The sequence below is a fragment of the Perissodus microlepis genome, chromosome 4 (genome assembly GCF_051167445.1).
Source record: "Perissodus microlepis isolate ML-2025 ecotype Zambia chromosome 4, ASM5116744v1, whole genome shotgun sequence".
Lineage (NCBI taxonomy): Eukaryota > Metazoa > Chordata > Actinopteri > Cichliformes > Cichlidae > Perissodus > Perissodus microlepis.
In genome coordinates, this window is record NC_140464.1 from 26,770,820 (window position 1) to 26,829,926 (window position 59,107).

General features: G+C 40.9%; 1 protein-coding gene across 4 annotated transcripts; it reads right to left on the minus strand.

Moving 5' to 3' along the window:
* Positions 1-780: 780 nt before the first annotated feature.
* pdxdc1 (pyridoxal-dependent decarboxylase domain containing 1) lies at positions 781-49,518 on the minus strand. Of its 4 annotated transcripts, none has more exons than XM_084926840.1 (24): positions 49,275-49,518; positions 46,560-46,656; positions 46,070-46,138; positions 45,019-45,102; positions 44,778-44,924; positions 41,093-41,282; positions 40,585-40,653; positions 40,412-40,490; positions 40,112-40,196; positions 38,885-38,933; positions 36,989-37,090; positions 36,719-36,844; positions 36,085-36,135; positions 29,355-29,429; positions 24,994-25,054; positions 24,027-24,085; positions 15,426-15,531; positions 14,805-14,979; positions 10,858-10,970; positions 10,630-10,751; positions 6,820-6,912; positions 5,570-5,666; positions 5,071-5,169; positions 781-3,343 (listed from the first exon to the last, which is right to left on the minus strand). In XM_084926840.1, the coding sequence occupies exons 2-24, from the start codon at positions 46,631-46,633 to the stop codon at positions 3,072-3,074; spliced, it is 2,397 nt and encodes a 798-aa protein (XP_084782966.1). In that variant the 5' UTR covers positions 46,634-46,656; positions 49,275-49,518; the 3' UTR covers positions 781-3,071. The 4 variants fall into 4 exon arrangements, with proteins under 4 accessions (XP_084782966.1, XP_084782965.1, XP_084782968.1 ...); XM_084926839.1 differs by having other exon boundaries at positions 44,778-44,927; positions 49,275-49,517; XM_084926842.1 differs by lacking the exon at positions 29,355-29,429 and having other exon boundaries at positions 49,275-49,514.
* Positions 49,519-59,107: the final 9,589 nt, after the last annotated feature.

Sequence of the window (59,107 nt, forward strand, 5' to 3'; positions counted from 1 at the left end):
TGGATGTAATGAAGGATGACATGTAGATTGTTGTTATAACAGAGTAGGAAGATGGAGGCAGATGATCTGCTTTGGCAACCTCTAAAGGTAGCACCTGAAAGAAGATGAACATCTGCCCATCTTTATGTCTGAGAAACTCGGCCTCTCTAAGATTTTTTTCATAATACCCAGTCATGTTACTGACATGCTGCCAGTTAACTGAATTAGTTCCAAAATTATCCTCCAACTGTTTTTAGCATCACTTAGGCCTAGACTAGGCTGTATACAACTGGCTGTAGAATCAAGTAGCCATTCCTGTTATTATTTGAAATCTGCAGTCTGAGGTGCGTAGCTGTCACATTGCAATGTAAGTGCTTTTCGCCCAGCAGAGTACGCTGGGTGATAAAAAAAAAAAAAAAAAAAGAGCTACACAAATCTTCACAGACCCTCACACTCACTGATAATTTATGTCACCCGGACCTGAGCGGATTTTCTGGTGCAGAACATATAATCCCAGTTTTTATTTGCTTTTCCAGACTTTTGTACCCTTGTCTCATCACTTGGAGCGATGATAAATCAGTCCAAAGTATTTCTGAGCGATCACTTACAAAGAATTTGAAGATGGGTGTGGAGTAGTACAGTTGGCTCTAGAAGGACTCTTGTAGAGCTCCAGCGAGCCATAGACGTTTTACTTTACCTCTTATTAATTTCATTCTTTTTCTTCTTTTCATTGACTTTAACTTATTACTCTGTCTGTGACACAGTTAAGACTCGGGTTGAGTTACAAATGATCAAGAATCATTAACATGACTGCTGCGTTTAATGATCAACTCCCAACTGAACAAAGAAAGACTAAAAATCAGACACAGTTAATCAGAAATTACCCGAACCCTGGACATGTGGTGACAGAAGTTACAACAAAAGAATTTCTGTGCTCAAAAACACCAACAAGAACAAACGAAAAATATTCCAAACACATCAAACATCTGGACGGTGATGTAATCACATCAAGTTTTCAAGACTTTTTTCAATATAGAAACTTATTTTTGCATTAGAATTGTAACAAAAAACCCAAAACAAAAACAATAAAGTTAATCTTCATTTCATTTAAATGCAAAGCAGCAGAACAATAATTATCTAAAGTATAAGTGCAATTAGTTTTTAATCTTCATTCCAACCATTCTTTACTCTTTACAGTAAACCTTCCACCAGCACCGGGCTCAAAGCAACTAAGAAAACATCCAGCTAAATTTAGGGTTTTGACTTTTGTACTTGCAGAGGCAAAACCACCGTGTCATGTTTGCCAGTGATTTATGTCGTTTTATATTGGTAGGGTTGAAGATTAGTGTTGTGACATTAGCTAAATTTCTGTTTCAATAAAGCATCAATAGTGCGTCTACCATAAACCTTAGTAAATTATTTTTGTACAATTCATTTAAAAACGTGTCCCCAAAGTAATAGCTGGAAAAATAACCATTTCCTCTCCTGTCACCTAATTTTAATAATAAAATAATAAAACACAAAACCTCTTCATAAATGATTATTTGATGCGCTACTTTAGAGTCAAGGAAAACAATCCATTTTGTAAGTAGTAGAAAATGCATACAGTATGTTCACGTAGCCTGTAAGTAAGAGTAAGACATAAGATACAGGCAACTGGTGAAACTGAAAAAACAAAGCACCCTAACCCCGATTGTCCCTCTGATATAGTACCTACATTTTAAGGATAATATTTTGGAGAGAAGAGTATTCTCCCTCATACAGTGAATACCTGAGGCAAAGCTTCTCTGTGGCAGAAGCTCACTTTTTGCTCAGGTTTCATTATTGTGTAAAAAGTAGTTTTCTAGTGTAGTGTTTACACTTTTGCTTGGCAAGTGAAAGTTTGCTGGTTCAATTCCAGCTGGACACACATATACCCTTTGAGACTGAGTCAGGAAAGGCATCTGGCATAAATCGCTCTGTAGCAACCCCTTGTGGTAAGAGATGAGTACATTTTGTGAATAAAAACGGGAACATCTCACATGTCCCATAATCAGATTCTGCTTCACACAGCTCTGGCTAATGTACACTGTGTTTGTTAATAGGGTAATAGGGTTTCTATAGAAAAGATTGTTTATTGTTGTAAAATTCAACTTGACTCTTACTGTATGTTAATGCGCACATGAATGTTTGAAGGCAATATATCAGTTGGTATTTTACATATGCATATCATGCATATCATTTGCTTCAACCATTCACAGTAAGGGGGTCAAAACTAACTTTAAGCTGCTTGATTTCCAGAGTTCTAATAAATATTTTATTTAAAATCTGAAAAGAAATCTATAATATGGCTGCTCCTCTGCTCTGTAATCCAACACCAGATGAATCAGCTGACAGAAACTCCAGCCCATCCCCCATTTGATAGAAAAATCTACACTAAAACGTTATAATCAACTGACAGGTAGCACCGATGACTGCCTCAGCTGATCATAATTCAATGCACCTACATCTGATGGAAAACATTCAACAGTCATTTTGAATTTGGAAACGAGGAGGCTTGACCTTTGGGAGACGAGAGCTGCCCTATTCTTGTCTGAAAGAAGAGTATCTGCTCAACAGTCCTGGGGTTGTCTTTGCTGTATTTTCTGTTTGTTCTGAACTGTTTGGAATGCTAGCCACAGAGATATTCTCAAATTGCTCCATAATTTTAGAATAAAGCTGTTTTTTGCAGATTGGTGAACCTCTGTCCATGTTTACTTCAGAGAAACTTTGTCAATCTAAGAAGCTCTTTTCATACCCAGTCATGCTACTGAACTGTTGTCTGTTAATTACTGCAGTTGCAAGTTGTCCTGCTTTGTGTCACTTTTCCAGACTTTTGTTGCCCTATCTCAGCTTGAGACACGTTGCTGCCATTACATTTAAAATGAGCTAGCATTTTTCTTAAAATGATATATTCTCAGTTCAAACATTTGACATGTTTTCTGTGTTCTGAGTTTGAGATTTGCAAATCATTGCATTCTGTTTTTATTTACATTTTACACAGTAACTTTTTTTAAAGCATCTTTTAGGCTGGTTGCTCTAAGATGGTTAGAAAACCTGCAGAAACAGTCATCCTATCTTGTGCTCCCTTCTGCCTCTTGGCCTTCAGGGTGCATCTCTTCTGAGGCTTCCAAGTCATCGATCTCAGAAGACGACTTCAGGTTTTTCTCTGGTACCAAATCGCCTGAGGTGTGATGTGGCGTCTCTGGTGTAGGTGGAGAGATCGGCGGGTTGATGCTGCTGCCGATCCCAGTAGGATTTTCCTCCTGGAATGTTGCCTCAGCCTGTGTGCAGCTGGTTTCAGTCGAATCTGTGCTCGCGCCTGCACGTCGAAATAACTTCTGACCTGTGGCACAAGGCAAGTGTGATGTACAACACAAATCAGTACCTGCTGATTTCATGAAAACACTAAACTTGTCAAGATATAAACCTGTAAGCTCTCTAACGATGAAAAGTAGATCTTTCAAAGAGAAGAAGCTATTCTTTAAGAGAGAAATGGACTAAATATGCTGAGACCAAATGCAAAGTACTAATGGGGTCCATGAAATCATGGTCATGTGGATTTACTTTTCGAGGTGAAACTTTCAAAAACTAATGAAAGCATTCAGTGACAAAAATATAAACCAAAATAATAGAAACAACAAAGATTACCATGACATGCAAACTTGTGGGTTTGCTCATCAAAATGCTCTCAGAATGAAAAAGTCATCTTGTATCTATTTTTATCCAGACGGTGCTGTGAAGCTTTCAGCGCCTCTGCTAGATTTCGATCGCTTCCTCAAAGTCCTTTTTCTGACTCTTGTACTTGTGCTTCTGCTATGCTTTCTGGATGTTCTCCACTGTGTCCAAATGGTGACATAGGAGACATGAATTTGTATATCATGTTGGACAAAGCTTGTGATGGTATGGCTGTTTAATGCACTAAGCTGGTGTACAATGCCATGAAGAGGGTAAAACATCCTCTTCTTCTTGCCGCTTGAAAGTCGGTAAAGTGTTCTCCCTCAGACACACCAGTATGTTTATAGACCTCTCTATTTACAGTCTGACACTGAGATGATTTCATGGGAAAACAACCCTGTGAATGTCACAAATAACCAAAAAAAAGGTTTTCCCCTTGTCCTGACAGTTCAATTCAATTCAATTTTATTTATATAGCGCCAAATCACAACAAAAGTCGCCTCAAGGCGCTTCATAGATACAGAGAAAAACCCAACAATCATATGACCCCCTATGAGCAAGCACTTTGGCGACAGTGGGAAGGAAAAACTCCCTTTTAACAGGAAGAAACCTCCGTCAGAACCAGGCTCAGGGAGGGGCAGCCATCTGCTGCGACCAGTTGGGGTGAGAGAAGGAAGACAGGATAAAAGACATGCTGTAAGTGCAGACTGAAACCCAGCTCTGTATGTTTACTCTCTATGCAAGTGGTCAGAAAAGGGTTTCCTGGAATCTGAAAATTGCACCTGACCTGGAAGTAATCCAGATGCACACGCACGCAACCTTGAAATAGAGACGGTCCATATTTAAGTTTTAATAGGCAATGTCTCTAAACTTTGTTACACCTTGTATTAGCAAGAAGACCAATAACACACTGAATCTGTAAAGTAGCTTTGTATGATTGAAAAGAATCATTTTTATCTTACACTGCTAGCTTCACACAGAGGACGAAGCAAGGCCTGGTTTTAGCACCTTCTTCGTTTAAGTGAACTTTCTTCTAAATTACTGCCTCTGCAAACAGACTCGAACATCACAGGGGTGAGGCTCCTGGATCTGAAACGGCCAAATAAAGGTCCCTCTCTTTTTGACTCCGCTAGCTTTGAGAGTGGAAAAAATATAAATAAACTTGCCGTCTAGAGCAGTCTGAAGCTGAACTTTAGTCACACAGTGATGATTTATGCATAGTCAAATAAGGACAAGCAGAACAGGTTACCTTAAACTTGAGCAAGAAAGCTGACATCAGGAAATGATAAGTTAATTATTATGTGGTGGTTAGTGTAGACATATTGCACAAAGTGCTTTTATTGGCGATCTGCTATTACCAGAGCGAGTGTGAGTGAAAGGCAGGAACTATCTTACCTGGCAGTTTCTTTGATGAAGAAATGGGAGTGTCCTGCAGGGATGGCCTGTCAGCTTGGGCTTTGGTGGAGTAAGTCACTTCTGTGGAATCCAGAGAACCTAAAAACACCCAAGTCATTAACCAACTCATGCTCTGTATGTTACACATACTGTAGATTTGCTATATTTAAACTCAATTAGTTTTTATGTGTAATCAGTGACTCAAATACTTGAAGGAACTGGAACAGGAATAACTGTTGACAGAATACATCGATTAAAACAGCAAGTCAAAGAAACGTGGTGGGTGTTAGCAAATTAAATTCAAGCTGTAAAGTTTTTAAAACAGAAAATGTAACTCTCTCAAAAGCTCTTCTTCTAAATTCAGTCTGAAACTAAGAAACATTCAATGAAGAACCTGAGAACAAAGTATTCCACTTTACCTACATAAACATGTGATTGAAACAAGAATAGCTTTGTGGGTTACACAGAATGAGTCTGTCCTAACAGAGAAATGGACTACCTGCTGCAAGACTGAATGTCCGTCCCTTTATGGAGCTTTGGATCGGAGAGAACCAGTTTAACACAGAGCCAACCACAGGAAGCTGTCTCAGCATTCCCTAGAATACACAGCAGGAGTTACAATTCATCATTTCAACACACAACTCAGTCTAGGCACACTCCCATTTATTCATCTGTACTGGAACACACAGTGAAGCAGCGAGCAAATCTTTCAAAAGTGGATACAAGCACCAGAACTTGTGCTTTTCTCTCTGAAGCTATTAATCTGAAGACAAAAAGAAAGTTGCTACTTCCAACACAGAGAACATTTAATTCCAGCCGTTGGATAGAGACTGAATGGAGTTCAGAGCTGATTGTCTTGATTTCTGTTTTTTTTTTTTCCTTTGGAAGGCTCTTGAGAAGTTTTCAAGTAATACTTTTTTTGTTTTAAATAGTAAAACTGCAAAAAAAACTTCTCAACATCACAGGTACAAATTTTAGTGACCATTAAGTTATGTATGGGCAACAAGGGTTGAACTTGACATGTGAAACAAATGCAAATGGGAAATTCAACATCGCTTTCACATTTCTTTAACTGCGTCCATTCCCATGAGTTTAATGGGAATAGTGATTGGGCTTTGTCTCTGTGTACCTGCAAGTTGATGCATCTTTCCAAATGTCAGCGGAGACTTGATATCGGCCACACAGTGTAAAGGAATCCATCACACAGAAACTTGTGGTTTTATTTTAATTGGTTTCCCAGTGAAATAAATGGTACTGATTATCCTGAGGTTCCTGACAAACTTAAAATTGAGATCTTTTTGCCTTATTGGAACAACTGAACAAACACTATTTGTTCCCATCTTTGCAGTTTGGAGTTAAGTGGAATTTACATTTTGATATATAGGTGTTATCACAGTTGATGGATTACCCTTTTACCCCCTTGGTGATGTGGACATTCATGGGAAATGCCTAGAGTAGTAACATGCCCTACACCCATCTTGGTTGAAACAAAAGGCACTGCTTCTACAATGACTTCACTATACCCCTGTTTTCAGATTAATGTAAGCAGTTACACTAACACAGACCGAGAACAGGAGGAGACAAAAAACATCTCTATGTTTGAAGCTTATCATTCATTTCAGACCCTGAAAGTCAGCTTACGCTGGGCTCACCAGTTTTGGTACTTGTATCCACTTGTGAATGAATTAACCTCTGATCTTAAGTTACCTACTCCACTACAAACATGAACACACACACACACACACACACCTCCTCCACGAGTTTCTCCTCATTAGCCTTTTGCAGCTGCAGCTCTGCCTCCAGGATGCCTTTCCTCACCACCTCTGTCATGTTCTGTAGCAACTAAGCAGAAAAGAATCACTGCTTTATAAACGTAAATGTAATTAATGAAGAATCAACCAAACCTGGAGTACAACTCGTACCAGCTATTTTGACATGTTGTTATAAAAGTATTAGCAATAACCATTCATAAATTCCAGATGACAGTTTCCCTAGGCAACAATCTTATTAACTTTGAATGTAGCTCTAACTTAAGTAAATTAATTTTTGAATTCTTGGATATTTATATCATATTTATTTATATCAACTAGGGCTGTTCGATATAACGACATATATCGGATGAGATATAAAAACGTCTATCGTTTGTTTCGTGGTGTCGCAAAATAAACTGTTTACGGCAATATTTTTTTCATCTTTTTGATGGTCACTGTAGTGGCTATATTCATTTTTTAAAGTTCTCTCTTTCTCTTATATTTAATATAACCACACTATGGACGGACAAGCGCCTGTTTTTATGGGTTGTCGTTAGCAACAACGACGGTAACACCACCGCATGTCCGCTTGTTTATTTTCCACATAAACCTTTCACAATAAAGCTCAAGATCCTGTTGAGAATTTTCAAAATAAACGGAATCACGTGAAAAAGTATGCAGAGTATTGACAGATGAGAAGCAAAAAATAAAAAATAAAAAAAAATAAAAATAAAAAGAGTCGTCAAGTGCTAAAAAATAAACCTTAGACTCAAACGTTAGAACAGGCTTTCCCCGCAGCACGCCGTGTAATAAATACTCAAAGAAAACGGCGGCCGTTACAACCTATGTCTAAAAATGTATAGTCTCATGCATCGGTTAAAACACTCGACTCCAGGTACACGACGCCCAGCTGGAAACACTTCACCTACCCCAGATTCACAGAATTTACAGAAAATATTACATTTTTTGTGATTTATATCGTTATCGGACGATAGATGTTTTATATCGGGATATAAGATTTTGGTCATATCGCACAGCCCTAATATCACATCAGCCTAAACTGTCTAGGATAAGGTTGAGCGATATGTAAAATTTTTCCAACTGACATTCATCAGTCCAATAAATGATAGGGTACATTCATGCAGGTGACTTTATGATGGGCGGAGCAATGTAATCATGCACAGACTTATTTGCGTGTTTAGAACACAGAACAAGTCCAAACTAGCTGCCAAAAAAATACAAAGCACCAATTTGGGATTTCTTTGGCTTTAAACCAGATGAAAGAGGTAAACCCAAGGATGTAAGGCGTGTGCCACTTTGGTACAGTTGGATATAAAATTTGACAACGAAAAAAGCCTGCACCTGCTGCATTATATGCACTATTAATATCGATAAAGGGAGATGAAAAATACTGATGAAGAATAGAGATGGAGTGTTGTCAGAACACTGGTTAAGTTTATTAAATTCACTCAGTTAAGTGCTTTCTCATATATGCTAATCTGTGCAGATGGTAAGCGCACACAAGCTAGTTTACCCTCAAAGACCAGAGGTCTATTCACACATGCATGTGCAAAGCCCCAGAAAAAAGCTGCTGGCTTCTCAGTAGTGATGTGCGATACCACTGATTTCCTTTCCGATCCGATACCAAGTAATATTCAGGGTGGTATCGACGATACTGATCCGATACCGATACTTTGTACAAAAATGTATTTTATTTATTGTATCTCAAATTATAGCGTCATAATGATTACAGGACATCAGATTACTTGTTCTTATCACTTAATAATGCAGACTTCATCGTATAGAAATAGAAAAAACTGAAGTTCTGCGCTATTTGAACACCTTGCCTGCCTGCAGCACTAAAGGACTCCATGAGAGACGTCTGTCTCGCCCTAGCAGCACCTGTCCCTCTCCTCCTCTTCAGTTCACCTCAACATACGCTCGTCATATTCTGTGATATGATTTACTGTGAGGTGTTTGACAAGGTTAGTGATGTTGCCACAACCATACATGCCAACCCTCCCGATTTTTCCGGGAGAATACCGAATTTCAGTGCCCCTCCCGAAAATCTCCCGGAGCCACCATTCTCCCGAATTTTTCCCGATTTTCCACCCAGACAACAAAATTGAAAAACCATATTGCAGAATTCATAGCACGGCCCAGCCAATTCCAGTTTCCAACAATGGCTACTACTACTGCAGCTACTTAGTTTTAATATTACTCTTATTTCTCTTTCTGGGTCGCAAAAAACTTTTAACATATTTTCAGGTGAGAATGTAGCTGTGTAAACTTCAAATATCTGAGCCGACTGACACATCGTTTTCAAACCCCCGCGGTCTTTCATTACTCGGGTTAAACATGATATATAAGTCACTTTGATAACTTAAAAATATTATTGTTTGGCTTTTTCAGTGTTTTATTTGTTCGTGAGTAAATCGGTTTGGCTGAGAGTTATTAGATTAGATTAAATTAAATTTAACTTTATTAATCCCTCGGGAGGGTTCCTCCGGGGTTTTCACACAGCTGAATAAACGTCAAACAGAAAATGATTAAACAGAAGAGTTTACGTCAGCGCCCGGTTATATTTTAGATAGCAAGGAGCAGACGGCAGCATTTCACTCCACCGAGGGAGCCTGTGACGTACTACCCGGCTTTCTTTAGACCGCGAAGGCCGGGTCCTCAGGTGGAAGCAGCCTCTGAATTTGGACACCCCCGCTGTTTCTGGGCCGGCCAATAATAACGGTGACATTTAACGTATTTTATCCGATAAATAAACCGTGTAAAATGTATTTATCGCCCCCCAACAGCCCTTTTGAATGTCTCCCTAGTACGGCCACAACACCTCACTCTTGGAGCACTTTTTTGCCACATGTATCGCAAACCACGTCTCAGCTGTTTGTGGAGGTAAAATACGTCCGTACAATTACGCTCAACCATTGTTGTGAGTGCGCACGCCAAGGGGCTGCGAGACATTTATACAGCCGTATTTCGCACATGACTATGAAAGGCGGAAGAGGAAGTAGTTCCTTTGAATGTAGACAATCCAAATGTTATAGTTTCTTTCCACTATGTTCCTGTTAATGATAAACTACAAATTTACTCCAAATTACTAAAATATCGATATTTTAATGTGAGAATCGATTCTAGAACATAAATGACTGGTATCGGAGGAATCGATATTTCAGGATCGATCTGCACATCACTACTTCTCAGCTTGCCCAGCTGAAATCATTGTTAACAGGAGACAGACAAAAGAAGTGCAGCTTTCAGTGACAACAGCCAAGAAGATGGCAGTAATGTAAAGGATGGATGCAAACAGGCGAGGGTTTCGTGAAACCGCTTTCTCAGATGAAAAGCAAGAGATCACTTTATTTCAGTGAATTTGTCACTTTTTAGATTTGTCACTTCATTAAGTCAAGTATCATTAGCCAAATGCTCCTTCAGTTCCCAAAAGCAAACAAGTAGAGAGTTACAACAGAGATAAAAATGGTTCAGATTTTTTCAAATCTATTAAAATCAGTGAACAAAAAGTAATGCAAATAAAAAGATATAACACTGCTATAACTTCAGATATAAAATAAGGCAGAAATATCAGAGATATTTAGATGGTTAGTCAGTTTGTGTTAGTTGACAAACAATAGTGTGCTACCTTATAGCTAGCTGCAGAGCTATGGTTAAGCTAATGTAAACAGATTAGCAGCTTTGCCAACAATATAGCAACAACTGAATCAGAACTGGGAACAAGTTATTAACTGCAAACGCCATCTAAAGATTTTCAAATATTCTGCAAACAGAAAGCAGGACTTACCTTCCCGCTCTCCTCTATGTCCCTGCCCAGGGCAGCTATTGTATCCACCAGGTCTGAAACATCAACATCATCTGTCACCATTCCCACAAAAATGCAGCCCTGCTCTGTCACGAACTCAGGGCCTGAGAAATGAAACAAACAGAAACAGAGGAAAGAACAACAGAAATGGTTAAAATAGTGTTTTGTTTTGTTTTTCCAAAAGCCTCTCAGATAAGTAGAGGTACCCACCAGTGGAAAACAGGATGTCAGTGTCAAGGTCTTGCAGTTTCTTGAGTAGCTCAGTGTTAATTTTCTCCTGCTTCTTCCTGTCCTCATCCATTCCATTAGCCTGCATCTCATACCTGAACATCACAGCATCAATCACATCCACAAGTGTGAAAACTACTGAAAACAAACAGATCTTGTGACAATTTGAGAATACTGCTAAAGACCAAAAGACAAATTAAATATGCAACATTGATAGTTTCTCTTAGAGTGATGATAATTTAACTAATTAAACAGATAAAGGCTTTAGTTATGTGACACTGAGCTTCCTTCCTTCTCATGTCTGCTATGCTAGTGCTATGGAACAACAGCAAATTAAGACATAATAAGATGAAGGAATTTTAATAAATATGGTTGTCTGGCTTCATCCATCGATATCCACTGATCAGTGCAAAGAAATGCCTCACCACAGAGTTCCTTGGGCTCGATGCTCGGCTTTCTGCCTTAATGGCAATAGACCTTAACTGCATACATGTGTCCCTTTCTTTACTAAGTCAGAGTGTGACCAACTTTGGCAGACTGATATCACTGACTTTAATTGATTTTAACATTAGCTATTTGCTTCTTTATCAGTATCGAGATTTGTAACAGCTGATTAAGGACAATTTGAAAATAAAGTGGAAATGGAAGAACACCCCTTATCCATGTCATGAGTGTTGATATTGCATGGTTTTCCCATTGAGGGCACTCTGCAACTTCACTGTTGGCAGAACAGCTCTTTGGACTGGCACAAACACTACAACCAATCTGAGCAGAGTTGGGGGGAGTGTAAAAAAAATAAATAACGGCACACAACAAATGTATTTACTTTGTGTGTCTGAAAGCAAAAAAAGACAATATATCACCAAACATCAGTATTGTATTGGAATGGGTCTTACAAATGCTGTATCAGCCAGTCTCTACAAGTCATTAAATTACGGTTGTGGACTTCAGTCAAGTTCCTACAAGGACTAACAAATCATCTCGGCCGATCGTGGCTCAAGAGTTGGGTGTTCGTCTTGTAATCGGAAGGTTGCCGGTTCGAGCCCTGGCTCGGACAGTTGTGTCCTTGAGCAAGACACTTCACCTACCGCCTACTGGTGTTGGCCAGAGGGGCCAATGGCGCAATATGGCAGCCTCACCTCTGTCAGTCTGCCCCAGGGCAGCTGTGGCTACAACTGTAGCTTGCCTTCACCAGTGTATGAATGTGAGAGTGAATGAATAGTGGAATTGTAAAGCGCTTTGAGGGGTCCTGAAAAGCGCTATATAAATGCAATCCATTATTATTATTATTATTATTATTATTATTATCTCACCTTGTCACTTACTAGTCAGTGGAAACTGATCCATGTATAAAATAACAAACATATGCACTGTCTTGATACAACTAAGATATACAGGGAGTGCAGAATTATTAGGCAAATGAGTATTTTGTCCACATCATCCTCTTCATGCATGTTGTCTTACTCCAAGCTGTATAGGCTCGAAAGCCTACTACCAATTAAGCATATTAGGTGATGTGCATCTCTGTAATGAGAAGGGGTGTGGTCTAATGACATCAACACCCTATATCAGGTGTGCATAATTATTAGGCAACGTCCTTTCCTTTGGCAAAATGGGTCAAAAGAAGGACTTGACAGGCTCAGAAAAGTCAAAAATAGTGAGATATCTTGCAGAGGGATGCAGCAGTCTCAAAATTGCAAAGCTTCTGAAGCGTGATCATCGAACAATCAAGCGTTTCATTCAAAATAGTCAACAGGGTCGCAAGAAGCGTGTGGAAAAACAAAGGCGCAAAATAACTGCCCATGAACTGAGAAAAGTCAAGCGTGCAGCTGCCAAGATGCCACTTGTCACCAGTTTGGCCATATTTCAGAGCTGCAACATCACTGGAGTGCCCAAAAGCACAAGGTGTGCAATACTCAGAGACATGGCCAAGGTAAGAAAGGCTGAAAGACGACCACCACTGAACAAGACACACAAGCTGAAACGTCAAGACTGGGCAAGAAATATCTCAAGACTGATTTTTCTAAGGTTTTATGGACTGATGAAATGAGAGTGAGTCTTGATGGGCCAGATGGATGGGCCCGTGGCTGGATTGGTAAAGGGCAGAGAGCTCCAGTCCGACTCAGACGCCAGCAAGGTGGAGGTGGAGTACTGGTTTGGGCTGGTATCATCAAAGATGAGCTTGTGGGGCCTTTTCGGGTTGAGGATGGAGTCAAGCTCAACTCCCAGTCCTACTGCCAGTTTCTGGAAGACACCTTCTTCAAGCAGTGGTACAGGAAGAAGTCTGCATCCTTCAGGAAAAGCATGATTTTCATGCAGGACAATGCTCCATCACACGCGTCCAAGTACTCCACAGCGTGGCTGGCAAGAAAGGGTATAAAAGAAGAAAAACTAATGACATGGCCTCCTTGTTCACCTGATCTGAACCCCATTGAGAACCTGTGGTCTATCATCAAATGTGAGATTTACAAGGAGGGAAAACAGTACACCTCTCTGAACAGTGTCTGGGAGGCTGTGGTTGCTGCTGCACGCAATGTTGATGGTGAACAGATCAAAACACTGACAGAATCCATGGATGGCAGGCTTTTGAGTGTCCTTGCAAAGAAAGGTGGCTATATTGGTCGCTGATTTGTTTTTGTTTTGTTTTTGAATGTCAGAAATGTATATTTGTGAATGTGGAGATGTTATATTGGTTTCACTGGTAAAAATAAATCATTGAAATGGGTATATATTTGTTTTTTGTTAAGTTGCCTAATAATTATGCACAGTAATAGTCACCTGCACACACAGATATCCCCCTAAAATAGCTAAAACTAAAAACAAACTAAAAACTACTTCCAAAAACATTCAGCTTTGATATTAATGAGTTTTTTGGGTTCATTGAGAACATGGTTGTTGTTCAATAATAAAATTATTCCTCAAAAATACAACTTGCCTAATAATTCTGCACTCCCTGTACAGGCTGTGAAAACGTTTTTCCAGATTTCTTATTTTTTGTGTATTTGTCATACTTACATGTTTCAGATCAATAAAAAGATGTTCATATCAAACAATGATAACTTGAGTTAATACAAAATACAGTTTTTAAATGATGGTTTCAATTATTAAACAAAAGAATCCAAATCTACTTGGCCTTCTGTGAAAAAATAACTGCCTCCTCAACCTGATAACTGGTTGTCAGGTTTTTGACGTCCTGGATAAGTCGTCGATGCGCTCGTGGGATGATTCGCACGATGTGTTGTTATTTTGAGATTTTAGTCTTTTTACACAGGGCAAGGGCCAATAAAGGAAATCATCATTTAAAAACAATATTTTGTATTTACTCAGGTTATCTTTCTCTAATATAATCATTTAAATATATTATATTTAAGTGCTTTTTATATAGCACTGAATCATTTTACGTCTTTGTTTTGATCCTTTACATTACCCATTTCCAAAATAAAATGTATACACTTATATATTATAAATAATAATGTAGTATCGGCTTGTCAATACCCAATCCATGCAGGACACTCATGTGCAGAAAGGGCTTCCTACTTTCCATTACAGTAAAAAGACTGTGCTATATATGCCAATGATTTTATTCTGTATAATGGCTTGTGCATCCAATTGCAACAATTTCTAGATGGCAAGATTTGTAAAAGAAAACACACACACACACACACACAGGCGCACACAAGCAATTACTATAAGAAATCAACTTAAACAGATAAACAGAAACAAAAAATTGTCTACATTTCTTCAAATTTATATTAATGTGAACATGATATAAGGTGCAGGTAACAACAGTACAGTACTTCAAATCCAAAACTAATGAAGTTTCCAGTACAGTTCAGACAAAGACACTATTATTACTACTACTATTAATTAATAAATATGCAAATAACATATTTAGTAAAGAACTTCATGTAAGCTGCATGCACCCTTACCGGACAACTCCCAGTCCAGGCCAGGCGAACTCGTTTATGTATCTGAGTGAGGGTGAACGTTTGTGTGTTTCCTCTCTGAAGTCTTCTCTGAGGGACATTGTGGAGCTCATTATAAATACCAGCTCTGTCATTTTCTCCACAATGGACTCAACATCCTCTTCCCGGGTCCCCAGAACTGGAAGGGAATGAGAAGTGAGAGTTGCATGTCTCCTAACTACTCAGGTGGTAGTTATCTGCTGATCGAACAGTCAGTGAATCGAGCCCTACCCGATAAAAAGTGTTTAGGCATAGATAAAAGCATTGCATAAATATGTATTGTGTGTCACATGTTATGCTGCATGTGACATCATTCATCATGACCGGTTTGGTGGTGGGTCGGTGATGATCTGGGGAGGCACAGACTTCTACTGGATAGCAACGGCAGCCTGAACACCAACTATTACTATTGAAATGTCCTTTTCATCAAATGATGTGGCATCCCTGGTACCCAGCCTGCATTTCCCCCCCCACTGAGATCTGATGCGCTCTCTAATTGTTCTCCCCCCCGCCTTTCCTTATTGAAGTGTATATTGTATATAAGTAAGAGCAGAATGTTGTGACGTGAACACGAGTTCATGTTACCTGCAGCTGTCAGGAGGGGACTGAAGCGTATGCAGGTGGCCTCGTCTTCAAGCTCCACCACATCTATTCCACTGGTGGGAACAAGTTCAGCCAGCTCTTCACCCAGCTACCCCAACAGAAAAAAAAAAATAGAAACAAAATACATATATATAATTCAGTTTGCTGAAGAAACAAAAAGGACAAGGGACCTTTGGGAAAAGGTTCAGTTTAGACAAGTTCACAATTTAAACAATGTAAACTGGTACAAAGACAAAATATCAAATGTAGAAATTGAAAAATCTTTTTCTTTTAAAAAAATGTTGCTAGACAATATTGCATATAAAACAAAAAATGGCTGCAGCTCTAAAATTAGAAACATCCTGTCTCAGAGTGATGCTGAAAAACTAGTTCATGCATTTATTACTTCTAGGCTAGACTACTGTAATTCATTATTACTGGGCTGTCCTAAGCTAAACCCTTGAAAAGCCTTCAAAATGCTGCTGTACTGTCAGGGACTAGAAACAGAGAGCAGATTTCACCCATTTTGGCTGCTGGCTGAAAGTGAAGGTGGTTCTTGGGGTATATAAAAGTAGATTGGTTTTTTTTCAGGACCCTCTTCTGTGGAACCAGCTCCCAGTTTGGATTTAGGAGACCATGTTTACTTTTAAGATTAGGCTTAAACTGTTTGTTCTTGATAAAGCTTATAGTTAGTGCTGGATCAGGTGGCCATGTATCCTCACTTATTTATGCTCCAACAGACTTAGGCTGCTGGGGACTTCCTGTGTCGCAGCAGATAGCTGTCCCTCCCTGAGCCTGGCTCTGCTTGGGATTTCATACTGTTAAAATCCAGTTTTTTCATTCCCAGTGTCAACAAGTGTTTGCCAATAGGGGCTCTTCTCACTTTTGGGGTTTTCTCTGTACTATTGTAAGGTCTTTACATTGCGATATAAAGCACCTTCAGGCGACTGTTGCCTGGTCTTATCAGTTTTAACTGTAAAAATCACAAAAGATCGTGAGTAACTTGATCCTTGGCATCACTGATGGTATAAATACATTATAATAGTGTGTCAGGCATTTTTTGGCATGCTTTGATTACTAATGTGAGGCACAGTTGTGCCGTGTCCTCAAATCTCTCAGTGACCTTTCTGTGTGGAGTCGTGCGTTTCCTCTGTGCCTCCACAGGTTCCTTTGGCTTCCGTCCACCAGAGGTGGGAATTAACAAAGTACAAATACTTTGTTACTGTACTTAAGTAAAGTTTTCAGGTATCTGTACTTACATGAGTATTTTTTTTCTGACCACATTTTACTTTTGCTCCCTACATTTTTAAACAAATATCAGTACTTTCCACTCCGTAAAACAGACTCATTACTTTTGGTTTGACACATTTTAGGGGAGTTCTTTTTTTTTGCCACACACCGGAACGACCTCTGGTGTCCATACATTGAGGTTGTGGTACTTTGGCATCTAGCGAGTCCTACTGAAGAGGAATGAGCATAAAGGTAATGACTTTTCTTTAAGTGTCAGATCATTTCAAATGCAATTTCTCTACAGCTCAACAAACATCAGCAAACGCACAAACTGTTTGTGTGCAGTTTGTCTGTGTTGCTAGCTAAAGGTCCAGCTGCTGTATTTCACAGGGAGAGAAAAGAAAGAGTCAACTTCACTCAGATAAGAAAGACGGGACAGGAGAGAGCTTAGATTTAAAGGTAAGGCCTGCTCAGTGGGATTTGATAAACAGCAATTTTAAAGCTTACATGTGTGATGTTTACAGATATTTTATTTTGAAAAGGTCGAATGTAAGGTGGAAGGAAGTTAGTAGAAGAAAGAACGAAAAAACGTTAAAGGAACAAGTTAGCGCTGCAGACTGTATTGCTGCTGCAAGCCTGAGAATTAAAGAATGGAGCTGAGAAATACTGAAGGTACATTGGCGATGAGAGTAAAGGCTACAACCAAAGCAAGACGAAGGAATTTGCCCTACCGGAGCTTAGGAGACACAAGCATGGCTGCACACGCTTCTCCACTTCCACCCTTCAACACAGAGACCGACCTCGGTTCCGTCGGACCTCGGTGGACGAAATGGCTTCAGAGGTTTGAAAACTACACCACAGCAATGAATATTACTGGAGACGCAAGTTTAAGAGAATTATTGCTGCATGTGGCTGGTGAAAAAGTGCATGACGTTTACGACACTTTGGCAACAGATAGTGACAAGTACGCAGATACAAAACAGAAACTGTCGGTATACTTTGCACCCAAGAAAAACGTGCAGTATCAGATTTATCTATTCAGGAAAATGGTGCAGGAATCAGGTGAAACGTTGGACAACTATCACACCAGGCTGAGGATTTTAGTCAAAAACTGTGAGTTTGCAGACATGACTGCAGAGATTAAAACACAAATTATCCAAAGCTGTACATCATCACAGCTGCGTAGAAAAGCACTCAGAGAACCTGATTTAATGCTGGATGATCTATTAAATCATGGCCATGCATGTGAGTTGTCTGAATTGCAAGCTACAAGCTGACAAGACGGCTGCAGTTAACAAAGTACAGCACAAAACAGGACGTGACACCACAGCTAGAAACAAATGGACACCCTCATGGCAGCCAAATAACCGCTGTCGAAACTGTGGAGGCAGGTATCCTCATGAGCAAGGCTGCCCAGCTAAAGACAAAATCTGTAATGCTTGTGGCAAATTCAAAGCAATGTCGCTCAAAGAGAAAAGAGACACATTGTGGAAAGAAGTATAAGAAAAACCTGCCACAGCAAACTGTTCATCAAGTAACAGATAGCGCTGCACATGTGGAGACAGGGCACATTTCCAGCAGTGATGACACTTATGTATATGTGGTGAACACAGCGCAACATCCTAAACTCCCACACACTGAAGTCAGAGTAATGGGCACCCAGATAATCGACTCTGGGGCCACTGCTAACTGCTTAACTGAAGCCACCTACAACAAACTCACACCACGTCCTACGTTAACATCTACAGACATCAAGATTTACCCATACCACTCATCTACGTCTCTCCCTGTGTGTGATGCGTTCAGGTGCAGTGTGGAAAAACAAGACAAAACAGTTAAGTGCTCCTTCTTTGTCATTAAAGGAGAAGGTTTCAATATTTTAAGTTTTGAAACATCAAAAGACTTAGGACTCCTTCATATTGTCACTGCAGTCTCTTCTCAGTCTCAATGTTCTGTTGCACACAAGCTAGTAGAACAACACCCAGAACTTTTCCAGGGAATTAGGAAACTCAAAGATTTTCAAGTGAAACTGCACATAAACACAGGCGTAAAATCAACCTGTCAACCACACCGACGTGTTCCCTTTCATTTACGTCAGAAAGTGGAGGACGAACTTTAGAAATTGGAAGCTGATGACATTATTGAAAAGGTTACGGGGCCAACACCGCGGGTTTCACCCATTGTAACACTGCCAAAACCAAAGAATCCAGACGAAGTACGGATATGTGTGGACATGAGACAAGCAAACACTGTAATCGAATCAGAATGACATGTCACGCCCACGATTGATGATGTAATCCATGAGCTGAATGGATCTACGGTGTTCTCAAAACTTGATCTCAGGGCAGGATACCACCAACTTGAACTACACCCTGACAACCACTACATTACAACGTTCACTACTCATCTGGGACTTCGGCAATATAAAAGACTGAGCTTCGGAGTCTCTTCTGCAGCTGAAGTGTTCCAAAATGCTATTCATCACACGCTGCAAGAACTGAACGGAGTCAGAAATCTCAGTGATGACATTAGTCTTTGGCACTGACCAGGCTGACCATGACGTTTCATCTTCTCCGCAGGTGGCGTTTCAGCAGATCCTAAAAAGGTTGCAGCAGTTCGACACGCTCCCAACCCAAAAACACCTGGCATGGCCAATTACATTGGTCACATCAGGAACAACACGTGGCATCTAACAGATAAATCCCAGCATGCTGACGTTTTGAAATCATTCAAACATGTTCAAAGTGAACTAACAGTAACTGACTCATCTGACTTCATACTCAGAGGCACGAGGATAGTTATTCCAACTGTCCTACAAGAAAGAGCAATACAACTGGCACACGAAGGGCACCAGGGTATCGTCAAGACCAAAGCGCTGCTACGTACCAAAGTATGGTTCCCAGAGATCGATCGGAAAGCAGAATCTGCAGTTCAAAACTGTCTGCCATGCCAAGCTAGCACACCTGTCACACACACCGACCCTCTGCAGATGTCACCATTACCTGAAACACCCTGGCACAGTGTCAGTGCAGATTTTTATGGACCGCTTCCTACGGGGGAATATCTACTCATCATCACAGACGAGTATTCTCGGTATCCAGTCGTTGAAAGTGTACGCTCAACATCAGCATCTTCTGTTATCCCAGTCATTGACAAAGTGTTCTCCATGTGTTCTCCTTTTAACAGTGAGGCTTTCTCACAGTTTGCAGACTACCTAGGATTTCATCATCGCAAAATCACACCTTGTTGGCCTCAGGCGAATGCCATTGCTGAGAGATTTATGAGAACCCTAGGCAAAGCACTGAGAGTTGCCGAGCCACAGGGCACACCATGGAAACAGCAACTAAACATCTTTCTTCGTGAGTACAGATCTACACCTCATAGCACAACGGCGAGCTCAGCAGATGAAATATTGTTTCAACGCCAGCTATACACCAAACTCCCCTTCTTCAACACCACTCCACGGAAGTGTTCAGATGCTGAAGTGGGAGCAAGGGATAATAGTGCAAAGATCAAGATGAAGGTGATTGCAGATGCAACCTGTCACGCCAAACCACACCTCACTAACTCTGGGTGACACAGTGCTGCATCTCCAACCCAAGCACAACAAATTATGTAAAGATGCATACCTATGCATCTGTCTGATTACATCAGATCTAAGACTTGAACATCTGAGTGACCAGTTAAAGGTTACGCTGTGTGAACACGTTTGATTCTAGTGTTGAATGTTGATAGTGTTTAGTCAGAGATCTGTGCAAATGCAGTACTGTTCAATTGATGTTTAGGTGTAGAGAAGCTTAAGTAATAAGGACGTTCAGTAATCTTGTCAGGCTTGTTTGTCATAGGTTTAGATTAATAATTCTCCTCACTGAGTACCTAAGTTTGTTAAAAAAAAAAAAAAAAAAAAAGAGGTGGTGATTGTGATGTTTACAGATATTTTATTTTGAAAAGGTCGAATGTAAGGCGGAAGGAAGTTAGTAGAAAAAAGAACGAAAAAACATTAGAGGAGCAAGTTAGCGCTGCAGACTGTATTGCCGCTGCAAGCCTGAGAATTAAAGAATGGAACTGAGAAATACTGAAGGTGTCATCATTAATGCTTGAGGCATGCAAACATTACAACATGCAAGTCCTCATGTTTTAAAATCAGATACTCGGTTTGCACATGTGACATTTTCATATTGTGAAACATCCTGCAAAACAAAGTAAGCTATACTAACTGTGCTATTTAAGGTTGCATGAAAATACTTGCTTAATAATAGTTTAGTGCAGGATAAACAGTTTAGTTTGTTGTACTGTGATGCAAAAAACCCCTGCAAAAAAACCCAGTGTGACTGGTGCACAGTGACTGTGGATTCATGGTCAGAGTTAGTTTACATCAAATGTAGCAGATTAATATGAATTTTAGCTGATGATCCTTAGATCCACTGACTGAATTCCACCTTGATACCAACTTTATACTATCTAGAAAAAAGCCATCACAAACAGTGTAGTGTCAGTGTAATGGATCTGCCAGGACAACTCATGAAACATCTGCTGATATGTTGTTGAATTAAGTCGTGAACATCCACAAAGAGCACAGACTAATCTACTGGAGCTCACAATAGAAATGATTGTTAGTGATGATTCTTTTCCCCACACTGAGCCATTACAACCAGTTTTAGGGTTCCCCCAGTTCCTGAATCCACTTTAACCCCTGACTCTGTAAAGGCAAAGTGACCCTCTACAGTGTAGCAACAGAAAATAATATATTTTTGAAGTTAATATAGGACAAGGTTCAGTTAGCTTTGCACAAATAGAAACCTCCCCCAAAGAGCTACTTTCTGACTTTGAGTATATTTCACACCCAGTACTTTTTTACTTTTACTTAAGTAAAGAAGTTCAATCACTAATTCAGCTTTTACTGGAGTAGTTTTTAACAGTAGTATTTGTACTTCTACTTAAGTACAGAATGTCCTTACTGTTGCCACCTCTGCCTTTCACTTTCGTTCTGGAATGTTAACTGGAGATTGTAAATTGACTGTGGATGTGAAGTAGATACAGTGCTCAAAGTGTGCAGCACTATATGAATATGTGGTTAAAATGTGACTTGTAGGTAAGACAACTGAGCATTGTTTAAATGCACAGTTGTAGTCAATATGGGTGTTGCCAAATTTGAGCGCTTCAGTGCTCGGGTAGAGTAGAAAAGTCCTATGTAAGAACCAGTCCATTTGCTCTTTACCATTTGTCCATCTGTTGATGACCACAGTGTATCCATAGTCTTATGGGTTGTGTCAAAGCTCAAATCATCTGAAATTGGTTTCAAATATATCAATGAGTCCACTGTACTGAGATGACCTCCATAAATAGAACACATCTGGGATGTGTCATCATAGATGTGCATCAGAAAAGGCTGCAACAACTGTGTGATGTCGAGAACTCTGAGGAATGTTTACAGCATCTTGTTCAATTTCATTCACGAAGATTAGTTGTCAAACAGCTAACAGATCATCTGCAGAGGAATGGTTTATTTGAAGAGTTTCAGTCAGGTTTCAGAGCTCATCACAGCACAGAAACAGCTTTAGTGAAGGTTACAAATGATCTTCTTATGGCCTCTGACAGTGGACTCATCTCTGTGCTTGTCCTGCTAGACCTCAGTGCAGCGTTCGATACTGTCGACCATAATATCCTATTAGAGCGATTAGAACATGCTGTAGGTATTACAGGTACTGCACTGCAGTGGTTTGTATCATATCTATCTAATAGACTCCAATTTGTGCATGTAAATGGAGAGTCCTCTTCACACACTGAGGTTAATTATGGAGTTCCACAGGGTTCAGTGCTAGGACCAATTCTGTTTACATTATACATGCTTCCCTTAGGCAGCATCATTAGAAGACATAGCATACATTTTCACTGCTATGCAGATGACACCCAGCTCTATCTGTCCATGAAGCCAGATAACACACACCAATTAGTTAAACTGCAGGAATGTCTTAAAGACATAAAGACCTGGATGGCCGCTAACTTTCTGCTTCTTAATTCAGATAAAACTGAGGTTATTGTACTCGGCCCTGAAAATCTTAGAAATATGGTATCTAACCAGATTCATACTCTGGATGGCATTACCTTGGCCTCCAGTAACGCTGTGAGGAACCTTGGAGTCATTTTTGACCAGGACATGTCCTTCAACGCACATATTAAACAAATATGTAAGACTGCTTTCTTCCATTTGCGCAACATCTCTAAAATTAGAAATATCCTGTCTCAGAGTGACGCTGAAAAACTAGTTCATGCATTTATTACTTCCAGGCTGGACTACTGTAATTCATTATTATTAGGATGTCCAAAAAACTCACTGAAAAGCCTTCAGCTAATCCAAAATGCTGCAGCAAGAGTACTGACAGGGACTAGAAGGAGAGAGCATATTTCTCCTGTTTTGGCTTCCCTTCATTGGCTTCCTGTTAAATCCAGAATTGAATTCAAAATCCTGCTCCTCACATACGAGGTCTTAAATAATCAGGCCCCATCTTATCTTAATGACCTTGTAGTACCATATCACCCTATTAGAGCACTTCGCTCTCGCTCTGCAGGCCTACTTGTTGTTCCTAGAGTATTTAAAAGTAGAATGGGAGGCAGAGCCTTCAGTTTTCAGGCCCCTCTTCTGTGGAACCAGCTTCCAGTTTGGATTCGGGAGACAGAAACTATCTCTACTTTTAAGATTAGGCTTAAAACTTTCCTTTTTGCTAAAGCATATAGTTAGGGCTGGACCAGGTGACCCTGAATCCTCCCTTAGTTATGCTGCAATAGACGTAGGCTGCCGGGGGATTCCCAAGATGCATTGAGTTTTTCCTTTCCAGTCACCTTTCTCACTCACTATGTATTAATAGACCTCTCTGCATTGAATCATATCTGTTATTAACCTCTGTCTCTCTTCCACAGCATGTCTTTTATCCTGTCTTCCTTCTCTCACCCCAACCGGTCGCAGCAGATGGCCGCCCCTCCCTGAGCCTGGTTCTGCCGGAGGTTTCTTCCTGTTAAAAGGGAGTTTTTCCTTCCCACTGTCGCCAAAGTGCTTGCTCATAGGGGGTCATATGATTGTTGGGTTTTTCTCTGTATCTATGAAGCGCCTTGAGGCAACTTTTGTTGTGATTTGGCGCTATATAAATAAAATTGAATTGAATTGAATTGAATTTAAGGAAACAGGGGTCCAACCCAGTAATAGCAAAGTGTTCAGTGAGTGCATGATGGACACAACATTTCCATGTCACCGTTCACATTTTCTGTTTTAACTGATGTTTTAGACACTTACATGGGATAGTAGATTGGAGCAGCTTTGACTAGCATAGACGCAAATGTGCAAGCTACAGTACATGTTAAAAAAAGAAAAACACTCACCCATCTGTTGAAGGCATCAAGGACCTCTTTTTCTCCAGCACAGAAACTCTCACTGGATGCTAAACGCACAATACAGAAGGAAGTGAGATCGATATCTGTGTATGGTGATCTTATTGTTTGGATGTCACATCTCAGTCATTTTCATTTTGATAGTTGATTCTTTGCAAGAGCAACAATGCATGTAAAGACTGTATGCTTTGAAGGAGGGAAACTTTGTTCTATTTTTTTAAGTGGTGTTGAGCAGGCTTTCACAGTTTTCCTTTGGCCATCAGCACCTTGTTAAATCTAATTCACACAGAATAAAGGCAAAAAACACCTTTGAATACCAGACTTCAAAAAGTCAGGGAACTATTCCTGAAGATTAATTAAAGACATTATAAAATAGCAAGAGAGTTATAGAGAGTTCTGTTTTGCCTTATTTAGTGTATTTCAATGTTTTTCTATATTTTGAACTGTTATAATAAATTGCTCCAACTACTTCCTAATTGGCTATCAAAATATAAAGAAATAAGAAGAGGTGGGTCAAGACATTTTACAGTATCGCAAGTTCAAGAGGGCAACATTTTGGAGGATAGAGGAAGATTGGTGCAGCAGGTCTACACCAGCAAGTAGAAGAAATGATGACGAAATGTCCCATTCCCAAGAAATGACAGTCCATTCATCATCCTCAAACTTTTCAACACCTTAATATCTTTGCTAATGGGAGGTGAACTCAAATTTTTTTAAAATCACAATTTCCATACCACATCACACATTCACATCCTCCATAGATGACCTTGAAAAGCCTGTTGATTGATAGAGTGTAGCTTTCAAACACTGGCTGCTCAAGTCATTAGCTGGCAATAGTTGCCTTGCTGTGCTCAAGTTTCATAATTATTCAGCTGTCTTAAATACTGTCTTATCTTATCCTTAGTCTTTAATAAAACTTCTGATTTATTTTTGCATTTTGAGAGCATGAAAGTCTTACCAGTACTTTCTTCTTGGTTAAATTTGAATAGCACCACAGGAGAGTCTGATTCATCCTCAACCTGTAGGACAAACAAAGATACAGGTCAGGCATCCTTACTCACATCGTAACTTTTTAACATGGAGAAACAGTTAACATAAAATGAAAGGGTGCAGTGTAAACACATATTTAAGCATCAACGCTTGATGTCCATGGTTTCTGAATGTATTATGTCTGTGGTAATGGATGGACATAGAGGTTCTGTATTACTTATCAAGTTTCTCTGTATGGTGGTGGTAAAGTGAGTCCTTGTCTCACAGTATGAAGCAGCCAAATCAAAGCTCCAGCTTAGAGGATTTAGCTGGTCAAATAAACTGGCCACTAAACGAACACTTTGACCAATAAAGAACTGGTTAAATGTTGGTTTAACTTGATGCCAGCTAGTTTTAACTGGAAACATGATGCCATCATGAATGGATGTATACTAAACCAATGAATAAAAAAAATAAATAAGATGGACTGAAACACTCAGCTTTTAGTTTTTGCTGACGGCTTGGTCCAAAAAAGCAGTTTATATGCAAAACATCCTGAGGAGATGTTTTGCATATACAGGGAGTGCAGAATTATTAGGCAAGTTATATTTTTGAGGAATAATTTTATTATTGAACAACAACCATGTTCTCAATGAACCCAAAAAACTCATTAATATCAAAGCTGAATGTTTGTGGAAGTAGTTTTTAGTTTGTTTTTAGTTTTAGCTATTTTAGGGGGATATCTGTGTGTGCAGGTGACTATTACTGTGCATAATTATTAGGCAACTTAACAAAAAACAAATATATACCCATTTCAATTATTTATTTTTACCAGTGACACCAATACAACATCTCCACATTCACAAATATACATTTCTGACATTCAAAAACAAAACAAAAACAAATCAGCGACCAATATAGCCACCTTTCTTTGCAAGGACACTCAAAAGCCTGCCAGTCTGTCAGTGTTTTGATCTGTTCACCATCAACATTGCGTGCAGCAGCAACCACAGCCTCCCAGACACTGTTCAGAGAGGTGTACTGTTTTCCCTCCTTGTAAATCTCACATTTGATGATGGACCACAGGTTCTCAATGGGGTTCAGATCAGGTGAACAAGGAGGCCATGTCATTAGTTTTTCTTCTTTTATACCCTTTCTTGCCAGCCACGCTGTGGAGTACTTGGACGCGTGTGATGGAGCATTGTCCTGCATGAAAATCATGTTTTTCTTGAAGGATGCAGACTTCTTCCTGTACCACTGCTTGAAGAAGGTGTCTTCCAGAAACTGGCAGTAGGACTGGGAGTTGAGCTTGACTCCATCCTCAACCCGAAAAGGCCCCACAAGCTCATCTTTGATGATACCAGCCCAAACCAGTACTCCACCTCCACCTTGCTGGCGTCTGAGTCGGACTGGAGCTCTCTGCCCTTTACCAATCCAGCCACGGGCCCATCCATCTGGCCCATCAAGACTCACTCTCATTTCATCAGTCCATAAAACCTTAGAAAAATCAGTCTTGAGATATTTCTTGGCCCAGTCTTGACGTTTCAGCTTGTGTGTCTTGTTCAGTGGTGGTCGTCTTTCAGCCTTTCTTACCTTGGCCATGTCTCTGAGTATTGCACACCTTGTGCTTTTGGGCACTCCAGTGATGTTGCAGCTCTGAAATATGGCCAAACTGGTGGCAAGTGGCATCTTGGCAGCTGCACGCTTGACTTTTCTCAGTTCATGGGCAGTTATTTTGCGCCTTGGTTTTTCCACACGCTTCTTGCGACCCTGTTGACTATTTTGAATGAAACGCTTGATTGTTCAATGATCACACTTCAGAAGCTTTGCAATTTTGAGTCTGCTGCATCCCTCTGCAAGATATCTCACTATTTTTGACTTTTCTGAGCCTGTCAAGTCCTTCTTTTGACGCATTTTGCCAAAGGAAAGGACGTTGCCTAATAATTATGCACACCTGATATAGGGTGTTGATGTCATTAGACCACACCCCTTCTCATTACAGAGATGCACATCACCTAATATGCTTAATTGGTAGTAGGCTTTCGAGCCTATACAGCTTGGAGTAAGACAACATGCATGAAGAGGATGATGTGGACAAAATACTCATTTGCCTAATAATTCTGCACTCCCTGTAAATGCATTGGCTCCCTTTAGATCAGCGGTCCCCAACCTTTTTTGCACCACGGACCGGTTTAATGTCAGACAATATTTTCACGGACCAGCCTTTACGGTGCCGTGGATAAGTACAACAAAATAAAATGATAGGACCAAGACGAAAACTGTGGTATTTTGTAAATATAATAATAAACGTCAATTCACTGTGTAATTGTGTAGCTTTATTAGCAGCGTCCTCCTAAAAATGCACCAACAACATTGAGAGTAACATCCTCCTCTCTGCCCCTTAATGCTCTCTGGTTGCTATGGTAACGCGCAAATATTTCTTTCAAAATAAGACACACAACGACAACACGGGAAAAGACCCAGGGAAACCGAGTTAATGAACACCCGAGCCTCAATTCTTGCGGCCCGGTATCAAACAACTCATGGACCGGTACCGGTCCGTGGCCTGGGGTTTGGGGACCACTGCTTCAGGGCAACTAGTTCCAATGAGAACTTAATCAGTTCCCTGCAGGTCAAGTAGAACCAGTGGTCCATGGTTGCCATCAAATGATCATTATAGAACTCCGAGCATTTACATTGCTCCAATATCACTGTGAAACCGTTTTTTTAAAAGTCTGAACTGCGCAGCTGGACAAAGCAGTTCTGAGAATATAACACTACATGCGTGTTTAATGTTAGAGACACGCTTAGTGGACTAGCCAGAGTTCAATTAAACAGACAGTTGATCTCAGCGAATCAGCACGTGGTACATGTCATCTTTTGCTAAAACACAAAGACAGTGACATTCAGTTGATAGGTTAAGGCAAGCATCATGCCTGGGAACTGAACTGAAATGAAGGTTACTGTTTCTGCTTTTGATGTAAGGGTCATAATTAGTTCAAATATGCTTGGGTTGTTAAAGACACATTGTTCTTTTATCCAAGTGAAATTTCAAGGCATGGGTGAACCCCTTCAATCTGGCAGAACTGGCCATTCATTTTTATATTATCCAAGTTTTTCACACCTCCAAACTAGGGGCAGTAAGTAGATAGGGTTTTGTTCTCAGCTTGTATCTTCTTTTAAACAATAATAGCTATCATATTGCAAAACCAAGGATGCCTCAAGGAAAGCTCTGAGAATGTTAGTAAGTAGTAGAATTCATCTCAGTCCTTTATACAACATGCCTCATTCAGACCTATTCATAAAGGAACTTTTTTCTACACCTAAGTGCCTTTTACCTAATATTCACACACCTTACTTGCTCTACAGCAACCCCAAGGTTTAGAAGGACAAAGGTAAGGCTTTCAAAACTAAAAACATTGAACCAACTCTCAAGCAGTATGAGGGTCTGGGGCTATTCTGCTGCTAGTGGTACTGATACATTGCACAAAGTCAACTGAATAATGAAGAAAGGGGGCCTACCTCGAAAATCTTCAACTTGACTCCAATCAACAGCTAGACAATTGAAACGTACACACTAGGGTGTTCCAACAGGATAGTGATCCCAAACTCATATCAAAACTGTTTTTGGAATAACCAAAGCAGGCTAATATTAAGCTTCTGGCCTTTCTAATGCCCTGACCTCAGATTTGTCCATTATACTTAAAAGCTGTGTCTTTGCCAGAAAACCAAGCCATTAAAATGACATATTTATGTGTATGCATATATCTGAGCCCTTATGTGCACTTTTGATTAGAGGAAATCTCCAATTAAAACTTGTGCACCCAAGTTATTAAAGTTGTATGCTGCATAATCTCCCATCATGAAAAAAGAACAGTTCAAAGAAATAATTAAAAGCCCAAATTTATATGTAAACTCCTGACAACAACCTCATAACTGAGGATTATACATCATGTTTAACAGCTGAAGAAATACCTTATTTACTACTTATTTCTGCAAGCTTAGTGGACTGAAAAAAGTTTTAGTTCTAGTAACATCAGTACTCTTACATCGACATGTATTTAAGTGCCAAGTAAAGGCACGGGTGCATGACTCAATTATTTTTTTCAAATGCAACAACTCGAGTGTAGAGAGGCATTCTCTGAAGTACCTCAAAGAACATGCCTGAGTTGTTGATAACATAAACAATTAAGAAGAAGTGGTCCATCCATTAGCCAATGAAGACTGTTGAGCTGATGTAGGTGAAGGGAAATGGTGATTAATAGTAAGAAGAAAATCAAAACAAGGGAGGACAGAGGGGACTGGGGAAAGAGTAGAGAGGAAGATGGGCAGAGGCTTGGCCCCACGTACAATAGACAGCATGAGAGAACCCAGAACATCCTGCAGAGAAGCCCTGGAGATGGGTGGAATCGGCGACACCACACCCTGGAACCAAAGTAACCCACACTGACTATAACTACAGTTATACAAACATACAAAAAGGAAGTCTCTCTCTCTCTCACACACACATATGTCCATAGAGCTCATTAGCAGAACACTAAATGTTCACTGCATCTGTATTAGACTGTGATTTTATGCTTCATATCGCTTTTACTTTCCCACGCTGTCAAACTCAATTCTGTCAACATCACTCTCTCTGAGTCATTTTCTTTCCAGCCTTATGAAAGCCAATCAGCCTCTGTTCCACGTGTTTTAAATCTTATTGACCATTTGATCAAGTTGCCACAAATAACCACAATTTACGAAAAAGACTAGAATGAAGTCATGGACCCACTATTAATCAAGTGTGCCATCACATGAGCCAAAGTGTGAAAAAAGGTGTGGTTTATTGCCACCAAAAGTTTCAGGTGAGAACACCCTGTCATGCGAACCATGTGAACTTCTCGTTCAAACCATCTGTCTTACAAAACATGAACAGTGGTGTCCTCAAGTGAGTGACCTTTATCCTTTGAGTTTAGGTGTAGAGCTGAGCCTTGTCCTGTCAAGGTAGCTCTTCTATGTTTTGCTATCTGGCTGCTGTTGTTTCTCCAGTGTTGAGGTCTGTGCACTCCTTGCTGCATTGCACAGTATATAACTATTTCCCTTAGCTTTTTTTTTTTTTTTTTTAGGGAGTTTTGTCGAGTACTTGTGTTGAGCCTTCCATCCTCCTCAAATCCAACAGCACAGGCCAGAAACAGAAAACTATTATCTTTTGTATCTTTCAAGATGAACTTTTTATTTCCACTGAGTTGATGTGAACAGCACAGGTTTTGACCCAAATATCATCCAACTATCTGTATCAGTCGCTAGATGTTATCACTTTGAAAGAGCCAAGAGCTTCCTCTAATGTAAAGGTTCGATATAGTGGGTCGTACTGGGGAGCCCATGGCACATTCATGCTTTTGTCTATAGAAATCCTCGTACTTAAAATATGTGGCAGTAAGGCAGAGGGCTAACAGTGTGCAAATCTGATCAGGGATAAAGCTGGTGTGTTGTGTAAGGAGCCGTCTTGCTGTATTTGCCTTTACTTGACAGTCTCCACTGCCTCAGTTGTGGTTATACAAGTAAAAAGTGAGACACCATGAATTCATCTGGATTTTTGTTTGCTGGTGAAGTCAGTAGAATTTTTTAATGTGATAGGTGTTCTGCCACCAAGGAGCTGCCTCAGTGATGGATGAGTCACCTTCGTCTTTGGCTCTCAGCGAAGGCGGTCGCACTTTTTCTCCTCTCCTCCTCTCCCTTAGCTTCCCTGCTTAGCCTCTTATGTCCTTGTCTAGTCTCGTGTTTTTTTTTTGTATTACTTTTCCCTGGAACACTCTCTCACAGTCTGTTCTCTAAAACCTAAAAGAGGAATTATGGATTTGGATTTGATCAACTGGTCTCTGAATGCAATTGACACCCCTTCTCAACGAGAAGTCTGGGCTCGGGTGAGCCTGACTGCTGAAGATATCTACCTATTCGGAACCATGGTAACAGGGTTCTTGCTGATCGGAGCTGGCTTGGCCCTGATTTATCGAAGAATTAAGGAAGCGGAACCGGCTGTTCAAACCCCCACAAGGCTGCCCGCTGGGATTGAAATGATGGGACGAGGCGTGAGTTTCTAAAAATGGGCTCATTGAGTGCAGCACGGAGAAGATCTTGGAGAACGCACGGCTGCCGTGAATACTCAGAACAAGACCTCTGAGTGAAAAACTGGATTACATCTGGAGGGGCTAGCTCGAACAACACCTTTGAGCGCAAATTTGATCACATCTTGGGGAAGTGCACTGCGGTCGTGAGTTCTCAGAACCTGCTCTTTGAGCAAAAAGAATGACAACATCACGGAACGTAAGTTTGGATAACATCATAGAAAGCTCACGGCTCTCCAACGGGAGATTGAGAGACCAGTGTTGGACTGTTAGAACAGCTTTGAAATTCATATGAGTTGTTTGCACTAAAGTAAAAACTATCATCACTTCATGCGGAGACCCCTTCGGCGCCAGCTGTGGCCTCAAGGCTGGAGCTGAACAAAACACCCTGATAACAACTGTGTTTAGACTGTTCCCCCCATTCCATGCAAGGCCACCTGGGTTGGCTGGAAGACTGTTTACTTAGCCTGGCGGGGCGAAGGACACTGTCTCAGCTGAACTGTGGACACACACACACACATACACTGATATGCACACACTAATCCCCCCTCCCTTTCCAAACGCCTTCGATGCTTGTGCCCTACCGGGGAAGATGGCAGTCAACTGGACCAGCGCAGACATGCTGCAGGACCGGATGCGCTGTCTACACCGGCTCTCTCTTACCCTTTACCCGCCCCTGTTGCTCGTCTTGTGTTTCTATGGTGTATTGATAGTCATGTGCTTTTTGTGCTGAGGTGTTTTTTCTGTTATCAAACTGTTCTCCCACTAGGAGCTCAGTCTGAGTGGAGTTTTTTTTCTCCTCCTTTTACCTCATGTTATGTATTTTCGTTGTTTTTCTCCTATCAGCCTACCTTTCTGACATGTCTCCCCAATGTGATGTTTGTGTAAAGTTGGTCAGAAGGTTCCTTTGTAAGTGCGCATGCGCCATTAGCATGCTGCCTGCTGTAACCCTAATTTCCTTCGGGATTAATAAAGTATTCTGATTCTGATTCTCATCCTCCTCCTCTACTTCCTCTATTATATATCACTGGGATTAAGAAGGTCCGCAAAGTATTCCGTTTACTGTCTAACAATATACTCATTTGAAGTCAGGAGCACTCCACCCTGTCATGGGAGCTATGTGAACTTCTGCACTATACACAGTGTGGTCCGGTGTCCACCATCCGGTTATCACCATGACAGGTGGTTTGTGGCTGCAGCCCAGAGCAGCAGCCTCAGCAACAGAGGTGCTGCACATGATTCATTTGAACTCAATGTCCCTAGTCTCCCTTGGAATGCCACCTCTCCCTTTAGAAGCTCTGCCTAAGGTGCAAATTGAAGATCTCGGGACCAGGGCCTCTGCTCGGCATTCCCAGACCACCCTCACTATATGTTTAGGTGTGCCAGGTCTGTCCAGCATCCTCCCCCACCACCTAATCCAACTCAACATCAGTGGTGGGGGAGGATGCTGATCAGTTGACAGCTCAGCTCAGCCCCTCTCTTGGACACCCAAGTGTCCAAGAGTGTCCTGGTGCCACATGTACTCATGGACACCTTTAGGTTCTAACACGGTATTCGTTATGGACAAAGTGTGGTTTGCACAAGAGTCCAGTAACAGAACATCACTCAGGTTCAGATTAGGCAGGCCATTCCTCTCAGTCACGCCCCTTCCTCAGGTCTCACTGAGTCCCCAGGTGAAGCACTCTCAAGCACCCCACCAAGGGTTTTCAAGGCCGGGTACTGTGAACTGTCATTTGGTGCATAAATGAGCTAACCCCCTCGTCCACTGGAAAAACCTCCAATATACAGGCAGCAAGGTGAGGGGATACCAAGATACCCACCCGAGCCCACTGCCTCTCACAAAGGGCAACTCCAGACTGGGACATAGTCCAGCCCTCTTCGGGAGACTGGTTCCAGAGCCTAAATCCTGTGTTGAGGTGAGTGCAACTATATCTAGTCATTATCTCTCAACCTCACACACTAGCTCAGGCTCTTTCCCCACCAGAGAGGTAGGGAAAGAGCGTCCTGCAGGTGGTAAGCATACAGGAGTGTGGACCCATGTCCCTTCTTCAGGCTGCACCCGGCCAGGCCCCATGGGTTGAGGCCTGGCCACCAGGCGCTCTCCCTCAGCTACCCTGCACGGGCTTGGCTCCAGGTTGGGGGTCCGGTAACTCCATCCTGGGCAGGGTGAACGGTTCCCTTGATCTTACACTCATACGGGTCTTCTGTAATGCTCTTTGTCTGGCCCCTCACCCAGGACCAATTTGCCATGGAAGACCCTACCAGGAGGCAAAAGCCACCTGACAACTAGCCCGTGGAATACACAAAACCATCTTCATGTTGGGGGTCACTAATCACATCCTTCAATAATGACTCATGCCACTTACCTGTGTGGCACCTCGCATCGTGCATTATGAATATTCCACGTTATATTCCAAACAAACAAAGAAGAAGAACATTAAAACAAATCAGCGTTTAATATGTTACAAAAAAGTTGAAATATGACAAATTCATATCCAAACAACTAATAACTTGCGAATGGAAAGTGTCACGACAAGACTTCCGTCTCTCTAGCAACCTTCTCCACCTTATGTGGTGTTCCCAGGCCAACCGAGAGACATAATTTCTCTCCAGCATGTCCTGTATCTATCCCCTCGGTGGGACATGGCCAGCCTGAACACCTTACCTAGGATGTGACTGCCTCAGCTGGCTTTTTTGATGTGGTGGAGTAGCAGCTCTACTGCTCCTGAATCACTCAACTCCTCACACTATTGCCTTTAAAAAAAGCTCATATCGGCTTCTATCCGCATTCTCATTGTTTTGTCTTTAAAAGAACTAACAACAATAGTGTTAACAAAAAGATCAGACTTTTCAACAACAATGCTTTATCTGATGGCAGAGAGCTGCATAACATTTATGACACAGCTATTTACCCAAACTGACCATCAGTTAAAATTAACAATGAGATTAAACAACTAGTATGTGTGACCATAGCAACGATCAGATATCTAGTCAACTAGTCGTGTACAATCCTAATGTGCATCCTAATATTTAATTTATCCCTTACTTTTGTCTTATTCAAATTTTACTGGTAATTTATGTCACATTTTAAAAAAATATTTTATTCAGTTCTGAGCTAATAAGATTCAAAGGTTGCTTCCAATTTTCAGGATTTCAGTATTCAGGATTTCAGCAGATCCCAAGATATATATATTTTGTTTAAATCACACATTTTACAAATAATTATTATACATAAAAACCTGGCCCTAATACACCATAATAGGGATGGACCGATCCGATATTACGTATCGGTCTGATACTGACCTAAATTACTGGATCGGATATCGGAGAGAAATAAAAAAAAATGTAATCCGATCCATTAAATATCAGGAAAGCATCTCACAAAGCTTGCGACACGGCGTAACTCAGCGGCTGTGGTGTGCAAGACCTGTCGGCGGTCTGGTTGAGCATTTGGAGCCTCGCTACCAAACCGGCATTTCATCTCCGAGAAAGTTATCCCAGCGAAAAGTAAAGCAAGTGTGTAAGTTCATCTCTGAATGTTAGTAAAGCATTCCCACGTTAAGCTTAACAACTGATATATGGAGCGACTGCCTCTTCTCTCTCCCTCCCTCTCCTGTTGCTACTGCAATCATGAAACTGATCAATGATCAGCTGATCGGCTTTTCTCTCTTGTTTGTTTTTGGCCCACTTTGCACCAGAAAGAGGAAACCAGCGGCTAAACAACAGCAGCATGTTTAAGCTTGATAAACTGCTGTTAGATTTTATTTAATATTACCTTCCACACCAGGATCCTTTTCTACGTAGCTGACGGCTGGTAACTGTGCAGGGGCGGGTCTAGCAAAGTTTAGCCAGGGGGGCAGTTAGGCCATTAACAGGGAAAGGGGGGCACAAAGACATACTTTTCTTTCTTATTCTCATTTAAAATGTTTAGCTTTTAATAAATAATTATCTGAATCTTACACCCAAAGTTTTTTATCTGATGTAAAATGTATAGAAGTCCATTACTGTATACAGTAACTATAAAGTCTAATATACCCTAGTAAGCTATAGTACTTTTTCCTTTGGGAATGTACCATCTGTGCAGTCTGCAATTCTGTTGAAGAGAGATGTTGAATCTATTTAATTATTCTTGAAAATAATTGATTTCTGTGCAATTTCTTTCACACTGCATCAAATTAAAGTTGATTACGTTGATTAAGCATCATGAGGTGGAGGGTGGCTCCCTATGTTGTTTTTTTTTGCTGGGAGTTGGCAGCCCTATTAGTTAGGTTGCTAAATTTTTCTGCTAAGTACTCTTTAAAATACCAGAATAGGGAGGATGGTGCAGGTTTAAGTTTATTAGATTGATCAGTATTGCTGAACTATGAAATATTTTGGGTGCAGTGTATTTTTTGCATACAGGTATAACCAAATAGCTTTAGTGTTTGTTTGTTTTTTAAACTTGAGTATGAACTTATACAAAATGCAGCAAGATATTAAAAAAAACAGTTTTATTGATTAAAAAATACACTTTATCGGATTCATATCGGTATCAGCAGATATCTAAATTTATGATATCGGTATTGTGTCGGACATAAAGTGGTATCGTGCCATCTCTACACCATAATACACACCATCTTCACATCTTTCATCTTAAAAGGTATTTTGTAATCCTGTTGATATTTACGGCTCATCTTGGACAATTTTTGTCACACACTAATTTAAATACTTTAACAAACTATTACCTTCAGCAAATGATATTCAATTACATCATTGCACACTGCAAAGTTGTGGCGTTTTTTTTTTTTGTTTGCTCGTTGCGTTGGGTTTTTTACTGAGGTGCATCTGGATATTTTGTAATCAGTTGCTAAAAACTAATTCCTTCATATTCATTAACATTACTCGTAGAAGCCATCCTTCATTTTGAACTAAGTCTGCACATTTTAGTATGGTACACATCATGATTAATTTCAGAACATGAAAAATTCACCTACCAATGTTTTGATACAGGTTAGGGATTGTACTTTCTGAAGGAACAGCTGGCTCTAGGAGGGAGACAAAAAGAAGTCAAATGTGCAAACATGTCATGCATTCATTCCTGAAATAAATGTAAACTTTTAACCAATCGCATTAGGACCCTCTTCCTGTAAACAGACAGTTGATTCAAGCGAGCAGTTGTTTCAAGAGCAGACAGTAAATCACTGTGATTGCAAAGCCATCATTGCAAAGCCATTGCAAAGCAATCATGTGTGTAATCATGCACACAAAATGATGGCTTCTTTGTGTTCTACACATGGAGGTTGTTGATAAGGGGAGGAATGAAAACGAATTATTGGTTCTTTTACTAGTTAGCTAACATAAACTAATGTTAGTCTATTGAACCAATGAACCGATCTTGTGACATATAACGTTCTGTACTGACAGAAGACTCTCAATACTGAATCACAGGCTCCTCCATGGTCCTGAAACTGTACAATGGCTATGCAAAATAAAGGGCATTGGTTGTAACTGTGTTTTCTGCTTTGACAAACCAATAAGGCAGTCTTTAAGATGACGCGTTGACATTTTATATAGGAAATGTAGCTATGTACATATCCTAGACATATTTCCTACATTAGTAATCCTCACCAGAGTAGTAGCGTGTTTTATCTTCTGAACAATTCCATTGTGACCAAGGTACTGTAGGGACAGCCAGAGAGGCAGTGCCCGTAGCTTCTCCACAGGGTGGCTGGAAGTTAAACCTGCTGCCAGAGACTGGGAGACACAGTACAGAGACGCAGAGCAATGAGGGAGTTGCACAAACATAATTCCCAAGACCCCACTGGATCACCAAAAGATGTCACAAAAGTGATCACAATATGCACTCTTTCAGTTTCTCTGAAAATGATGTCAGCCCACCAGTGCAGGGTCTTCATGTCTGTAGAGGGTGACAGCAGTCACAGCCGGCAGTCCTAGCCACGGACCTGGTGTCAGTGTCATACTGTCACTTCTGGTGGCTGCCTGCAGAGACATGAAAGACCAACACCGATACACAGAACTTACATTAACACTTACAAGAATGTCTCATACATTGGAGGCTGTGGGAAGGAGAGAATCAAGTGCTCTTATTTCTGTTGAGTTTCTAAACTTTCACCTGTATCTTCTAAACAAATTAAAGGAACACTTTTAATCAGTGAAGAATCAAGACATTCAAACTTTTGGGATATATCTGGTAAGTAGTAAAAGGGGTTGGTCATCAGTTTCAACTGCTCTAGTGTTAATGAACACAACAAGTGCACTAGAGGGGCAACAATGAGACAACCGCCAAAGCTGACTGTTTTACATTTGACTGGGGTCAGTGTCACTACTGGCAGCATGAGATGGTATCTGGATCCTATGGAGGTCCCACAGGTAGTCCAACACCTCCAATTGCCAAAAGATTGTCATAGAAGGTAGTACTGGTAACAGTAAAGTGCCCAATATCCTCTAGTTTGCCCTGTGCTCACTGCCTGGCAACATGGATCCTAACAGGCATTTACCATAGGACACAAGAACTGGAAGGTCCACCACTCTTATGCACATTCTTTAATTCCTAACACATTACCCAGGCCACATCTGTATATTCAACATGATTTCTTCCCATTGTGATCTGATGTGTGTTCCTTTAATGTTTTTCTACATATGACCACAGCCCATCTCAGATATGGATGGAAGTCAAAAAGATTGAGGTCATTAAATACTTTTTTCTTTTTCAAACATCTGCTGTTAATTTGCTGCTGTGCCTGTGAGTCACTGTCCTACTGCAAGAACCAGTTGGCCAACTTTTAGCTGTCAAGACATATGTCCTCTCATTTGACTCTAGACTAATTTGATATCCAAAGGAGTTCATTATTGACTAAGAAGGCATGGTACCCAGGAACCATGACTGTAAAACAAAAACAAATCACCTCATGCAGGTCGCAGGAGGTGATTTGTGCAGATGTGCTGTGTTTGCTTTTACCAAGCGTGGTTCTGTGCATTATGACAAAAAGCATCTCCACTTTGGTCTCGTCTGTCCAAAAGGCAGTTCTAGAAGTTTTGTGATTTGTTCAGGTGCTGTTTTACAAACCTAACCCATACTATCATGTTCTTTTTAGTGAGATGCTAAATACTTTTTTCCTGAGAATCCTTCCAAACAAGGCATTCTTGTTCTTCAAGTGTGCCTTCATTCTTGTAACTTTAAGCAGTTCTCATGCTAACTGAAACCTGTAGACTCAGATGTAGCTGGTTTTATGGATGTGTTTTTTTGATTTTTGGCAGACATACCCTGACCTTGATGTGAATTTGCTGAAACATCCACTACAGGGAAAATCAGCATCTGTTTTCGAATGTTTTGCACTTGTGAATAATCATTGTCACTGTAGCATTATATACTTCAAACTGTTTGGAAATGGCCTTCCTGGCCTGATGGGCAGCAACAATTGCTTCTCTAAGATCACTGCAACACACATCTAAATGCTCCAGCCATGCAAACTGCCAAAACCTCTACTTTTATAGAGGTGGTCACACTTGGTGATAATCAGTTAATCAACTGCATTTGATTATCAACACCAGGCTACTACTTAGCTTATTTCATATAGAAGCAACGATGTACTTTTTTTTTTTTCCACACAGTTTCTTTATCTTCTAATAATAGAACCTGGTAAGGAATCCGGTAAAATTTTTTTTTTTTTATTAAGTCCTGATATGTAAAACCTTTGAATTTCAATGGAGTGTGCTTTCTTTTTTACAGTTGTAGTATAACCCCATATTGGATAGATTTTAATATAAGTTTACCATGATAGAAGAGGTGACCTGACCCAGTGCTAGGGTCGCCAGATTAACCCTGAAAAAGAAAACACATAATCAGCTAACATTACAGCAGCAATGTAAATTAAAAAAATAAAAAAAAACCTCCACTTTTTCTTCAAGAATTAGTGGCAAAGAGCAGTGCAAACCAAGCTTTTGCTATAGTCGTACAGGTAAGAAAATGGATGAAGACAAGAGAGTTAGACATAATTGGGATCACGTCAATACACAGCTAGATTTCTGGAACCGGTCTCTTGAAGAAGAGCTCAATTTTGTTCTTTTGAAGTTGTCTTTGGTGAGAGGCAGCAGGCAGGGGTGGGAGGACTTTGGTTTGGTTAGGCCACGAATATAGACTTTCAGTCTGCCTCAAAGCAATTCTGGCAAACCATCAGGGGGGAGTGTTGCTCTACTCACCTGTCTATTTTTTGCAGATGACGTGGTTATGTTAGCCTCACTAGGCAAAGACTGGAGAACCTCCAAGTCTTAGGCCATGGTTCTCAGCTGGAAAAGGATGGAGTACCCTGTCTGGGTTTCTGGGGCTTTATTCAAGAGTAAGGAGGGAGTTGAGTGAGAGACAGATAGCAGAATTGTACTGATTGACTATGGTGAAGAGTGAGCTGAATGTGAAAGTGAAGATGACAATTCACTGATTGAGCGACTCTCTTCCCTATGATATGTCCTTGAGCTCTGGGTATTGACTGAAATGATGATATTGCAAATACAAGAAGTGGAAATTAGTTTTCTCAGAAATGTAGTTGAGCTCTTCCTTGGAGAAAGGGCTAGTGATAAAGAGCTCGTCCATTGAGAAGGGGCTTAGAGTGTGGAGAGCAAGGAGCAGTTGGGGTGATTTGAACATATGACTGGGACGGCTCACTGATGTGAAATGTTTCACACATGTCCGTGAAGGTTCACAGTCATCCAGGTCATGGTAGTCTATGCCCAGAGTCAGGTCTGAGCATATCTGCTTAGACTGCTGCCTCAACAATAACCCACATAACCTGACAGATAGTGTTCGGATTGATCCAAAAAAAATTGGCTTCTTTTTTTCAGCTGCTTGGCAGCAACCAAGTATCATTTTACGAGCCATCATACTATCACAGAAGCTGGGTCATCGAAAATGTACTTTGCATGAATATAAAATCAGTCTAAACATCCATTTGAAATTGTTTTGTTATTGCAATCAATCTATTTTAGAGGTTGACAGGAGCTACCCACCCCTCTACATGAAGCCACATGTTGTACTGATCACACAGTTCCTTCAGTCGACCTAACTTGTCTGTGTGCCCTGCTCCAGGGGTACCTGAAAAATTAAAATAATGGATAAGTGGAAGAGAATGGATGGTTGGATGAATGGAAATATACCAAAAACATATAATTAAGTCACTGAAGTTCATATTCAAAATGCAGAGTATTCTCTGTATTCTGAATTGCTGTTTTACCATCAAATGTATCATCTTTAACTCTTAAGCACAGACATATATAAAGTGCAATGTATAAACTGTGGCTGTCCTTTACCTGCATTGGCAATCAGCAACAAAGGAAGCTTCCCTGCATTTATGTCCTCTTTGATGAGTTTTTCCAACAGTGCAACATCCTGAGGATGACAAAAAGGATCCAAGCCAAAATAGTTTTTATCTAAACTACCTGACAGATAGGTGTATGTGTTTTTCTAATCTGTGTTCTCCTACCATTTGGTGTTGGGATCCAAAGAGGGTGTTGCATGGCACTGTGCACAAACTGGAGAGAGGCAGGCCAAGCTAATGATACAAACACTGGCATGAAAATCACTATCTATTGTGTATTCAACTGAATGAAGTACAAGAGATCCTATATAATGGTAATACTGTCCTTCAACCCCCCCAAAAAACCAAAGGAAAAATTAAGGAAAAAGTCTGAAGTGTATAAGTTACAATATTATTATTTCAGGTTTGATTAAAAAAAAGTGGAATCAAAGGATAAAAGCAGTGTCATCTCTGGTGCCTTTCCCCTCAAAGCAATCATGCTAGGTAAACACATTGTTACATACATTGACAAAAAATGTAAGATTAATCACCACAAAACTAAAGGAATAGTGCTCTACTTCTAAAATTAGTTGGTAGTGTAGGATTGGATCTGCCATTACCGTGACTTTAGGTGTATTCCTATAAAGTATTTACACACGCCTTTTTTAAAGCTCGTGTGTCCCAACCACCCTACCTGGCTGCACAGATGCTGTCCGAGACCAGGCCTGCAGGAGGCACTCTGATAGATGACTGGCTGCCTGGTGTTTAGGACCACATAACCCTCAGTGGCATATTCTTCATAGCGAGCGTTGATAACGAGCCGGCACACTTTTACAAGGCCATCCCTGTCATCCTCATGAAAGCAGGTAGACCCATTCTCATACCTGAGGAACAGATGAGCAGCATGGACGGTTGGACAGTGCAAAAGGATTAAAGTAATAGTCCAAATAAGCAAATTTCATTATGAGAAATATTTCTGTTGTTTTGATTCAGCAATGTGACCCCCACTGACATGGAGGAAAAAACATTTAATAGGGGTGCAGGGTTTTACATTTTCACAACAGACTGTGAAAAGGATAATTAAGGTTGTTTGCAATGCCTGGAGATGTTTAGAAGAGAGGGTAGTGAACTTTCTGACCGGATTGTTTAACACAAGTGTACTAGCAGTAGTATTTCATTGTACAATCTTGCATAATGACAGTAACGTATCTCATCGTCCAAGGACAATGGTGATGGGCAGAGCTGTAGCAGTTACAGAGGGATAAAGCTGACGAGCCATATTATGACATATTATGGGGCGATCGTGGCTCAAGAGTTGGCAGTTCGTCTTGTAATCTGAAGGTTGCTGGTTCGAGCCCCGGCTCCAACAGTCTTGGTCGTTGTGTCCTTGGGCAAGACACTTCACCTGTTGCCTACTGGTGGTGGTTAGAGGGCCGGGTGGCGCCAGTGTCCGGCAGCCTCCCCTCTGTCAGTGTGCCCCAGGGCAGCTGTGGCTACAATGTAGCTTGCCATCACCAGTGTGTGAATGTGTGGATGACTGAATGTAGTGTAAAGCGCTTTGGGCTCCTTAGGGACTAAGTAAAGCGCTATACAAATACAGGCCATTTATGACGCTATGAGAAAGACTTGATAAAGCCAGGTTAGGATGAGAACACTTTGAGAGTGTTCATTGAGAAATATAGAAAAGGTGATAAAGAGCTGCACTGTTGTAGATCTAGAGAAAGCATACGATAGGGTGCCAAGAGAGCAACTGTGGCAGTACATGAGGAAGTCAGTAGTGGCAGAGACGTATATATGAGGCCGGTACAGGACATGAAATGAGGACAGCAACACAGTGGTGAGATGTCTAGTGTTACAGATGGGTTTAAGATGCGAGTGGGATTACATCAACAATCAGTTCTGAGCCCCTTCTTGCTTTCACTGGTGATGGATAGGTTAACACTTGAGGTCAGGCCGGAGTCTCTGCGGTGTTCGCAGATGTATAAGAGAGCGTGGAATGGTAGAGATAAAGTCAATAGAAGCAAGACAAATATATGCGTGTGAATGAGAGGGAGACAGGTATAAGAGTGAAGCTGGATGAGTTTAAATACCTGTTGATAACCAACCGAAGCAATAGACAGTGCACAAGAGAGGTGAAGCAGGGAGGGTTGACTGGATGGAGACGAGTGAAGAACTGTTAAAAATTAGATGCTAAATATAACGGCAGTATATTAGGACTCTGTTCTATATTGGCATATTTTTAAGATTTTATTTATTATACCCAGCAGTCTTAGCTAATTATAGGCCAATCTCCAACCTTCCTTTCATATCAAAAATCCTTGAAAGAGTAGTTGTCAAACAGCTAACAGATCATCTGCAGAGGAATGGTTTATTTGAAGAGTTTCAGTCAGGTTTCAGAGCTCATCACAGCACAGAAACAGCTTTAGTGAAGGTTACAAATGATCTTCTTATGGCCTCTGACAGTGGACTCATCTCTGTGCTTGTCCTGCTAGACCTCAGTGCAGCGTTCGATACTGTTGACCATAATATCCTATTAGAGCGATTAGAACATGCTGTAGGTATTACAGGTACTGCACTGCAGTGGTTTGTATCATATCTATCTAATAGACTCCAATTTGTGCATGTAAATGGAGAGTCCTCTTCACACACTGAGGTTAATTATGGAGTTCCACAGGGTTCAGTGCTAGGACCAGTTCTGTTTACATTATACATGCTTCCCTTAGGCAGCATCATTAGAAGACATAGCATACATTTTCACTGCTATGCAGATGACACCCAGCTCTATCTGTCCATGAAGCCAGATAACACACACCAATTAGTTAAACTGCAGGAATGTCTTAAAGACATAAAGACCTGGATGGCCGCTAACTTTCTGCTTCTTAATTCAGATAAAACTGAGGTTATTGTACTCGGCCCTGAAAATCTTAGAAATATGGTATCTAACCAGATTCATACTCTGGATGGCATTACCTTGGCCTCCAGTAACGCTGTGAGGAACCTTGGAGTCATTTTTGACCAGGACATGTCCTTCAACACACATATTAAACAAATATGTAAGACTGCTTTCTTCCATTTGCGCAACATCTCTAAAATTAGAAATATCCTGTCTCAGAGTGACGCTGAAAAACTAGTTCATGCATTTATTACTTCCAGGCTGGACTACTGTAATTCATCATTATCAGGATGTCCAAAAAACTCACTGAAAAGCCTTCAGCTAATCCAAAATGCTGCAGCAAGAGTACTGACAGGGACTAGAAGGAGAGAGCATATTTCTCCTGTTTTGGCTTCCCTTCATTGGCTTCCTGTTAAGTCCAGAATTGAATTCCAAATCCTGCTCCTCACATACAAGGTCTTAAATAATCAGGCCCCATCTTATCTTAATGACCTTGTAGTACCATATCACCCTATTAGAGCACTTCGCTCTCGCTCTGCAGGCCTACTTGTTGTTCCTAGAGTATTTAAAAGTAGAATGGGAGGCAGAGCCTTCAGTTTTCAGGCCCCTCTTCTGTGGAACCAGCTTCCAGTTTGGATTCGGGAGACAGAAACTATCTCTACTTTTAAGATTAGGCTTGAAACTTTCCTTTTTGCTAAAGCATATAGTTAGGGCTGGACCAGGTGACCCTGAATCCTCCCTTAGTTATGCTGCAATAGACGTAGGCTGCCGGGGGATTCCCATGATGCATTGAGTTTTTCCTTTCCAGTCACCTTTCTCACTCACTATGTATTAATAGACCTCTCTGCATTGAATCATATCTGTTATTAACCTCTGTCTCTCTTCCACAGCATGTCTTTTATCCTGTCTTCCTTCTCTCATCCCAACCGGTCGCAGCAGATGGCCGCCCCTCACTGAGCCTGGTTCTGCCGGAGGTTTCTTCCTGTTAAAAGGGAGTTTTTCCTTCCCACTGTCGCCAAAGTGCTTGCTCATAGGGGGTCATATGATTGTTGGGTTTTTCTCTGTATCTATGAAGCGCCTTGAGGCGACTTTTGTTGTGATTTGGCGCTATATAAATAAAATTGAATTGAATTGAATTATTTAAAAAAAAATAGCAAACTCATTTGTATGAAGAGGGGAGCTGGAAAGTTGGCCTCCAAAACATAATGTAGAGGTGCCCCTGGTGCCCTCCTCATCAGGCCTTGCGAAATCAAAACTTGCTTTGTAGAAACAATATCAATTCAAACAATACTTCTTTTTCTTCTGTAAATATTTCATGAAGTCTGTAGTGAAAAGGAATTGGTCCTGTTATTATCAGTCTGAAGAAGTCATCAAGTTAGCATGTTTGTAGACCTCATTTTCAGAAATCTTTTAATAATTAAGACAAGATGTCATATGGCATGTGCATGATGGTGATTTCCACAGACACACAACTGCAGGGTCATACCTGAAGAGCCTGCAGAGCCACAGGGTGGTGTCAGACTGGATCCGAGTGGTCAGCTTTCGCAGTTGTTCTTTGTCCATCATTGAGATGTAGGCTGCCAGGCTGTGACCCAGCAATGCCATCTGACCGTGTTCACCCACATTCTGCATCCTGCTGAACACAGCACTTTCTGATGAGCCTTTTCTGATTAGCCTTGTGCAGACTATTATTGTGAAATGGCGGTATGTAAATAAAACTGACTTACTTCTGACTGGGTTTATCCTCTTCATCCTCCTCTTCATGAATAAGGTTATGAACCAGGCGCAGTACAGTGGCAACATCCTGACCACTGCACAGGAGACATGAGGAACAGTTCTCACAGTTCATATCAAATGTACTATAATGTACTGAAGTGTTTACATGTTTTGCCCACACAAAAGATGTCTCTGTACATTCCTGCATCGTTCCTGCTGCCTACAAAAAATCCCCACAGCTTGATGCTGCCACCACCATACTTCACTGCAGGGATGGTTTTGGCAAAGTGTCGAACAGTGCCTGGTTTCCTCCAGTCAGGCTGTCATGTGTATTTTACTGAGGCTTGGGTTCCATCTGCCCCCTCTACCATACAGACCTGACTGGCAACAGAAATGACTATCCTCCTGGAAGGTTCTCTTTTCTCTACAGAGCAATGCTGGAGCTCTGTCAGAGGTCCAGCTGTAGGAAGAGTCCTGCTGGCTCCAAACTCCTTCATCATGGAGGCCACTGTGCTCATTAGGGCCTTTAATACTGCAGAACTTTTCTGTAGCCTTTCCCAGATCTGTGCTTTGATACAATCCTGTCTTAGAGGTCCTCACACAACTCACTGGACTTTATGGCTCAGTTTGTGCTCTGATATGGGACCTTATACTGACAGGGGTGAGCGTTTCCAAATCATGTCCAGTTAACTGAATTTATAACAGGTGGACTCGAATGACAAAGGCAGTGAATATTTATATGTTGTTTTTTTATTTTTAAGAAATTTGCAACAATTTCAAGCAATTTTTTTCACATTGTCATTATGTGTAGAGGTTTACATTACTACATTTTAATGCATACATCTCATAAGGGTAACACGATAAAATGTGGAACAAGTGAAGCACTGTGAATTCTTAACAGACGCAGTATTGTGAAAAAAGAGGATTCCATGTTCTTTCTCCCACATTAACAAGACAATTAGAATTTACTTCTGTATATCACAACTGCCAAGAAAACAATAATCTTCAACCTGAACTGCCTGTGTGTGAATATGAGTGTATGTGTGTGTGTGTGTGCCTTACTCTCCCTGAAGGGGTCCAGGGATGCAGCTTCTGCTGAAATGCTGTCTCTCTGTTGCTGCCTCCGGCTCTCTAAATAAACAAACAGATTTTGCAAAGTGTTACTTCGCTTTCAGTGTTGTAATATTCTGCCCTGCAGTTGACTGTACTCTGTATCTTAAAAATAAAGGTCATTCAGATATGAAGTAGTTTTATATCTTTTTATTATGGCATTAAATGTCAATACAAACACGTTTTAGTGCAGCAGCAGGTTTGTGTAAGTGCAGTTATCATTTTACAGCCCAGCAGCTCAACATTATGATGAGTTTCCAATGTCCACAATTAAACTTTCAAACCCAAAACAAGAATTTACCTCTCTATATTCCAATAACTCAGACTTGTATGTTGCGGTCCCATTATGCATTGCATTGGTGAGGTCACAATCCCTAACTGAAGATAATTGCTTGGTAGTTTGCTGATATTATTTTGTAGCTGCAGTGTGATGAACTCTTACCTCTGTTCCTCTCCCAGGAACCTCATGGCTTCACTCAGATTTTTTCCCACTTGATCCAACGTGGAGTCCACCATATTCTTTGATATGCGAGTGCTCGCTGGAAGAGATTTAAAAACACTGACATTTTATAATCATCATTACTGTTTCAATTTCACTTGTGTGACAAATTTCATTCACTGAACGTGCACATGTACATTCAAGCACACTGATTGACTGCAGTCTGTACAACATGGTGGAGGTTCCAGTGGTGTTATGAATGTTGTCAAACAGATGGACTGGCACTTCTATAGCTATAACTTGTATAGTTTTGGAATCAAGAAACCAAGAAAACTATTTCTGAAAATTACCAAAGGACAAGAGCGTTTGCCTGCTCAGTGTGTTAACAAATAAATGCTGTCCTTTTGTGTTTACACGTTTCAATAAATTGCTGCGTCTAAGCAAAATATAAAGAACTACTTCATGTCATAGGGAAATGGATAAATGATCTATTCTACTAAAAGAAATTGGGTTCAAATTAAAAAGTTTGAAAAGAAACATGCAAAGACTGGGATGGGGATTGTTCCAGCCATGTGATAGCACTACCAGTAGTGTAGTGTAATGTAAACCACAGTGGAAGCTTTTATAAAGTTCAAAAATATCCTAACACATTTATATTATTTACATACTATCTCACAGCTGATAGTAATGACAGAAATTGCACATGTATTCCTGGGTTTCATTTTCATTTTCATGTCTCTGACAGAAGACATAAAATACTTTAGATTCCACAAGTGCAGCATTACAGTGATTACAAATGCAACAACTAGCTACTGTGATTCTTAATTAATCTTGTCATTACCTTCTTGATTAATGAACTATTTAATTCTATTAAATATTAAGAAACCCTGAAAAATGCTGCCCGATAGCTCACAGTAACATATTGTGATAGCTTCTCTAATTAAACCAGCAGCCACTTCACTAACACTTGTAAATAAGAGATATCTATTGTTATACAGTACATACATAATAAATGAATAATATGGGGGTTACAATCCAATGTACTGTATACACATCATTACATGCAAATTCATCTTGTCTCTGTAACACAATAAAAACCACAGGGGTATAGTGAGGACTGTAAGATTTGAGAAAAAGACTTTCACAAAGTGAAAATATGTTTGAAGCACAGACTTTCAGCTTTCATTTAATAGGTTTTTCTTAAAAAGTACTGCATTAAATGTTTAGCAATTACAGCCACGTTTATACACAGTTTCTCATTGGACATTGTCAGTCATTGCACAACTGACTGACAAACAGATCAATGACGAGGTGAGGCCCATTCCCTTTTATTCCATGACAGATTAACCAGAGAGTTTAATCCAGCTACTGAATATTTGGCAGCTGTTCACTGTAACTCTGAGGTTATGTACTTGACAGGCTTACATTTCATTGGTAAAATACAGTAGAGCATTCAAATGTGTGTGGACTATCTGAACTTCACTGTGTTTACTCTGCACAGCTGCTGCACAAAAACATTTAACACACTTTTATGTGCCTAATGTTTGAAACATTACTGCAGAGATGCAGATGGAGGTGTGCCCACATCAAACACCAACATTAATATGTTACTAATGTCATATTTTTCAAATATATTACCAGTATATATATAAAACTGCTAATTGTGACCTAAATACCAAAGAGAAATATACCATCTATTAAGTCATCTCCTCCCAGTCAGACACGTCTGAAACACCTCAGCAGTCAGCCAGGATGCATCACATTCAGATGGCCAAACTACCTCAGCCGTGGTTAAGATGCAGCAGGTGGTTTTCTGATTTCTCTTCACTTATCTGAAGAGAACCAGACAGTCCCTTTTGGAGAAAGCTCATTATACCACTTTTATCCATGATGTCATTCTTTTGGTCATGGCTAGTGGCCACAGGTGAAGATAATAAGGTAAAGAGGCACAATCACACGTCATCCACTCACCCCGAATCAATTTTTCACGAGAGACCCTGCCAGATGCATTGTACCACGAAAACACAGCTACTGAAATCACACGCGTATATGAGGAAATGCTCCACAAAGGGGATTTCATACAGTATACGAAAACAAGATAATGTTTGAATATTGTGCATTATTACATTGTGTTCAATTACAAAGAAAAAAATAATCACAAAAACGATTAATTATCAATAAACATAGAAGCATAGAAAGCCCTAAATCAAATCCATATTTGCTGTACACACTTTTGCATTGTGTTTGAATTAAGTTTTGACTTGTATAACAGTTTTATTTTATAATAATACAATGGCCTCTTTTAGCCTGCTACAGTGTTATTACTGTATTAGAACATAGTGTAGCTTCAAATAGAAAAAAAGTTTACTATCTGCTCCAAATCTATGCTCTGACAGGCGCACTGCTGCTGTCCTGTTGGGGGAGGAGTTTCGTAGATGTCACATTAGGCTGCTGTCCCTTCCTGGCCTGACAGCAAAGCAGTGTCACCAGCTGCCATACCACCTTAGTGTACATTATGGCGAGGGCTGCTCCATAGGTCCCCTTAGAAATACAGGTTTGGTAGAGGTTCCACGCAGCAGACGGCGAGAGGACAGCGCATAGGAGCAGTGCGTCCGCGCGGAGCTTGCAGGACACAGACACACACGAGCAAGCGCGCCCACCCCGCTCGGTCCGTCACACACAGCACGGACCGAGCTCTCTCTCCTCTCTTTCACTTACCTTCACTACTCAGCTGACAGGCTGGCCGGCTGTGCACCCCGCACAAACGGATGTAGAAAATCTGTAGCTATGTCACGCCGCAGTGTCCGGTCTGGAGGGCTGCGTGCTGAAATGTTGAATTGGACACGTATTTACTGCTCCGACTTCTTTTAGTTTCCTGCAGACTGAACCGGAGAGTTTACTTCCTGGACCTGACGTGCGACGTGCCTTCGTTCCACGCTGGCAACGCTGACGTCATGGTTTTGTCACAGGACTGTCCAGGTGGCTATTTCTATTTTAACGAACACAGAAATAAAACACTAAAATTACAAATAAATAAGTAAACAAAAATACAAAGCGTGTTAAATCGCAGACTACTCCTTGGGAGGACATGTTTTTTTAGTGAGAAAAACGTGATCCAAAAAGAGTAAACTTTAAATTTAACAGGTAACGAGTAAATAAAATTAACATTTTAACTTTTTTTTTCTTGGAAACTATCTCATGGTCAGTGTATCTCATGCTAAAGAAACAGTGTTGTAGCTTTAAGTGCCAAACAAATCAATAAATAAAACAAGTTTGTTTCTGTTTTTCTTTTGTTTTTGTATTAAGTCTATTTGTTTGAGTGTGCGTCTGTTTTATTTAGATGCTCTCTTGTCTCTAATACTTCCCCTGTGATTTTGCTCACCTGTCTTGTTCTCCCAGCGGTCTCCACTTCCCCTGATTACCCCTCTTTTGTGTCTACATAGTCCCTGTCTCCTCTTGCCTTCCCCCCCAGTGGCTCCCTGGGCCAGTGTTTCCTAGCCTTAGTGTGCTGTCTAAGTTTTAGGTTTCAGTAAGTTTATAGTTTTCATCTCAGCCAAAATGATTGTCTTGTGTTTTTTTGTTCAACTCTCGGAACATCCGTGTCGGGCTTTGAAAGAATGTGAAAGCCATCTCCACAGTGACATCTGCTGGCCAATTTGACTATCGCCACAGCATGATGTTGTTCTGTGAAACAACGACAAAGAGAAGACACAATTCAAAACAAAACTACATCTTATACCAGCTTGGTATTGATGGTGGTGCCCACACGTGTGGGAGGAATCCCCGCACAAACAAGTCAAGAAAGATAGTGAAGCTGTTAAAGACAGCAGGCTGTGATCGTAATAAACAGTGTGCCTCAGCAACATTCTTATGGCGTTATTTTTGTGCCACTATTCTGAGCGCACGTAAAAAAAATTGCAGGTGCAAGTGTTGCATTTTGAGGAGAAATTTATTTTGAGCGAAGAAAAGCTAAATTTGAGTGAACAAAATTCATTGCTGCATGCAAAAAATGTATTTCAGTGTTTGCTATTATCCATACACACACACAATAGCAGCCCCTGTCGCTCAGCTTTTGCACTTGCGCTTGCTCGCAATGTGTTGCTTGCCCGCGCCGCTCAACTCTTTCTGTACACCGTTATATTTGTGCCACAAAACCAGCCAATCACAGACTTGGATGCAAAAAAAATCTGATTGGCTGTTTTGATCTCCAATCAGCTCGAAATGCAATATCTCAGAATCCATTTCGTCCAAAACTCAAACGAGGCAGTGGCGGAGGAACACAGAGTGGCAGCGTTTGAAATATTACTCTTTCTGGGTCACAGAATAAACTTTTAAGATATTTTCATGCAAGAATGGTGCTGTGTAAACTTAAAATATTTGCTCGATTTATCAAGACATAACATATTTGCATAAGTGCTCTAACGTTTTCGGAGATGCCTGTTACCCACCAGCTGACCTGGTGGTCACTCGGGTTAAACATAATATATAAGGCTGAACTGACAAAAAATCACCGACTACACCACCAGGTATTACAGGAAAAACCATAAAGCCTTTGAACTAAAACAAACGCTGTTGTGACAGTGATGTACACTGTCTTGTTGGTATATATGTATGATTTGTATCACCTTCATGTTTCCCTCTCACCACATATCCAAACCGACATCATGGCCAGCAGCTTTTACAGCTGTGGCTCCAGCAAACATCAGCTGATACTAGAAAGTAATATTAAATAAATTCTAACAACAGCTTATCAAGCTTGAACGTGCTGCTGTTGTTTCGCGCGACATCCGCTGATTTCCTCTTTCTGGCGCAAAGTGGGCGATAAACAAACAAGAGACGATCAGCTGATCATTGATCAGTTTCATGATTGAAGTAGCAACAGGAGAGGGTGGGGAGAGAATGAGAGAAGAAGAGGCAGCTGTGCACCAAAGACAGAATAACTCCAGCTTTGTGTCTCTTTCATTGTAGCTGAAGTCCGGGACGAATCGCGTTCCTTTTCCCCTCAATACAGATGTATTGTAATTGGTCCAGCCCAGAGTTGATCATGACCAACTGGCTAATCCACCACCTTTCATTGTTTATACCGTTACAAAGACAAACAAACAAACATAAAAATTAAAAATCACCATCGGCCCACCGGGCCCAACGGCCAACGGCCAGTCCAGCTATGCGGTCAGCTGGTGGGTAACAGGCATCTCCGAAAACATTAGAGCACTTATGCAAATATGTGATGTCTTGATAAATCGAGCAGATATTTGAAGTTTACACAGCACCATTCTCGCATGAAAATATCTTAAAAGTTTATTTTGTGACCCAGGCTACGTCCACACGTACACGGGTATTTTTGAAAATGGAGATTTTCCGTTTTCGTTTTAAAAAATAATCCCGTCCACACGTAAACGCAGAAATGAAGGAAAACACTGCTAGGAACATCCCAAAGCAACAGGTGGCGATATATTCCTAACCGTGTAGAAATGTTGGCCAATCAGAAGTCTAGAAGACTCGGTGGGAAATAGTAAACAAGGATGGGGCGTGGAAGCAGTGCCACTACCTCATCCAGAAACTGTGACACATCTTTTTTGGTACTGTTCTTTTACACAGAGATTCTGGAAGGAATTTAGCAGGTTTGTTATTGTCCATATTTTAAGGGAGTTTTCTTTACGATGGGAAAATGTTTTATTCTGTTTCTTTAAGTTCCCCAAGAAGTATGATAAATGTTTTTTTATGATAAATTTGTTAATACTTTTAGCTAAATTTTTTATCCATAAATGTAAGTTTACTAACAAAACACCATATTTCTGACATTATTTTAAGGATGTGGAAATGTACATACAATCAATATCAGACTCCACCAACAAAAAGGCTCTCAAAACAATATATGTATGTGAATTTTTGCGTGTATTCTTATAATTGTTACCTTTTTCTTTTACCCTTGGCTTTTTGTGTTCATGTTCTGTTGTTTTGTATACTTCATCTGTTCGTATGTTGTATACTCATTGTTTGTTAAATAAAGTTTAAAAAAAAAATAAATAAATAAATAAATAAATACATTTAAAAAAAAAAAAAAAAAAAAAAAGTGTCACTACCCGATCCGTACCGGAAACCCGATCGGTACCCCGCATGCGCGAAAGGTGTCTACTTCCGGTCGAAGCGTTTTACGATAGTTACAGGTCAGAGTATTTGTTAAGATGTTAAGAATAATAACTATCTCTTAAAATGTTTCCAATAATGAAACATTTCAATATGATGTAGACAAAAACGAAACATAAAAAGATAGTTATGGATCAGAACTCACCGATCCTTACTGCGCATGTGCAAAGTCGGACCGTACAAATCCGGTCTACCCGATCCGTACCGCGCATGTGCAGGGGTTTTCTTCTTCTTCTGTTCGTTTAATGAGTTTACTCCCCAGTGTACGAGGATACTGCCGCCTGCTGACCGAGTGAATAAACCCTATTGTAAACTGAATTAGCGTCATTACAAACGTGTGTTAAATTTGATTTAGTGATAGTCGAGTGTGTTTATGCTTGTCTGTGTGGAGAGGATTGATTGGAATAGTGATGATGATGTCCGCTATCACTGTCAATTGTCAGTAAACACTTAATCTGGCTGATGAATCTTCACGTGACATATTACAAAGTCTGTATTATTAACTCTGTAATTAGGCGCCATTCTTCTTATTTTACGGCGTTGTTCAATCGGGGAACGCTCTCTGTTGAGGAGAAAAGCATAAATTTGTTTGTATACGGATTATCCATTGTTTAAATGTCCCGGTAGTCGAAAAGGAGGCAGAGCTGTTGAGAAATCCTAGGAGCTAACTGGGCACTAACCGTATCATTGAAATATATTGAATGTCGCAATGTTGGCAAAGAGAGGAAGTGACGTAAGATTTGCACATGCGGGGTACCGATCGGGTTTCCGGTACGGATCGGGTAGCGACAAGCAGAACCGAGTCGTATGTGTGGAGGGACAGTAACTGTGTGTGTATATGTAAGCATTTAAACACTGCACAGAGTAAAATTAACAGTAACAGTATTGTAGAAATTCATTTCACCGAAACAATAACGTGGCACACAGTGTGACGTCAAAAAAGGCGCACACCTTTGACGCTGCGTTTTCTGCGTTTTTCTCGTCCACACGTAAATGCAAAAAGTTTGAGTTTTGGACGAAATGGATTCTGGGATATTGCATTTCGTCATTTCGCGCTGATTGGAGACCAAAACAGCCAATCAGATTTTGCATCCAAGTCTGCGATTGGCTGGTTTTGTGGCACAAATATAACGGTGTACAGAAAGAGTTGAGCGGCACAGGCAGAAATGTTGAGAGCACAAGCAACACATTGCGAGCAAGCACAAGTGCAAAAACTGAGCGACAGGGGCTGCTAAAGACTATGTGCACGTTAGCATATGCCACTTCCGGTGCGGAAACTCCTGTGGGGAGCTTTGTTTCCGGTGTCCTATTCGCGCCCTGTTTACAGTCCAAAACAAGTTAAGCAAATGAATGAATCAAGCGGCAATTTACATCTCTATAGATGTCTTGGGCATTTACCCAATATATCTGTAAATGATGTTCATCGACTTGTCGATATTTTTTCCCCCGCGCCTCAGAGCAAAAGAGAAAAGGGATTCAAATGTTATATTTCTCAGTATCTGTAAACAGCGGTCCCTTGTTTATCGCGGGTGTTCTAAAAATAACCAGCGATAGGTGAAATCAAGTAGCCAATTTTATTTTTTGACGGTGCAAAACGTTTCGTGGACATTGTGGACATACAGTACTGCACTTCAGAGTCACACAGCTAGCAATCGATGCAGCGATTCTGTACTGTACAGGAGAGATGTCACGGAGGAGATTGTCTGCAGCGATCAGGACGCAGGACACAATGTGATGTAAAAAAAAAAAAATAAGCATGCAAACTTGCACTAAAAAATCCGCGAAACAGCGAGGTGAAAGGTGAACCGCGTTATAGCGAGGGACCACTGTAATTTTGAAGGTAAGTCACAACATACCCTTCGTAAATACTAATGTATAGAAACCGTTACCAGCAATCGTTCATTTTTTGTGTGGCTTTTTCTCACGTTTTGTTAACATAGGGGTGGCTGTAGCTCAGGAGGTAGAGCAGGTCACCTACAGGTTGGAGGTTCGATCCCAGGCTCCTCCAGTCTGCATGCCAAGTATCCTTGGGCAAGATACTAACCCCAAGTTGCTCTCCGATGCATCCATCGGAGTATGAATGTGTGTGAGTGTAGTTAGAAAGCACTCAGTATAGAGGTAGTGCTTGTGAGAATGGGTGTGACTGGGTGAATGTGGCGTGTTGTATAGAGCGCTTTGAGTACTCCGGGAGAGTAGAAAAGCGCTATATAAGAATCAGTCCATTTACCATGCTGTGTGGGTGTGTACTTGACTAGCTGATATCGACATAACGGGGGAAACATCTGGTTTGACTAATCTTCACCTGTAGTTTGAATGCTGAACATTTGCTTGTTTAAATCATAATAACTGTCACTATACAGAGATGTGCTTCTGAATGTGGATGATGTGTCTTCTGCATGCAGTAATGCAGTTCTGCTTGTGTTGAGTGATGTAAACAACTGATCGATCTAAACTCTTTAAACGTCAAAATTGATCATTAGATTTTTTTATGACACAACAGTGGTGAGTGTTCCCACCTTCTCCTCTTTGTAACTTGCCTCGATCTTTCTGTTTTCGAGTTTTGGACATGATTTTGGAGTATATCTTCGCAGTAGCGATTGACCGCAAAGTAAAGCTACCGGAAATGTACAACCCCACATCCGGTCTCAAACTAGGAAGTTAGCATTTTCTCGTGCACAGGGTCTATTGTGTGTGTGTATGGATAATAGCAAACACTGAAATACATTTTTTGCACGCAGCAATGAATTTTGTTCACTCAAATTTAGCTTTTCTTCGCTCAAAATAAATTTCTCCTCAAAATGCAACACTTGCACCTGCAATTTTTTTTTACGTGCGCTCAGAATAGTGGCACAAAAATAACACCATACATTCTCCCTCTGTTAACATTCGTGTCGTTCACAATAAATCAATTTATGAAGTAAAACAGAGAGAGAACGGACTGTGTTTCCTGTAATAACCACACAGGTTTCACACAGCATCTTCTTCCTGTATTTACTTGTTTTGCTCCCGCCCCAGATACATCCGGCCAATGAGCGGATTGGACATTCTCACGTGATTTATAGTGACGTATTTTGGTTCACGTAAAGTTGACTTGGCTTTTTCTCAGTGTGAAAACAAATCAAACCACAGGAAGAAGCTTCAAGTTTACAAACTCATCAGCTGATTCGGATCAAACGAACAATAGGTGTGAAAACGCTGTTCGATGCAACATTATTTCTTCATAGCATCAAACAATTTTACAACTGTTTTATTCTTCTATAAGCATGAATAACAGGTATCCTAAATCAGGACACCAACACTGCACTTACTGACCTCATCTCAAATTTGTATAAGTTTGAATTTTGTTTTTACATTTAACTTATATAGTTATAGATTATCTGCTGGGGAATACATTTTATTTGTATTTATTTATTTATTTTTTATGTGCAGCTTGTTAAAATTTACCTTATTGAACCACTATTAATTTAGTGATTTAGAAAATATCTAAATGTTGTTATACTTTATTCTAATCTGCTGATTATTCTATTTTACACTAATGCAGCACTACGGACGATACCTACAGCCACCATTACCGAGACTAACAAGCTGATCTACAATATGGCAGCAGTGATCAGTGAGATGCTTGGCCACAAGTTGAACAGCCACAAGGGGCAGTACCCACCATAGAGAAGGAGGCTAGAGGCTAAGATCAAGGTAGCACGGAGGGAGGTTAGCCAACTATCGGAGCTGCAGAAAGGTGCGATGAAGAGGGTGCCTAAGAAGTACAGCAAGCTGTCCATGCCTGAGGCCTTGGAAACTGCCAAGCAATGACTCACAGCCTTGGCCAGCCATTTGAAGAGGTACACCAGAGAAATCGAAGGCAGAAGAATAAACCAGCTGTTCTCCACAGAACCAGCCAAGGTGTACTCTCAGTGGCAGGGGAACAATATGAGAACAGCACCACCAAGGCTGGAGATGGATCAATACTGGAAGAGCATATGGGAGAAGGATGCAACCCATAACAACAATGCTCAGTGGCTAGTGGATCTGGGGGCAGACCACAGCAACCTCCCTGAACAGGGTCCAGTAACCATCACAGTGGCAGATATCCAAGAAAGAGTTGGATAGCACCAGGCCACGACATGGTTCATGCCTACTGGCTAAAGAAGCTGACTGCACTCCACGAGCGTCTGGCAGCACAAATGAACCAGCTGCTAGTTGACAAGAGACACCCAGAATAGCTAACCGAAGGCCGGACAGTCCTGATCCTCAAGGACCCCCAGAAGGGACCGGTCCCCTCCAACTACCGACCAATAACCTGCCTCAGCACCACGTGGAAGCTCCTGTCAGGCATCATAGTGGCTAAGATGTACAGGCACATGGCTCAATACATGAGTGGGGCACAGAAAGGGATGGGCAAGAATACCAGAGGCACAAAATACCAGCTACTGGTAGACCGAAAAATCAGCCGAGACTGCAAGACCAGACTGACCAACCTGTGCACTGCCTGGATTAATTACAAGAAGGCCTATGACTCAATGCCCCACACATGGATCCTGGAATGCCTAGAACTATACAAGATCAACAGGACCCTAAGAGCCTTCATCAGGAACTTAATGGGGATGTGGCAGACAACACTGGAGGCCAACCTTAAGCCCATAGCACGAGTCACCATCAAGTGCGGGATCTACCAAGGAGATGCTCTGTCCCCACTGCTGTTCTGCATAGGCCTTAACCCCCTCAGTGAGATAATTGACAAGACTGACTATGGATACCGACTACGGAATGGAGCAGTTGTCAGCCACCTCCTGTACATGGACATCAAGCTGTATGCCAAGAGTGAACGAGACATCAATTCACTGATCCACACCACCAGTATATACAGCAATGATATCGGAATGTCATTCGGACTGGAGAAGTGTAGTCAGATGGTAACAAAGAGAGGGAAGGTAGTCAGAACGGAGGGGATTGAACTACCAGAAGGCAACATTGCAGACATAGAGCACAGTTACAAGTACCTGGGGCAAATGGGAATCATCAAGAGGTCGTTAGAAAAGCTGCAACCACCAAGTACCTGCAGAGGGTCAGGCAAGTCCTGAGGAGTTTGCTGAACGGTAAGAACAAGATCCGGGCTATCAACACCTACGCCCTGCCCGTGATCAGGTACCCGGCTGGGATAATAAGCTGGCCAAAGGAGGAGATAGAAGCCTCTGACATCAAGACAAGAAATCTCCTGGCCATGCATGGAGGGTTTCACCCCAAGTCCGGCACCCTGAGGCTGTACGCTAAGCGGAAGGAAGGAGGCCGGGAACTGGTGAGTGTCAGCACCACAGTCCAGGATGAGACAATGAACATCCACGAATACATCACAAAGATGGCCCCAACTGACAGCGTGCTCAGTGAATACCTCAGGCAGCAGAAACCCAAGAAAGAGGAGGAAGGCGAGGAACCACCATGGAAGGACAGGCCCCTGCACGGTATGTACCACCGGCAGATAGCGGAGGTGGCTGATATCCAGAAATCCTACCAGTGGCTAGACAAAGCTGGACTGAAAGACAGCACAGAGGCACTAATCATAACAGCACAGGAACAAGCTCTGAGCACAAGATCTATAGAGGCTGGGGTCTATCACACCAGGCAAGACCCCAGGTGCAGGCTGTGTAAAGATGCCCCTGAGACAATCCAGCACATAACAGCAGGGTGTAAGATGCTAGCAGGCAAGGCATACATGGAACGCCATAACCAAGTGGCCGGCATAGTATACAGCAGACCTTCCCAAAGTGTGGGGCCCGCAGAGCCATGGCAGGGGGGGCGCGGGATGAAAAGGGGGGGAAAAAAACCAAAACTCTTGGACACTGCTAGCACGGGACGCCTACAGAAACACAAAGCAGGAGATGAAGCATAGCTGAATATGTTTCCAAACCAACTTCATTCTAAACCATAGGTGTCAAACTCTGGCCCGCGGGCCAAATTTGGCCCGCAAAGCCATACCAAATTACTATTAGAGCTGGCCTACTGGTATTATACAGCTAATATATATATTGTTTAGTATTTTAGTATTATACTAATTCCAGTTTTGAATTTTGGCCCACTGTGTATTTGAGTTTGACACCCCTGTTCTAAGCCAAAGACTAGAAAATATGGTGAAGCAAATCTTCCCTTTGGCTTCACCTGCACAAGTGCCAAGGTAGGTCTCCCCTGCAGAATTGCTTTTCCCTTCGTCGGGAGCAGCGCTGGGCTGTTTAAATCACGGACAAACAGTATCCCACATTCGTGATTTAGTTCACAAACACTTCTTGTAATGACTAACTATTCCTGAAATTTTGGAGATATACATACTATACTATACTTTATACAGTAAAGTTACTGTGGGATACAAATAATATCAGGCTGATCCTGCCACGATTTGTTCCCCTGGTTCA

Bases quoted from the DNA above. Each gene is read 5' to 3' on its own strand.
- pdxdc1 (XM_084926839.1), bottom strand. From the start codon at position 46,633: ATGGTGGACTCCACGTTGGATCAAGTGGGAAAAAATCTGAGTGAAGCC. The intron at 45,103-46,069 runs GTAAGGCACACA...TCTCCTGTGCAG, and splicing joins CCTGGACCCCTTCAGGGAGA to TGGTCAGGATGTTGCCACTG. The intron at 40,197-40,411 runs GTAAAGGACAGC...TTAATTTTTCAG, and splicing joins GTTGCTGATTGCCAATGCAG to GTACCCCTGGAGCAGGGCAC.